Source organism: Quercus robur, chromosome 7 (genome assembly GCF_932294415.1).
Source record: "Quercus robur chromosome 7, dhQueRobu3.1, whole genome shotgun sequence".
In the NCBI taxonomy this organism is placed as follows: domain Eukaryota; kingdom Viridiplantae; phylum Streptophyta; class Magnoliopsida; order Fagales; family Fagaceae; genus Quercus; species Quercus robur.
The window spans coordinates 44,579,271-44,651,359 of NC_065540.1; the positions used below are offsets into that span (position 1 = coordinate 44,579,271).

Below are 72,089 nucleotides of genomic sequence, written 5' to 3' on the forward strand. Positions count from 1 at the left end.
CAAAATATCCATGTCTTAAGGAACAAAAAAATTTTGATTACAGGGTTCAATTATGTGACCCTAAATCATTTCCAGTTCAACAAAAGGACAGGTTTCTGAAACACCTGAAACAGATGTCACACTACTTTGAATTCGAGAATCTCATGTAAAAGCAATGCGAGGAATATTACAACTTTATTTACAGCATATAAAGTGGGAAACAATTTAATGTTTCCTTCTAAGGGAGCAAATTCCATGCTTGTCTAATTCCTTAATCGATACATTAAATCGTAGACACATATTGGCGCCAAGTAATTTTATGAGCATAGTGTTTACGTCAGCTCCTTTTCCAACATTTTAGGATGTATGTAAGAAAGTGTCAATCCCAGATGTTCTTCCCTTTCTCTATTTTAAGAAGATAAACGGGTAAAGTCCTAAAAATACAAATTTATAATAATAAAACCCCAAAAAATAATCACAAAGCTTAGTACATACTTATAATTTAATTTTTGTGATGTATTTCAAGACTTAAAAATTTCGCCTTCCTATCTCCACAAAATTTGTCCTCAAATAAACTAAGGTGCAACCTATGCCAAATATGATAGTAGTTTCCCCACCTATGTTGGAGAAAACTAAATTAACAATGAGGGTTGTTCACACACGCTAAGACATATTAAAAGGGTTCTTAGTGGGCAAGATGCTACATTACCTCCACAAGTGCAAAGCTTACACCATAAGCAACCAAGCAAAAGAGAGATTGATCCAATTAGTTCCTCCAAAGGCTGCCAAGAATAGAGGAAATTCAATAATATCAGAGAAGTACTTCAACTTTCAGGAAATTTAAGTCTATTAAGATGAATGTTCTCACAGATCCTTAAAAAGTAAATACTTCAATCAGTTTCGCTAAATTTTAGACAATAACACGAGAAGAAAAGTATATTCATCACCTTTAACATAGATGTGCACTTAAGCTGTCTGGATAGATTTTGAAGTACAGCAATGACCAATTCCCTGAAAAAAAATAAAAAATAAGAAGGCTGCAGATAATAAAAAACTAACCATGACTAACTGATAATGCAAACAGAAGAAACAGGATGGATTTTATACCTCTGACAAGCATCAATAGAAGCAACTGCACACATCATAAATACAGCCTGGATGAGCCATCGAGAATCATGAAATAAACATAATGAGTTTGAAACATACGCATGAAATTAAAATTCCAATAACAGGATTGAAACAAGTATCATGTGAAATTACCAAGTATCTTTCCACTTTGATAGCCCTGAATCTTTGCAAGAGAACTCAAAATCGCTAATGACACTTTAAGGAAGCTAGGCATTAAAAGAATGGACATCATCACCACCATTTCATGTTCATTTTTTATTGGTAAATTCAGACATATAATGAATAAATACACAGATTAATTTTTCATTTTGCATAATTGGAAGAAAAAAAAAATTTGGGGGGGGGGGGGGGGGGTGTCTTTGATACTTCTTGTCAATTGCCTCACATAAAACAATGCTCTAAATAAATAAATAAATGAAAGGGAATTACATATACTCCGTTGAACAAGTTTTTCTTTTGAGGAAACCACCAATGTAACACCAAAGTTCGAACTAGAAGAGAAGATTAATAGACATTCGTATTGGGAATCACTTTCTCGAAATCTAAATATCAATCTCTATTAAACAAAATAACATTCATATTCATAGAAGAATCTAGTAACAGTAATACATACGGTTGCAACCACATGACAATCAATATTGACCATAACAATAATAGGGCGTTATCAGTTCAAAATTCTATTTGATTTTGTCAATTCCCTTATGGATCAGCACTTCAATTCTCTAGTGATGCAGGTGGCAAAAGGTTGGTCTTGTTTTATTTTAGCAATCAAAGGGACTTTTTGGAGCTTTAAGGTTTTCCAGAACGGCATGTAGTTTCAAACCATTGGGTCATTTTACTTTGGGTTTAGTCACTTTATAGGGCTTCTTTTTTTCTTTATGGTTTTTAATAGTTAAAAGATGATAAATTTGCGGCTACAATGGTGTTGAGGTTTGTTTCATGCAATTCTTCCCTAAATATAGGTGTAATGCCTGCCAAAACTAGGTGCAATATCACTTATCAAAAACAAATGTGCATTGTCTGGATATATCTTTTTTAACTTCTCTTTAATATCCAGCAACCTGAAATCTTGCAACTAGACCATAATTCCACACCCTAAGAACCCTAATAAGAATAGGATAAAAATCATTGTACAATCCACAGACCAAAATCTGCATTACTGAGTTATTGCTAACAGCTAACTAGGTCCGCTTTTTTTTCCTTTTTCTCACCTGTTTTGACTTTTGAACTCCAAAAATATACCCAGCTTCTTACTCCCTAATTGAATCTTAATCAACCTATTTCTCCAACATTACCAACCACAAATCCCTAACTCCAACAACCCAAACTCCCTCAAATACATGCTGCAAAATTGAATACTCCATCCTTAATTCCTAATTTCCGCCCCATGAAGCCCTTCAAAATTCAATATTTCCAAGTGCATTTTAAGCCATAAACCATTTACGTGTTTCTTCAGCATAAATTCTAGATTTTTTATAACTGGTAAATTACACACATACCCAACGGATCTTTAGAACTGCTATTTCTGTAAAGTGACCATCAACATATTCAAAGAGAAATTGATAGGAAAATGGTGAAATTAATGGTTGAATATGACTATCCAATATTATTATTTGACAATTAAATCAATAGCTATCAACAGTGACCAGGTTTACAGATGGCCTTTCTAATCTGGAAAAATCCAGAACTTATTTAATAACAGTAATGGTTTCAACCAAACAGGAAAGAATAAGTGAAGTTCCTAGTCAGAGTTCAATCTCGCAAATAGAAATATAAAAGAGGTACAAAATCAATGCAGCAACTCAATAAATGAGTACATGCATTAAGGCATTGCAACAAAACCAATAAATGGGCACCAAACAGAAAATCACAGCTACGGATGATCAGACTCATTAGAGATGGTAACAATATCACTAATGTACTTTTGGTGATAATTATGATGTACATTTATACTCAAAGTATGAGACTAACATAGAGTTTTTAATTTTTATAAGGAATGAGATCGGGTGAAAATCTGATTTGATTAGTGTTTATGGATTATGGTAGTCTACAAACATCAAAATCACAGATTCACTTGCCAGTAACTGGTGCGTGAAGGAAAAAGTTTTGAAGTATTAGATATTCTATGACAGTTTGGTTTTAACAACAACGGATAATCAGATGCCAAAGTAAATCGCCAACTAGTTCTGTCATTTGCCCTCCCTAGGGATGGCACAGTACTTTCACACAATTCCTGTAGAAAAATTCCCCCAAGAGATTAGTGTTTGAGAAAGAACAAAAAGATACATCTGACAAAATATGCCACAATGTTAACAAAGATCAAATACAATAACTCTAACAAATTCAAAGTGGAGAGTTCAACCCTCCACCTTTAAAATGAGCACATCATGCTAACAAATTCTATCTTGCGCAAGAATAAAACATATTATGGTGGCCGCCATTTAATGGAAAATCAACAATTTACAAGTGATTACATGCACATTTGAACCTAACAAAAAAGTGTTTACCGCACATATCACATAAATTAAACAGTCAACTAAAATTGACAAAACATACAAACGTCGAGAGTAATGCAAACTTTTTTCCTCAGTTCCACTATTTAAAAGACCATAAAGAAGCAAGCATGCAGAATCAAAAGGAATTTGTTTCCACTGACATGTAATTAAAGTAAAATGCCCTAAGACTGATGACATTTTTTTAAATAACCTAAGATCCCACACATCTTGAGGTATGACATATGTGTTTATTAAATCCTGGAAGAACGGGTGACATCCGTGTAGACTATTCAGTGTACAGCACCCAGACAGAAGTTCAAACTCCAAACAGCATGTTATAAAGTAAAATATGGAGAGTAAATTTGTGAATATACATACATACATTCACACACACACCAGAAAAAAAAAAAAAAAAAAAAAAAAAAAAAACTAACTACTAACTAGGCACACTAAACAAAAAGTCTAAGCAGGGGCCAAAACAATTACTGATTTGCACCATTTTCCATTCATTTCTGTATAAGGGACAGCAAAGGGTTTAACTATTAGACCGTTTCTCCCATCTTCCCAGTCTCTTTATTGATCTGTTTGTCTCCCCCCCTTTTTGGGTTGTGTGGGGAGGGTTGTGTTTTTTTTTTTTGGGGGGGAGAGGGGGGGGGGGGGGGTGGGGGTGGTTTGTGTGGAGGGTATGCACAATGCTACACAAAAAATCTACCTAAGCACAGCACTCAAAGTAGAACTACACACATAAACAGCACAAGGGTACAAAAGATACCGATAACGGGTTATAAGGACATTCAGAAAGATAGATAATATAAAGTAACCTTGTTTGACAGGATGATCCCAAACAAGCTATCAGGTTCATTGATTTGAGTGGCTGCAAGGACTAGTATTTCAACATGAAGTGCTAACAGTGATCAAGAAGACCCAAACAAACAAAAAAGACAGGAATTACGAGAATCTTCAAGAATGCAGAGGACGAAAACAGAAATAATAACAGTTCAAATGTAGTTGAAGATTACATGGATCCTTATTGGCTGTCTATTTTTCTACAACAAATTGGTCCATTAACATGATCCTGAATAGCAGAGGGTGGGGGGGAACCTCTATATCCAAAATGGGTATGGCACACAGTATCTCAATGAATCTTACCATTTTATAATGGGAGAAATCTGGGCTCCCCAGTATGAGGCTATTGAAATGCTCTTCACAACAATACCCAATGTACATCATAGAAGTAAAATGCAAACCATAGATCTACAAAGTAAACAATCAATGTCACAGAAACAGTCAAATAAATGACAAAGAAGTAAATGGATTGGGACAGAAAAATTAAAAACACAAAAATAAGAAGGAAACTTCAATACTCACAATTGCTAATTTAGCTACAAGAAGATAATCAATGCAAAGCCAATAAACCACAGAACAAATAAAACATGATGGAAAAGAACGATGGACCAAACAAGAGTCACATTTAATGATCTTAGTCAAACAAAGACTTAATCCCAATTAAATCAAAATTTCATTTTGATAAATAACTAAATCCAATTTATTTGAAGGTACTAGCCAAATAATACAGCATAATATAAAAACAAATTTATAAGTTTGTGTGCATGTAGATAATACCAGGTCCCACAAAGATGTTGCCATTTCTACTGCATTTGATGTAGTAACTAAAACCTTTACTTTCATGGAACAAGATTTTGATTACTGTTGTGGATTGGGATTTTCAGCAATAACTTGAAGGCTTCGCAGACCACAGAACAAAGTAGTATATTTTTTGGGGAGGGGGTCGTGAGGTCATTAAAAAGAACTCCAAATAAACTATGCACTGGCTAAACTAGTGTATTTAACCTCAACGGGTTTATCATGACTGACACAAATGATAGAAGCTGAATTGTCATGAGATTAAAAAAACTTGTTAGGGATTTCTGATCACATCAGTATTTTTTTTTTTCAAGTGAAGTGTTTTTGTAGGTAACAGCATCAATTAAGTTGAAAAGATAACTACATAAATTCGACGGTAGTCAATCTCAACGAGAAGTCATATTGACTGCAATGTGAAATGATTGAACAAAATTAGCCCTATATAAAATGAAAACTAATTAATAGCCCAATTTTCAAACAAAAATTTCACAGCATTAGGTGAAAAAAATACAATATCCACAAATGATAAAAGAAAAAAAAAAAAAAAAAAATGAGGCATCGTTAGACCAAGAAAATACAAAATATAAAAGAAAATAAGCCAATCAGAAAGCAACCCTCCCAAGTAACATTAAGAACATCCAGCAAGTGATCATATACCCTCACTAATAATTGAAACTTAGAAAAAAAACTACAAAAATAAAAAAATAAAAAGAAGAGAGATCAGGGGTAGAAGATGAAGTAATTATAAAACATAGATAACAAAGAACAGAGCAGAAAAGACAACAAAAGTGGTTCGAGCTGACTTCAAAACTACTTGAACAGAGCTATTAAAATAAAATCTTTTGAAGCCTACATCTCATGAAGTATCCGTGCATCCTAGCCTAAACCTCTGGGCCCCACAACATCTGAGAACACTTTTTAAAAGGGGAATTTAAACATATGAGGCCTTCAACAACAGCACCACTTCCCGTCCACCTCAACCACATCTTAACATACATAAATAGACACTAATGGGCAAATTCTAAGTACCTCACTCTAACAACAAAAACATAAAGCTTCTCAATGTAAACTCACTTAGAAGTACTTTAAAAAGCAGCTCTATGCCGAAGAATATTTATAAGAACCACATGCACAATTACAGCCAACCAATGCCATTTATGCCTATGAAGAACAGCTGCTATTTTATAATGCATTTCTACCAAAAACTGCACAATGCAAGGAAAAACTAAGAAATAACAAAGAGAACTGGACTTCGCAAGAGATATTTCAGAAAACCCGGAAACAAAAACATATTGGATGAAAAAGCAACATCACCATGAAAACTCTATCTGGGCAAAAAAATGTTAATCATATCGACCACACAAACAGTTATAGGATTGTCCTCCCTGCATGAGTCCAGTAAGAACAAATATGATAAGGCTCCACAAAGGAACACAGATAAATCAAAGAATGTAGAAAGGCAATGCACATTTACAAAAAACCATCAGCAACTGTTTGAACCACATGCACAATGGTATCCTTGGAAAATATAGGGATCGGAGGATCTGATGCACAAGAGGCTAGAGACAGAATGTGGCTGACAATAGATAGCTGCAAATAACAGAGAAGCCAGACAACATATTATAACTAAAGACTCTCTAAAAAATTCATTAAGTCCTGACTAACAAGAAATATAAACTAGTTTCACTCATTTCCAACTATAATATATATCAGAACAAATCCGCATTTGCATAACGATCCTCTCATGGAGAGATGCACATTAAAATTAGTGATGCTGTACCATTGGGCTGGATGGATCCATTGTTGATGCCCTAAACTAGCTCATTGACCCTACTAAGTTTAAGAAGCTCTTTTAATCCAATAAGAGTCTGTGGAAGTCAGCTGATACATAGTAAATTTTTTTTTTGACAATTTATAAGTTTTCAAAATATTTAATTAAGGTTTTAATGTATGGCCATGATTTAATCAAAGTGGGGCCAGAGTTCGTTTTAATTAATGTATGGCAAGGATTCACCAACACAAAGAATGATTAAAACAACACAACAGGACAAAGGGAAAAGAATTGGAATGAAAATTTCAAACCATAATTAAGAAAGACTGTAATTTGTAATCCTCTTAGAAACAAAGCCTATGACAAGCAAACACTACACCAGTATATGAAAATATTAAAACAGGCAGAAACTGTCCATATAAAGTTAGGAGTGTAAGAGAGTAACAAAAACAGAAGTATAAGAGAGAGTGAGAGCTTATCGCCAAATCAAACTCTGCCACTTTCCCTACAAAGCACCCAAAAGAAATTCCATTAGCTGTCAACACGTCATGATTGAGATTTTTAAAATGCACCCTGAATTGCAAAAGTTGCAAAAAAATGAACAGAAGAACAATTCCCTAAAAGTAAATCCAATATTTCCCTAGCATTTAGAATGATGTTTAAAGCATACAATGCGTTTCTTATGAATCTTATATGGCTGCCAAATGACAAAAGCGGTGATCTTATATTCTGAAAAGTTGTGAAAAGTACAAGTAGATGGCAGAAAGAAAGAAGAAGAAGAAGAAAAAAAAGCAAACAAACAAAAGGACAAACAAGGCAGGTGGAACTGGAATTAGACAAAACCAAAAAAATGGAGCAAGAAATACACAATCAAAACACCAAATTTTGTTGCTCCAGCAAATTATTTTTGTCAATCAAGTAGTTAAGGGAGTATTAAGATCGAACGTACATAAAATCTAAAACAAAGCAGCGAAAAAGTTATGATAAATATTGCTATTCAATATATAATTTTTAAGGCACAATAAGGAGAAAAGTACCAACAAAAGATTGTTGAGAAAACAAAAGAGAATCATGATCTCAACTCAACGTCACTCCAGCAAATTAGGTTTCTAACTAATAAAAATCATAATCCAAAAGTTAAACCTTTCAACTTTAGAAGAAGAATAATGAAATCAAGAAAGAAAGAGAGACTATGGCCTTAGTTATTATAAAACTTTGTTGGCCAGGTAATGTAGTCATAAAACCCCAAAGCATCCCCATGCCTGGTCCAACAAAACAATACAAACCATACAAGTAAAAAGTTTTAAATGCTATATAATGAACACGTAAAGAAGCACATGTTTAAAGCACCCAAATGTTTACCCTAGTAGATAGCACAAAAACAACGATCCACAATATTGACAAAATCTCCAAAAGGAATAAGAGGGGAAACAAATGGATGAACTTAGGTTCCCTGTTTCTTTTTGTATTTTCCAATAAGCTTAAGTTTCAAAAAAGTTGTCATAAGTGCAAATTGATAGCAATAGAAAAAGGAACCAGGACAAACCTGCCAAGCAAGGCAAGCAAGTGAAGCCTGAAAAGCCTGAAATAAATGCAAGCACCAATTTTCATTTACAAAGAAAATATTTAAATACTTGAACACATAATAACCAGCAAGCCAACAATAAGGGAATGGAAAGTTTACATTATTGTACTCTAAAAAAAATGAACCAAATTGATCTAGTAAAGCCAACTTTGCCAAAACATTCATACCTTCAAACCACCAAGCACCAAAAATCCGTAAAATAAATTCAACAAGGGATAGTATCAAGTTTAAGAGAACAGTAAATTTAATATTTATAAGCAAATCGTTAGAAGCCAAGTTTACTACAACAAACTCCTTAAAAAGTAGTCAACTAAAGATACACTGAGACTACTAGAATTAAATAAAATCCACAATTTCTGTTACCACACTCAAATTAGATATGAGCATGCCAACACAATGACTAAAACAAGACAAGTGGACAAAGGGAAAAGAATTGGATTGGAAGTTTCAAACCCTCATTAAGAAGTGTAATTTATAATCCTCCAGGATTCAAAGGGTAAAAAAAGCAAACACTACAACTATTTCAAAGAATTAAAACAACCAGAAACTGTACTTATAAGTTGGGGATTGTAAGAGTAACAAATACAGAAGTATGAGAGAGAGAGAGAGCATATCACTAAATCAAACACCACCACCTGCCTTGCCAAGCACCCAAAAGAAAATGTTTCCATCTGCTGTAAAACAAATCATGATTGAGATTTAAAAAAAAACATCAACAAGAATTGCAAACTTGCAAAACAATGAATAGAAGAACTCCTCTAAAAGTAAACCCAATGCTTACCCTAGCATTCAAAACGATGATGTCTAAAACATTCAACTCCTTTCCTACATGGCTGCCAAATGACAACATTGACGATCTCATATTCTGAAAAGTTGAGATAAGTACAAGTAGATGGCAGCAGAAAAAAAGCAACCAGGACAAACAAGCCGCATACGACAGGATCTAGTTAAAACCAAACAAATAAAGCCAGATATAGACAGTCCACACACCAATTTTATTAACAAAGTGACAATTTTAAACCCATAAATTTATAAAAAAATAAAAACAATAATAATAATAATAATAATAATAATAAATTAAAAAAAATTTTAAAAAATAATAATAAAAAACCTAATCAGAAACTGAGAGAGAAATCAAAAATAAAATGAAAAAGGAAAGAGAAAAAACCCCCCAAGATCAGAGCACAACAGCAAACACCATTAGTACACTAAAACAGAATCAGACGCATAGAAACACAAAGAGAAAGACAATTTCAAACAAAATAACCCTATCAGATCACTTAACACAGGCCAGTGATGCAAGTACATCTACTAGTCAACTTCTCAAACACTACTAAGAGTTCAAGCCCTTTTAAGTTTCAGGGATGAGAAAACACAATCAACTAAATCATGCTTTTCTTCATCACCCAAAACCAGACCAAGAAAAATTGAGCAGGCTAAGATATTTTTAGTCATGGATATCCAATACATGGAGACTACAAAGCACAATGGATGAAAGCAATCTTACCACCCAAAAGTCAAGTTTACCAAAAATAATGCAAATTTCTTAGACACAAGATCTTTTAGACAAATTGAATTTCAGAATTCTAACCCATAAGGATTATTTCTGCACGGTAAACTAAAATATTTGAAGTTTCAATCTTTAAGATCACATTCACGGGTACCACAATAGATTTCAGCATCACATTGACATCTACACTTCAATAAATTAAAAATAATGTAAACCAAATGAGAACAACTACAGAACTAAAGAGTGTCATATTCATAATACTATAAGCAAACAGGCCATCCAGTTAGCATGTCCCAAAACTGTTCTCAGGAGACTTCCTAAAATTTAAAATGTCAGGAATGTAGGAATGTCACCCTGCACAAAAATGAAGTGAATATGTACAAGTACACATGTTACTACACATCCCATAACTAAAACTCATTACATAGAAAAATACCCCATGTAACCATTAAAGTAAATTGCATTCTCGATTGCCTGAAGAAAGATCTGATGTGTGGCCAATCCAAGAATACATCCTGACTCATAATAAAGTTAATAAAACCCAAATTAATATGAAACATAAATGTTCTGCAACTCAAAACCAGCTTCATTAATTATCGATGCTGGTGAAGTATCAATGGAGGCAATGGACTATCAATGCTGGTGAAGGAGGTAATGGAGGCAATCAAGGAAACACTCATTGAGGAAGGAGAGGAGTAATATGAAGTAGACTCAATAAAAATGACATCAACTCTAACAAAGTGACAATGAAGTGAAGGGAAATAACACTTGTACCCATTATGAGTACGAGAGTACTCAAGTAAAATACACTTATGAGATCGAGAATCACGTTAGTCACCCCCTAGACCTAAAATGCGAATGTACACACCCAAAAATCATTGGAGGTAAATGGTAAAAGGGTGTGTCAACAGACAGCACAGTTAAAGGAATCTAACCATCAAAAACAATTGAAAGCATACAGTTATACGATAACAAGCAGTCAATACTGCATCACTCCAATATGTTTTTGTAACATTCATATGGAATAAAAGCCAACAGGGTAAGTTCCAACAAATGTCTCAATTACGTATCAGCACACCGTTGTGCTGTAGAGTATAAGGAGAAGAGGACCGATGATGTAAATCATGACCATCGAGAAAGTGGGACAAAGAAGTATGAAAATATTTATGAGCATTATCAGATAGAAAAACACGAAATGAAAAATTAAGCCTTTATTTTTATATAAATGGATATAAAAAATTGAGTACAACTAACATTCTATCCTTCATAAAATATAGCCCCAGAATAGTATCAACGAAAATTACAAAACATCTATAAAGTAAAATATGAACCACGGATCTATAAAGTAAACAACCCATGTCACAGAAACTGCCAAATAAATGATAAAAAAGTAAATAGATTTGGGCAGCAAAATTAAAAACATAAAAATATGAAGGAAACCTCCATACTCACAACTGCTGATTTAGCTACAAGAAGATAATCAATGCAAAGCCAATACACCTATGAACAAATAAAACATATTAGAAAAAGAACAATGGAGGAAAAAAACTGTGGCATTTAATGATCTTAGTCAAACAAAGACTTAATCCCAATTAAATATGAACATGAGGCTACAAAAAGTAACAGAAATAAATCAAAAAATAAAGAAGGGCAATGCACATTTCCAAAACAACATAAACAACTGTTGGAACCACATGCATAATGGTAACCATAGAAAATAAAAGGACTAGAGGATCTGATGCACAAGAGGCATAGCTGCAAAAATCAAAGAAGCCAGACAACATATCATAAATAAAGACAGTTTAAAAAAATTCACTTCATCCTGCCTAACAAGAAATATAAATTAGTTTAACTTTTTATCAACTATAATATATATCAGAACACATCAGAATTTGAATAACGAACCTCTCATAGTGAGATGTGCATGGAATTTAGTGATGCAGTACCATTGGGTGGGATGGAGAAGAATTGCCCGTTGTGGATGCCCTTAACAAGCTCATGGACCCTACTCAGTTTAAAGAGTTCTTTAATCCAATAAGAATCCTTGGAAGTCAGCTGATACATAATAGATTTTTTTTGACAATTTCTGTCTATTCAGAATTTTTTGACAATTTCTTTAGCATTACAAAAGAACTGTAATTCTAATACATAACCTTCAATAGACTAGTAAGGGTCAACCACATGTATAACTTTCCATCATTTTTTTTTTTTTTTTGAAAATTAAGACAAATTTATATACAAAAAACTACTTTAAAGAAAAGAGCAAAGAAGAAATTACAAACAGGGAGAAAACTAAAAATAAAAGTGAGTCCCCAAGCTCGAGACCAGTCAAATAGAGAACCACTAATAGAAGCAAGCAGTTGGTCTCCCGATCTATCCATGTCTTCATATGGCCACCATTCTATTCCATCCAAAATCATGCTCTATTATTCCTAAATTGACACATTATTTTTTTACCACCTCTATTAATGTTTTTTGGGTCTTCCTTTACATTTTTTCATTCCATTAACTTGAATCAATTGACTTCTTCTTACTAGTGTACTCATAGCATTTCTCTAAAAATGACCAAACTATGTCAAGCAACACTCCCTCATCTTTTCATCAATAGAAGTTACCTTGATCTCCGAAAGAATTTCCTCATTTCTATAGGAAATGGTGAAATTCAGATTGTTCCACAAGTTTAAATTAATAGAAAATGATAAATTTAATCATTTAACTTTTATTCTAATACCAACCCACAGGAGTGGGCTCAAACTCCCCTTCATATGCAGGGTCTAAAACCTAGAAATTTTCACTTTTAAATTGGAGGTAAAGAGGAGACAAGTTTTCAACTCAAGATCACTTGCTCTAATACCTTGATAAACTATCACTTGTCCCAAAGGCATAAACTGATGGGAATGGTGAATTTAATCATTTAACCATTATCCACTCACATTTAAGATTATGGCAGATTATTGAGAAAAGACAACTTACAGCTACATTTGATTTCCTAGTATCTCTCTATCACTCTGTTTCTTTCTCATTCATCTTCTATTTGCTCTTTAATGTACTCTTGTTATTTCTCTACTTTAATTGAGTGATCTAAAAATTTGATCAAATCAAATCTGCAAGAGCAAAAACCCCTAGAAGCCTAATAAACCCTAAATCTTACACCCAATACTTTTCACTATCAAACCCTAATTGGCCCTACCCCTTTCTAAATCAACCCTACTGAGAACGGAGATCGTTTGCAATGGAAGTTGACAAAGAATGGGGATTTTGATGTCTAATCATTCTACAATAAGTTGAGAAGCCCCTTGCGCATCATTTTTCCATGGAAAGGTGTTTGGAAGGTTAAGGCTCCGCGGCGTGTTTTCTTCTTTGTGTGGACTGCTGTATGGGATAGGATCCTTATAGGTGATAATTTGAGGGGTAGAGAGATGGATTTTGACGACCGGTGTATCATGTGCCGTAGTAATGGAGAGACGGTGGATCATTTGTTACAACATTATGGTAAGGCTTATCAGTTGTGGAGTTTGGTGTTTAGATCTTTTGGGTTTTCTTGGGTCTTGCCAATATCGGTTGCGGATACTCTATTTGGTTGGTAGAATTGGCCTGGAAAGCATTTGTCTAGCATTTGGAATTTTGCTCCTTTATGCTTGATGTGGTGTTTTTGGAGGGAACGAAATAGGAGGACATGGAGAGTTCGGATGACTAGCATTTGGCTTTGTCTTAAACTTCCTGAATCATTTAGAGAGAGAGAGAAATGAAAATCAGGAGCAAACCATATGTTTCTTTATGACTTTGTCTCATTCACTCTCAGATATCTCAGCAAGACGCAAAATTGAACTCTGAAGCACAACTGCTTCATTTTCCCGTCCAGATTTCTTACTGCAAAGCAATGAGATACAAATAGCAAAGATTGGCACAAAGTAATTTTTCACCAGAATTGCCAACAGTTGACAAGCAACCTGGCATCATACAACCATCAGAGTGTATTACAAATTTCCAATGAAATATATTTTTAAGAAGACAGATAAAAAACCAGACACCAGAACAATCAACAAGCAATATTAATTTCATGTTTAAAGGGGAAATATACAGAACAAATCAGTTATAGCTTATTAATTTAACAATGATATTCTTGAAACTAGAGTATTCAACGATAAAAACTTGATATCAAGCTGAAATTAGAGTTTCTCATCCCCTAGTTCTAAAAATGAGAGATATTAGAAAATGATGATACCTTAGTGAGCCAGCTTAGGTTGGAGCTATCCCCACGCAGAACCGGAGCTGGAAAAAGGCAATGGCAACATTAAAGTCTAAAATAACTAGGTTCAGCATCTGAAACAAATAGTTGATGTATCGACATTGAGCAAATGCAATGTGGTCGATGGAACCCTCATGGATGCCATATCTCAAACCAAGAAATACCATTAGAAGGATATAAACTTTGATAGAATTTTGATTAAAGTGATTAAATTCACCATTTCCTAATAGCTTAAGCTTTTGGGATAATTGATAAATTAACATGGCATCAGAGTAGGGGAACCCGAGTTTGATGCTTGTCCTCACTCTACCTCCCATTTAAAATGTTAAAATCTCACATGTTGGGCCTCGCTTATCAAGAGGGAGTTGGGCCCACACATTAGGGGGAGCATTACAATTATGATTAAGTAATTAAATTCATCACCTCCTATTATCTTAAGCTTTTAGATTAGTTTTTGGGAGAATTGGTAATTTAACAAACTTTAATCAGTCAACAATAGATTGGTAATTTGGAAATTTAAAAATAGGATGGAGTTGAGCTACCAGTATTGCATGCACATAAATGGCACTACACAAGCAAATAAATATCCAAAGCATCATCTTTGTTTTCAACATTAATATAACAGAATAACACATTGGAGGTCAAATAAAAAGGGACGATAGGTTAACAACAATTAGACTTATAAAGTCCACAAATGCAATTTCTTAACAGCATTACCTCCACAAGTGCAACTAAGCATACAACACAAGCAACCAAGCAAAAGAGAATTGATCCCGTTAGTTCCTCCAAAGACTAACAAAGAATATCAGAGAAGTACTTCAACTTTCAGGAAATTCAGGTCCATTAAGATCAATGTTCACACAGATCCTCTAAAAACTAAGCAGTTCAATCAGTTTCAAGAAATCTTAGACACTACCAAGAGAAGAAAATTATATTCATCACCTTCAGCATAGACTGTCTGAATAGATTATGAAGTACTGCATTGATGAATTCCAAGAAATAAATAAATAAGGGCTTGTTTGGTCATCAATCTCAAACTCACATTTTCACATTTTAAACAACATTACACACATTTCCACACACTTTTTCATCCACACATATTTCAAAAAACTAAAAACAACCTTTCTCAAACTACTCTACCAAACACCCCCTAAATAAATAGACAAAATAAAATAACAAGGCTGCAGATAATAAGAAACTAACCATGACTAACTAATAACGCAAACTGAAAAAACAGGATGGATTTTATACCTCTGAAAAGGATCAATAGCAGGAACCGCACACAACATAAATACAGCCTGGATGAGTCATTGAGAATCATGCAATAAACATAATGAGTGGATGAGTCATTGAGAATCATGAAATAAACATAATGAGTTTGAAACATGAGCATGAATTTGAAATTCCAATAACAGAATTGAAGTAAGTTTTAAACATCCCAGGTATTTTTTATGCCCCACACCATGAAAAAGAAACAGATCAATAAGAAAAAGTATTTATATATGAACATGCATTGGGAAGTAATCTAATCTTCTACCAGCAATTCGAATACCCTTCAATAGCCGTGATGAAACTTATTATCTAATTCTTCTTCTCCACTGGAATTAATTAAAATCCACAAATGCAAAAACCCACATTAATTTTCTCTTGCCAACCATATTTAGATCAAAATCCTCGTTAATCTAACTACTCCACTCCAATAAGAGGCATTACACCACACTCAAAATAGATATGAGCATGCCAACACAATGACTAAAACAAGACAAGTAGACAAAGGGAAAAAAATTGGATTGGACGTTTCAAACCCTCATTAAGCTACTGTAATTTATAATCCTCTTGGATTCAAAGCCTAGAAAAAGCAAACACGGCGACTTCTTGAAAGAATTAAAAACGACCAGAAATTGTACTTATAAGGTGGGGATTGTAAGAGTAACAAATACAGAAGGATAAGAGAGAGAGTGCATATCACCAAATCAAACTCCGCCACCTGCCTTGCCAAGCACTCAAAAGAAAATTCCATCTGCTGTAAACAAGTCATGATTGAGATTTTAAAAAAACACAAAGAATTGCAAAGTTGCAAAACAATGAATAGAAGAAATCCTCTAAAAGTAAACCCAATACATACCCTAGCATTTAGAACGATGATGTTTAAAACATACAACTCGGTTCCTACATGTTAGCCAAATGACAACATTGATGATCTCATATTCTGAAAAGTTGTGATAAGTACAAGTAGATGTCAGCAGAAAAAAAGCAACCAGGACAGGCAAGCCGCATAGGTCAGGATCTAGTTAAAACCAAACAAACAGAGCCAGATATACACAGTCCAAACACCAATTTGTTTTAACAAAGTGACCATTTTAAACCCATAATTATATATATATATATATATAAAATTAGAAATTAAAAACACATAATCAGAAACTGAAAGAGAGAAATCAAAAATGAATTGAAAAAAGAAAGAGAAAAAACCCCCCAAGATCAGAACACAACAGCGAACACCATTAACACAATAAAACAGAATCGGACACATAGAAACGCAAAGAGAAAAACAATTTCACACATAATAACCCCATCAGATCACTTAAGACTCAAATTTTCTCTCCACTTTCTCGGTAACCAAACAGAGAGTACACCCCATTGTTGAACTTAACTGAGAGTGAGAGAAACTGATCTTAACTAGGAGTAGGAGGGAGAGCGCTGTGGAATTTGTGGAGAGAGAGACCACTTCGGATTCGTAAATTGAGAGAGAGAGAGAGAGAATGAGAGAGCGTTTGGGGTATTTTTACAAAACTTATGTGTGTGGAGAGAGAATGAGAGAGCCGGATGTATGAATTTACATTATGTGTGGACCACAAATTTTGGGTTTTGTTACAACACTGCCCTACCAGTGGGTTGAAATGCAAAGACAGAGACCCTATGGGCTATGGTATGGTACGGGTAAATTATTATTTGATATATACAAATATGAACATAATGTTCCACAAAGGAACACAGATAAATCAACATATCCAAAAAAGAAAAAGGAACACATAAATCAAAGAATGTAAAAAGACAATCCACATTTCCAAAAAACCATCAACAACTGTTTGAACCACATGCACAATGGTATCCCTGGAAAATATAGGGACTGGAGGATCTGATGCACAAGAGGCTAGAGACAGTACGTGGCTGACAATAGATAGCTGCAAAGAACAAAGAAGCCAGACAACAGATTATAACTAAAGACTCCTTAAAAAATTCACTTAGTCCTGACTAACAAGAAATATAAATTAGTTTAACTATTCATCAACTATAATATATATCAGGACAAATCAGCATTTGCATAAAGAACCACTAAGGGAGAGATGCACTTTAAAATTTGTGATGCTGTACTATTGGGCTGGATGGAGAAGAATTATACATTGAGGATGCCCTAAACTAGCTCATTGACCATACTAAGTTTAAGTTCTTTTAATCCAATATTAGTCCATGGAAGTCAGGTGATACACAGCAAATATTTTTTTGACAATTTATGTCTTTTCAAAAATTTTAATTAAGGTCTGAATGTATGGCCAGGATTTAATCAATGGTGGGGCCAGTTCATTCTAATTAATGTATGGCCAGGATTCACGTACACAAAGAATGACTAAAACAACACAACAGGACTAAGTGAAAAGAATTGGAATGAAAATTTCAAACCATAATCTTATCGACAACACCATCAGTTATAGGATTGTCCTCCCTGCATGAGTCCAGTAAGAACAAATATGAACATAAGGCTTCACTAAGAAACACAAATAAATCAAAAAATGTAGAAAGGCAATGCACACTTCCAAAAAACTATCAACAACTGTTTGAACCACATGCACAATAGTATCTCCAGAAAACATAGTAACCAGAGGATCTGATGCACAAGAGGCTAGAGACAGAATGTGGCTGACAATAGATAGCTGCAAAAAACAAAGAAGCCAGACAACATATTATAACTAAAGACTCTTTAAAAAATTCGCTTAGTCCTGACTAACAAGAAATCTAAATTAGTTTAACTCTTTATCAACTATAATATATATCAGAACAAATCAGCATTTGCATAACAAACCTCTTTTGGAGAGATGCACATTGAAATTAGTGATGCCGTACCATTGGGCTGGATGGAGAAGAATTATCCATTGCGGATGCCCTAAACTAGCTCATTGACCCTAATAAGTTCAAGAAGCTCTTTTAATCCAATAAAAGAGTCCATGGAAATCAGCTGATGCATAGTAAATAATTATTTTGACAATTTACGTCTTTTCAAAACTTTTAATTAAGGTTTTAATGTATGGCCAGGATTTAATCAATGGTGGGACCAGAGCTCATTTCAATTAATGAATGGCCAGGATTCAGCAGCTGCCTTGCTTCAACAAGCATAACACTAAATCAACAAAATATCAATACATAACACTCACTATACACATAATAACCAATTTTTTCTTTAAAATATAAATTAAATAAGCATAAGCCTTCCTTTCTAGGATTTAACATAATTTCTCAATCCTTCTAGCATATCAATAAATCAGATTATAGTTGATTGGAGTTGCATATGCAAGAGGGGCGAGAACCTAGATCATTTCCTACTCCACTTAAGAAAAACAAATGAACAAACTTAAAAAATTATGATGCAAATCAAGAGAAATAAATTAAATAAAAAAGACCCTAATGCCAAGAGAAGAGAGAGCAAAACCATTGTTGTTTTGCCACTACAACCATATTCATGTCACACTCTTTAGCATGAAATAGAACAACCATGTTTAAAGATGGCAGATCAAATCCTATATATGACTAACAATGATAATAAATCACCATAATGACTAGAGCTCCAAAAATCATAAGAAGTCATAGAGAAAATGACTAAATTCTCAATTTAAGTAAATGCTAAAAGTTTTTATAAGTTCATATTAGATATGAGCTCACCAGCACAAAGAATGACTAAAACAACACAACAGGACAACGGGAAAAGTATTGGAATGAAAATTTCAAACCGCAATTAAGAAAGACTGTAATTTGTAATCCTCTCAGAAACAAAGCTTATGACAAGCAAACACTACACCAGTATTTGAAAGAATTAAAACAAGCAGAAACTGTCCTTATAAAGTTAGGATTGTAAGAGAGGAACAAAAACAGAAGTATAAGAGAGAGAGAGCTTATCGCCAAATCAAACTCTGCCACTTGCCCTACCAATTCCATTATGTGTAAACATGTCATGATTGCGATTTTTAAAATGCACCCTGAACTGCAAAAGTTACAAAACAATGAACAGAAGAACAATTCTCTAAAACACTGCAACCATTTGAAAGAATTAAACACTGACAACAAAAACATAAAGCTTCTCAATGTAAACTCACTTAGAAGTACTTGAAACAGCAGCTCTGTGGCCAAGAATATTTATAAGAACCTCAATTACAGCCAGCCGATGACATTTATGCCTATGAAGAACAGCTGCTGCTATTTTATAATGCATTTCTACTAAAAACTGCAAAATGCAAGGAAACACTAAGAAATAAGAAAGAGATCTGGATTTTGCAAGAGAAATTTCAGAAAACCAGGAATAAAAACATATTGGATGAAAATGCAACTGCAACATCACCATGAAAACTCTATCTGGGCGAAAAAATGTTAATATTTTTTTTTTGATAGGTAATCAGAAAACTATTATTGATGAAAAAAATAAGGAAGAGTACACGTCATTCATGATGATGAACAACAAGAAAAATATAAAACAAAAAGCAAAAAAGAGGGAAATCAGGAAACTATTATAAGAGGAAACATAAACTCAGAGAGAGAAGAATAAATATGATAAGGCTCCAAAAAGGAACACGGATAAATCAAAGAATGTAGAAAGGCAATCCACGTTTCCAAAAAACCATCAACAACTGTTTGAACCACATGCTCAATGGTTTCCCTGGAAAATTTATGTGTATGTATACACACACACACACACACACACACACATAAATCAAAATAAATTAAATGTTGTCACAATTTAATATTGCAAGGCATACTATAAAATAAACTTCTACATTCTGTAATTAGTATAAATGAAAGGCGATTTCGATGAGAGGAAATTAAGTCAGAATTTAGGGGAACTTATATTCTGTAATCCTCCATAATTGATTCACTGATCTATCTTCTATAAGTAACGTGAAATTTGTTGCAGGCAACATTTCTTATTTATCTGCAAAAGAGGAGCAGCAGCAGTTTGAGTAATCCATGCATGTTAAGATTAAATTAAAGAAGCCACAGAAGATGCAGTTCCATTTGAAAATGCAAGGGACGCACTTATAACATGATAAACATTATATATATATGTTATGCTAAACATGAGTTGAAAGAGAGAAATCAGAAACGAATTGAAAAAAGAAAGAGAAAAAATCGCATGCGTTTTGAACTATAAACCCTAAATTTTTTTGGAGAGACGAATCGAAAAACTCCCAAAAAATAAAAACCCCCCAAAATAGAACACAACAGCGGACACCATTAATTCACTAACAGAATCGGACACATAAAGAGAAAAACAATTTCACACATAAGAGCATTTGCAGCAGTGGAGCTAAAAAGCTATAATGCTATTTTAGCTCCACTACTATAGCAAAATAAGCCCACAGCAGTGGAGCTAAAGCCATAAAATTTGGCTGATTTGCTACAGTGCACATCTAAGAGCATTTGCAGCAGTGGAGCTAAAAAGCTATAATGCTATTTTAGCTCCACTACTATAGCAAAATAAGCCCACAGCAGTGGAGCTAAAGCCATAAAATTTGGCTGATTTGCTACAGTGCACATCTAAAGATAGATGTGCACTGTAGCGCTCATCTAAAAAAAAGATGATTTGCTACAGTGCACATCAAATTTTCCCTCCACTTTCTCGGTATCCAAACAGAGAGAGAGAGAGAGAGAGAGAGAGAAACTGATCTTACCTAGGAGTAGGAGGGAGAGCGCAGTGGGATTTGTGGAGAGAGATAGAGAGCTTAGAGAGTGAGAGTGAGAGTGAGAGAGCGTTTGGGGTTTTTTTACAAAACTTATGGGTGAAGAGACAGAATGAGAGAGCGGGATGTGTGAATTTAAATTATGTGTGGACCCACAAATTTTGGGTTTTGTTACAAAACTGCCCTACAGTACCAGTGGTTTTTTTTTTTTTTTTAATCTCCAGTACCAGTGGGTTTAAATGCAAAAGAGAGAGACCCTATGGGCTATGGGTAAAATATTCCAAACCTTTGGTATAGTACAAACCTTTTTATACGTATATGTTAGAGAAAAGTTCAAAAGTAAAATATTCCAATTGTCACTAAAGAAAAGTAAACACTAGTGCCAAATTCTAGTATTTTTCTTTTTCAAATTTTATTTTCGTGAAACTCTTTGACTATAAAATTTTCAAAAACTTCCTAATTCTAGGTTTGTAATAAGATTCAAAGTTTAAAATTAACCAAAAAAGTTCTACCGTTCAATAAATTTTAATAGTTTGAAATCATAGAGCCTGTTTGGTTTGCCAACTCAAAACATAGTGTTCAGTGTTTAAACACTGAACACTAGTGTCCAAATTTAAGAACAATCCGTTTGGTGATGGTGCTTAAAATAGGATTGTTTGAAAACTACTACTCAAAAACCAGTGTTTGAAACACTATTTTTGAAACATGGTCCGGGCATATTTTAAACAATAAACAGCGTTTCTGATGGCATTATTGTAATAAAATTGACACTGAATTTTCACTGGATTTTCACCAACAATGAAATTGCGTTTCTGATGGCACAAGCCGGACCCACTGATCACCTCCCTTGACAAACCCACCATACCTCCAGCAAGTTCCCATGGCAGACCCATCGTCGGCAACACTTCAGACAGAGTGACCACAAACCCATCTTCCTTTTCTTTGATTTAATTTATTCTTTAGTTTTTTTTTTTTTTTTTTCTCAACAACACACAGAACACCACAAACCAGCAATCACAACCCTCAAAAACACCAATTACAACCTACAAGATCTCAACAACACAAATTGGAACCAACAAATACACAACTCACATATAGTCACGGCAGAAATTTTGTTTTCAATTCTTCCTCTCCACCGCCAAAATGCTTCTTCCTGGATCGGTCTCACAGAAAATCGGTCACGCGAAGAGGCAAATCGGTCTCGCGGCAAATGAAGATTTAAAGAAAGAAAGAAAGAAACGGAAAAGAAATAAAGAAGAAGCAGAGGGAAGAACTACGCCTGAAGATCGGTGAACAGAGTTGTGTATATCTCGGGCTGAAGGTGCTGATCGGCGGAGAGCTCCGACGAACGTAAAGATGAGGACGTGCGTGGGTTTGGCGTCGGCTGATCGGCTGATCGGTGAACGGAGCCGTGGATCTTCTTTGGCGTTGATGGAGATGAGGACGTGCGTGGGTTTGGCGTCGGCTGATCGGCTGATCGGTGAACGGAGCCGTGGATCTTCTTTGGCGTGGGTTTGGCTTTTTTGTTTTCTGCTCTAAGGGAAGACTGAAGACTGAAGAGAAAGGGATAAAGACAGAAGAAAAGGAAAAGAAGGGATAAAAACGGATTAAAAATTTTTTATTTAATACGTTAGTCAACTTTTTTTTTATCAAACAAAACATACATACCAAACACATATTTTACATTTTTAAAACACTGAAAAACATTGTTTAAACAATGATACCAAACACATTTTTTTGTTTTATTCACACTAAAAACACGTTGTTCAACAACACTTTTTAAACCACAATTTTTACATCTTTTTAAACAACAATTTTTAAAAACTACAACCAAACGGGCCCATAGTAACTGTCATTTGCTACACGTATGCTCATTAATTTTCTTTAGTGAATTTTTTGATAATGGGTTTACAATATATATATATATATATATATATATATTTTTTTTTTTTTTTTTTTTGTTGAAATTTGAATTTGTAATCAAGTGAAGGCATGTAACAACTTGGATAAACTTTTTTTTTTTTATATATATATATATAAGATAGAATTTCTACTCTAACTTAGGGTTTGTTTGGATAGAACTTATTTTGCTGAAACTGAAAACTGAAAACTGAAAACACTGTAGCAAATAAGTGAAAAAACGTGGATGATTATTTTGGTGATACGGATACTATAGCTCAGCTGAAATTACTGTAGCAAATAAATGTCAAAGGTTTTCTCTAATTTTTTTTTTCCTTTCCTTCTTCTATTCACTCCTCACCGTACTAGCTAACGCCTATGCCATCGGAGAGTTCCACGCCCAACAGAGAAATCCACAAGGAAGACCTATATCGACCCGACGCTGGTGAAGAGCCGAGGAAGACAACCCAGTCCAACGTCGGCGAAGATCGGGTTCCTTCGGTGGTGGTGGATGGGTTGATCGGTTGCGGGTTGTTTTAATGGGTTTGATTTGCGTTTGCTTGGTGGATGGGTTGATTAGTTCCGTTTGTTGGGTTTGATCGTTTGATGGGTTTGATTTTTTTTTTTTTTTTTTCACATGGGTTTACGTTTTGGTTTCACTGTTTTGATCTTCTCAGTTGATGGGTTTGCTGGGTTTCAAGAAGATGAATCATGGGTTGATCGGCAGTGGGTAGATCCATTTGATCAGTTGCTCCGGTTGATGGGTTGATCCATTTAATGACTATTGATTTTTTTTCACATGGGTTTGATTCATATGGCTTTGGTTTCACCGTTTTGATCTTCTATTTTGATGGGTTTGCAGTCCTTCATCATGTTCTGGGTTTGATTGATGAAGAACGCGAAGAATGGGTTTGCTGGGCTTGTGCAATAAATCATGTTCTGGGTTTGATCATTTTCTGTGTTCATCATGTTCTGTGATGAGAATGAAGCAGCTTATTTTCAACGCGCAAGAGCCTGGTCCATGAACAGTACAGAATGCTTTGGATTAATGAAACGGTGTGTCGCGAATCCATTTTTTGCATTTCCCAGCTTTCAGCTTTGCGTTTCTTCTCAGCGTGCATTTCCCGTTTCCACGTTTTGTAGCGTGGGTCCTAGCAATTTATATCAAACGTAAACGCAAACGTGGTTAAAACGTGGATCCAAACATTGCCTTAATCTAACTATATATGTATGTAAAACTCCCTTCTAGAAACTTGAACTCCGACCTTTGCCCTCCACACTCCGCAAGCATTTATACTTGTGGAGTGAGCACCACACCAAAGGTACGCGATAGTACAACTTGGATAAACTAAACCATCTTCAATTATATCAAATGACTTAGCTTAGTTGCATATGTCCAATGTTTTGAAAATTAGTAGAGATTTACTATTAAAATAAGGGAATCAATTTCATATTGAAAGTCATTTCATTTTTTCTATTATGCTTCTCTTTCGGGTTTGGAATGGAAGAGTTGTTTTGCCATTACCATATGACATGTATTTAAAGGGAGAAAATATGGTTATCTCTAGCAGATTCTCCAAATTTTTGTACTATTTGGAGAATGAATAGTAACTTTTACCTTTTAGTTACCAACTTTTTCAAATACACTTTCTAACAGATTCTCTATCTCATTCGCTATCTCATTTAAATATTATTTATTCATTCATTCTTTATTCTTTTTTTATCATCATTTATTCTTTCTATATTCATTCCCAACAATTATATTTTTTATTGAAAAGTGTTATATTCACAACATTTTTCGCAATACTTTTACAAGAATCACATCAAAATCTTATTTGAAAAGTTGTTACTAGTTCTAATTTGAACCCACCGCTAAAATTATTTTTTTACTCACCAATATTAGCTAATTACTTAAAATTTATTGTGAAAATATTGTAAAAATATTGTAGTAATATTTCTAAATGGTCATTTCTTATTCTTTTCCTTTCTTTCATCCATACGTTTCCTTTTTTTTTCTTTTTTCTTTTCTCTTGTTTTTTCTCCACCACACATGTATACCCATATATCTCTATCCTCTCCTTTTTTTTATCTCTACTTTCCACTTGATTCTAGAACCTCCCTCTCTATTTCTCTTCTTCTTCATCTCACTTCACTCACATACACAGCCGACAAAGAGATTGGCCTTTGTCTATCTTCTTCATCTTCGTCCTAAAGCAGTTGGCCTAGCTTGGAGCCGTCGCTCATCTTCGTCCCCAACGTAGTCTAGATGGGCCAGATGGCTTCTGTCTTCTGTCTTCTTTCCTTCTTCTTTTTTGTTATGATTTGATTAATTTTAAAATTTTGTTTTTGAGTTTGTATTTTGATCAGAGAAAAAAAAGAAACAACAGAGAGAGAATTTTTTAATAGTAGCTGGTATAATTTTTTAATCAAAAAAATCCAATTGCTAATGTATAGTAGTCTATCAGATTTGATGAGCTACTGTTCATAAGCCAAAAAAAATTCAAGGTTTAGAGAATCCATTAGAGACCATTTTTTTTGCCTCATTCTCTATTATAGATAATATTTTGCTTTTAGCTACATCATTGGAGATGCTCAATAACTAAATATTTATTGGGATTCCAGTTATTGGTGATTTGGTAAGTATGGAAATTTGTGTTCTAATTTTGGTTAATGTGCTTTTGGTCGTAGTTTGACCAATACATAGTGCGCACTGTGTACATTCCCACAACCTATTTCATGGTATGTTTTCAAGAATGATAAGTATGGAGCCAATGGAATTTTGGATGATTTGGACCATCCATGTGTTGTAATTCTTTTATGTGTGCTTTCTAGAATCTATATATATATATATATATATATATGTGTGTGTGTGTGTGAGTTTGGCTTACCTCCCGTATTTTTTTAATTGGAATCTCCTTTTATTTTAATGAGAAACCACTACATCATTCACTAACTAAATAAAATGTGGAGATTAAAAACTATTACTGCATGTTATTGTATATTTAAAATAAAAGGATATGTTCAATTAAAAGGTAAGTCAAACCATATTATATATATATATATATATATTAACGAAAGAATGAGATGCTCTAACATAAAAAAATTTTAAAAAAAATGCACTAACTTTCTATTATGGCAGTTTTCAATATTTCCAAATCAATCAACCAATATTTAGAAATTTATTTAAAAATATATAAAAGAATATATACATATAATTAAATAGAGAAGAAAAAAAATTACCTTGACTATTATTTCGCCTAAAGTTTTTAACAGGGGATATGCTCATGGGCCACACATCTCAATGTCATGTTCAACCATTTTCTAGCACTAATATGGTCAAATTTTCCTTTAATACTTAAGGTGGTGTTTGGTACTACAGATTCCAGAATTGGTATAATTCAAGTAACATTTTATGATGTTTTTAACAGAGAAGTTTAGGGTTCAAAATTCAAATCCCCATTCTCCAACTCTCTAATGATAATAACAATAAATAAATAAAAACCCATTTGTTTAATATCTCTTACAATTGCTTTGGATAGATAAAATCACATCAAACTCTTGCATTAAGGCTACAAGTTTAGGGCTTTTGTGGTATTATGACCATTTGAAAGAATATTGTTTAATATTAGGCTGTGTTTGTTTTGACTTCAAATCATTTCCGAAAATGCTTTTCCGTAAAAGTGGGTATTTGGCAGCACATGAAAAATACGGTCAACGGTAAATGATTTCCGCTTTGACCGGAAAATACCCTTGTGTTTGGTGTAAAATGATTTCTGTTGCTATTTTCACTTCAAACCATTTCCGGACTCAGACGCGCAGAGAGAGAGAGAGAGAGAGAGAGAGAGAGAGAGAGAGAGAGAGAGAGAGAGAAAGAAGAGAAATCGCAAACCCAGAAACCGACTCCAACGAACCTAGAAACCGACTCCGATGAACCCAGAAAACCCAAGACCGAGCTCGTTCATCGAGCAATGCCCAAACCCATTCCTCAAACCCGGAAAACCCATTCGATCGCACCATCTCAGACCCTCATCGTGCCGATCGCACCACCGACGAGATCGTTGCACCCTAGTGAGATCGTCGCACCCCAGCACCGATCCACCTAAAACTGATCGTTCTTGTGCTATTTTTGTTGGGTATTGAGAATTTGGGTTTTGTTTCTTTTGGGTTTTGATGAATTTGGGTTTTGTCCTTGACCCAACTTCGTCGTCCTCGACCCAAATTCGTCGTCCCTGACCCAGCTTCGTCGTCCCCATTCATCGAACCCAATCGCCTCTCTCTCTCTCTCTCTCTCTCTCTCTCTCTCTCTTAATTTGATCGGATTTGATGAATTTTTTTTTTGTTGGGATTTGTTTCTTTTGTGTTTATTTACTGAGAAATGATATTAATATTTGTTTGGAAGCTGAGAAAATGTGAGAAACATGATAAAAATGGGTTTTTCGAAAGCATTTTCAAGAATACAACCAAACACCAAAATATATTTTCCAAAATATTTTTTGGAATGCAACCAAACACTTAAAAATATTTTCCTTTCTCGAAAATAGCATTTCCGGAAAATATTTATTTTCCAGAAAATATTTATTTTCCAGAAAATATTTTACGGGAACCAAACGCAGCCTTAGTTGCATTATTACTATTTATATTAGAGGTGTGTATAGATTGTATTGGGTTTTGGGTTTTTTTTTTTAACCCAACTTGATTTCTTTGCGTTGAGAAAATGTGAACTTAACCTAACCCGTTGGAATTAAGGGTCTGTTTGGTTGGAGGAGTGGAAAAGTGGAAGGATAGAAAATGGTAGGAGAGTGGATAAGTGAGGGAATAGAAAAGATTTTAATTTCCCTCATTTTTGTTTGGTTGAGAGTGGAAAAGTAGAGGGATAGAAAAAATGTGTTTATATAAATTTACTCATATATCCTTGTTAAAAAATGATGCCCTATTAAAAAAAAAAACAAAAAAAAAAAAAAAAAACAAAAAAAGCAATCATCCAAATTTATTAGGAAATAGAAATCATATCTAGAAAAAAAAATCACATCTAAAGAAAAAAAAGGGTAACAGATGGGACAAGCCCATGTGCACTTGCACATGGGCATTTTTGTCATTTACCTATCTAATTCCTCCCACTCAGTTTTATCTCCATTTTGGTGGGTCCGGAGAGAACCCAACAAAGCAACAAAATTTGCGGACTTCATCAAGAGATAGGTATGGTCATGGGTTGTCAACCACTAAAACTCAGTCCACTCTCATTGCCTAGTGGGTTTGAGTCTGGTAATTAGTCTCTCCAAACTGTCTACCATTCATTTCTCCTAGACTACAACTATGCTATTACTACTGGTATTGGTACTTCATTAGGCACCAATGTTCAAGTTAAAAATCCGCATTGGCCAAGTCTTTAATTTAGAAGGAACTCAGCCAAGCAAGAAGATATACAGACTTCATCAAGAGGTGGACATTGGCATGGACACGAATAATCTACCACTGGGTAATGGGTTGAGGCTCGGAAATCAACATTTTCAAGATGTCTATCAATCATCTCTCCTAAACACCACATAGATGGGAGCTTTGTACACAAACTACATCTCTGATCAAGAGACATAAATGGACATGCCTAGACTACCATTGGATGGCAGGTTCTAGTTTAGGAATCAAGCTATCCAAGATGCCTATCAATCATCTCTCCCGCAACTCAAAAAGATGGGAGCTTTGTACACAAACTACAACTTTGATCAAGAGATAGGCATGGACATGCCTAGTCTACCTCTAGGTATTGGGTTCGAGTTCCGAAATCAAGCTATCCAAGGTATCTATCAATCATCTCTTTCAAACCCCGCAAGAAAGCAGGTTTGGTGAGAGTTTTGAGATATTTTCCATGATCAACTTGGTCATTAACACTACCTTCCTTTTTCTTAGCTATGTAGGGAGGACCTTTGATTAGCTTCTTGTTAGGAATTTTTTTTTTTTTTTTTTCATTTGGCTGCTCATTAAAGTTGTCCACATTGTTTCTTTTTTGGGTTCAAAGTGGAAGAGTTGCATTGCAAGTAAAGTCTAAGGCTACAGGCTATGGATGAGTGTAAAAGAAATCTGAAGGGAAGAAATTGTACTGAAGGCTAGGCATGAAAGCTTAATTTTGTAATTTAATATAGAACCAGAAAGAGTCACAACTCACAAGCACCTCTAGAGTTAGAGTTAAAACTAAAGAGCATGTAGCTATGTATATTTCTTTTCTTTTTTTGTATAATATCATTACCATTTTACATGTATTTAAAGGGAGATTTAGATTTTCTAGAGTTTTTAGGTACTCTACCAAATGAATTTCTTTAAATCCTTATCGTTCCTTTAAAAAATAATGGTCCAGATTTTGCCATTTCAGCAATCCACTAACAATACCCATAAAATAATAATGCAAACAAAACAATTACCTATTCAATGTTAACATTCCATTATTAAAAAAAAAAAAAAAAAAAAAAAAAAAAAAAAAAAAAACGTTAACACTAAAAAAAAATCTCAAAACCTCTTCGCAAAAGCAAAACTCTATCTCTCATCCTCTCTAGAATCATCCAAAAAATTTTCCAAACTTTTGGGCTCTTTTCATCATCTTCTACTAGTCAGTCTCTTCAAATTGTCATGCACTTTTGTGTACATAATTGTTTCTTATCCAAATCTGAGCTTTTACATTTAGACTATTTGTTTATTCTGGGTGTGGAGATTGTTGAATTTGGTTTGTAGACGACTAAATTTCTAGTTTGAAATAAATCAAACAAGTAAAATAGTTTCACAAATGCGATTTTGTATTGATGAATGTGTGGTACAATTCTCTGTGATTACAAAAGAGTGATCATTTGATTCAATCTCCCTACAAGACTTATTGATTGGAATTGTAATAATGTGATTTTGAATCGAACACCAAAATATCCTTCAATTTGGCTGAAGGATTGATTGAAGACCCTTGAAACAGAATTACAATGAATCTTTGGCTATGAGCTTGTTAGAAATTCTTTGTTCTTTGTGTTCTTCGTGCGTTCTTCGTCTTCGAAGGTTTGTGATGGAAGTTTTTCGGTGCTTTGGAGGCTTGAATCCGTAGAGCTTTGCTGATTTATGGTTTGTTAAGGTTTCTAGCGGCCTTTGAACTTGATTCCAACAAACTTTAAGATCTAGACAGATATTTTGGATAGTTCTGCTTCAAATGTTCTTCGATTTTGAGGTTAAAGTTCTTGAAGGCTTTGGGCCTTGATTCCTATAGAGTTCCTGTACTTCTAAGTGCTTTTGAATCTTCTCTGATATTGCTTGTGCTTTGGATATCTTCGTGTGTAGAAATGCCTTGGGAAGGCTTTTATTTATAGGAGTTTGGGGGTGGATGAGTGACACGTGGCGAAATTTGATTGGTGACATGTGTCACAGTCTGATGGGAGGGGCTTTAAGACTCTTCTCCAAGACATGTGGCATCTTTTGATTGGTCAAAATGTTTTGATTTTCAAGGTGACACATGTTAGCACTTGATTGGACTCCCTGTGTCATCGCTTACACGTGCCGGGCTGCTTATGTTATCGTTTACACGCGCTAATGTGTGATTGGTTTTTGCATGCATTTTATGCCCCTATTTCAACGACACTTGGCAAATTTTTGTTGGTTTTTAAGTAGTGATAGCAAAACTTAGTAGCAGTATGTGGTACTTTGTAATTGGCCATATTTTGTGGACTTGGTAGTATGATGTGTCAGCTTGTGATATGTCGGGAATTTTCCCTCTCTACGTGGTTAACAACCTTATACTTTGTTTGTTTGTTTGTTTGTTTTTGTTTTTGTTTTTGTTTTTTAATTTTTTATGAGAGATGAACAAACATGATGGAATTTTTAAAGCTAGTGACTTGAAGGCCCGTTCAATAACAAATAAAATAATAAAAATATTTTTTTTCTCCTTTACCATAATTCTAGGTATTCCAAAATTTTCCAAGAAAATAAAAATTTTCTTTGGAAACAAAAATTTAAAATAAAAAAAACTCAGATGAAGAATTAGTCCCATTGTATGAAATATACATTGTTGTGCAAGATTCTTCAGGGGTGTATCATTCCAGCTAGTACTATGAATTGAAAATCAATTAGAATTGGAAACCAATTCCAGCTGGTACTATGAATTGAAAACCAATTAGAACTGAAGTTTGCACTTGCAGTCTTGATGTAAATATCGTGTTTTTGTTCTAATGAAATGCTTGTGTTGTGTTGAAAAAAAATTAAATCAAACCCAAAGCCAAATCTTTGAACAGATCGGGACCTATTTCTTACCCTCAACCACATATAGACCAAATCATACAACACCTTACACCACCATAATACAAATTCATTCCCACACATCACTTGAAATCTGCAAACCTATGCTGAAATCCAAACATTCAAGCCCTAACAGTCACCACTTGCTCCTATTTGTGAATTTAACAAGCTTTACTTCATGGATTTGTTCGATGCCATGTTTTTTAGGGAGGAACAAACCTGATAACCCAAAACTTTGTTTGTTTTCAAGAGAGCAACAGATTATATAAAATGCCATCTATATTCTATAATGCTGATTAACAGAGTCTTTTTGCAAACAGTTTCCTTAACGAAATTAATTTCTAGACCATTACATTTTTAAAAGGATGGTTAAGATTTAGAGAAATTTATTTAGTAGAATATCTTAAGAATTATAGAAGACCTAAAATGGGAGTCTTTTGGCTAAATATTGCTAAATCCAAAATTTATTTGCGTTATAGGCACTGTTTCAACTTATTTAACGAAATGAGGAAAGAGAGTGAATTTCGGCAACACCGTTGCCGAAATTCAACAAAAGTATGAGAGAGAAAGAGGAAAAAGTGGAAGAGAGAAAATTTTGAATTTTGGCAATGGTGTTACCGAAATACCTGCTGCCCAAATTCCTTGCCCGAGTGTGTCCTGTGCTCGAAGTGTGAGTGCTCCTAAAAAAAACTAATTGCAGCAATGCCATTGCCGAAATAGGGGAAAAAAAATTAGTAATTGTGGCAATGCCATTGCCGAAATAGGGGAAAAAAAATTAGTAATTGTGGCAATGCCATTGCCGAAAATGGGAGGGAAAAAAAAATTTTGGAATGGAATTGTATTTTTTTTGTCAATTGTGGCAATGTCATTGCCGAAAATGGGAGGAAAAAAAAATGTGGTTGCCGAAATCTAGGGAGGAATTTAAAAAAAATGTGTTACGTTTACAATATTTTTATAACAAATTACAGGTTATTAGTTATTATTAGTTCAAATTTAAATTTAACACTGAGATTACTTTTTTAATCTAACATTAACAACTTGCCACTTAAAATTTGTTGTAAAAATATTGTAAAAATTGTGTGCACTTATCATTTCTTAAAAATAAATAAATAAATAAAGAATTGTGGTAATGGCATTGTCGAAATAAATGAAAAAAATTTCACTTATCATTGGGATTCAAGTTATTGGTAATGGTAAGCGTAGAGATTTGTATTCCAATTTTTGAAACTGTGTGCTTTAGGGGACAAAATGGGCTTCTGTCCTTTTTGGGCAAATTAATTAGCCTTTTGCCCTTCTTCCCAAACTAAATAGGGAAATGCCCCTCTTTTGAAAATCGAGTTTCTCAAAATCAAGTTAAAAAAAAAAAAAAAAAATTCTGGAGCCCTATAGTGACGTTTTTAAGGACTTGTAGTGACATTTTTATTGCCTATAACTCGATTTCATGGATATCAAGTTACAAAACGCCACTATAGGTCTTTATTAACGTCACTATAGGTCCTTGAAAACGTCACTATAGGGCTTAAATCGATTTTGAAAATTCGATTTTCAAAAGAGGGGTATATCCCTATTTAGTTTGAGAAGAAAGGCAAAAAACTAATTAATTTGCCTGAAAAGGGCAAAAGCACATTTTGTCCGTGCTTTAGGACTTAGTTTGACCAATGCATGGTGCGCACTGTGTATATTCTCGTGGCATATTGGGCGGTTTGTTTTCAAGAATAATGAGTAGGAAGCCAATGAAGTTTGGACTTTCCACGTGTTGTAATTGTCTTATGCGTGCTTTACAGAATCTAGATATATTCATTTTTATGTTTTTAATATAATTTTTTTTTTTTTGAGAAAGATTAGTTAGTTAAGTTAGCAAGTAAATTCTAGTGTGCTAACAGGTCTAAAAGATCACCAACGGTATTCTAACAAAACGGCCTAAGTTTTTAATATAATTCTAAAAGGGAAAGGTGGGTTGGTTCATTTGGAAATATCAAAAGTTGCCATAAGATTATCATAAATGAAGCCCCCCACCCCCCTTTTTTTTTTTAATATAAAGTTATAGCATCTTGTTCTTCCATTATGAGATATATATATATATATATATATATCATAAATTAAATATAGAATAAAAATACTCTGCCAAAGATTTGATTGAAAAATAAGTATCAATTGTTTATTCACATCCATATTTGGAGAAATTAGCCAAATTCTAGTGGGAAAAAATTTCGCCCTAAGTTTTTTAACTGGGTATATGCATGGGTGATGGTTCATGGGCCAGGGCCACTGATCTCATTTTCATTTTCCACCATTTTGAAGTTTGAAACGGGATCAGGAGGCATGAAAGTGTATTGTGTAGGTTGTTATTGGTTATTATGGAAAGACAAAAAGTAATTTAAATTGTAGATTTAAATTAAAATTAATAATAACTAACCACATATGGTTTGTTGTAAAAATGTTGTAGAGGTAACACTTCTCAATTTCCAATTAATATGGAAAATAAAGTTTTTATTTTTTATTTTTTATTGATTACTTTTGGAGTAGTTCTAAACCATATAAACTGCCACAACTTTTGTTTTTTAAAATTTTCAGATTTTGATAAACTTATTAAAGATTGTAAAATATTTTCACTTAACTAAAGAACACAAACGAATTATAAAATGCTTGGCACTACAAAAAGCTAAAAATTGTAACACCATACAATTATGTCACAGATTTTGATGGTTGAAATTGAAAAAATATACCCATCAATAACGTTTATTCTCGTAGGTTTGTAACACTATAAATTAGCCCAGTTTGAGAATTGAGTTATATTCTAATATAAAAAGAGTAGATAAAACAATCCAAAAAAGAAAGTTTGAACTTTGAATAAAACTTCATCATATTCAAATCAAAGATGTTAACGAATGGATGCTTTTAGATAAGAAAGATAACGACAAACAGGGGAAAAAATAGAGTGACGTACTACACAACACAAGCCATGATAAAATCCTAGAAAAACCTTAATTCACAGCTAAATTAAAGCCTAAAACAAAGAAAGAAAATGGTTTAGCAGCAGTAGTTGTTGCCACAGTTTGCCACAATGAACCTTTTACGACGCAACTCTTTCTTGATTATGCATGGAGAAGGAACTAGTGCTGTGCAAGAAGTAGAAGCTGGAGGAGGCTGATAACAAAGCTTGTTATTGCCTTGCACATTGTTATGGACCACAATTTTGCACTTTTCAATGTTTTCTGCATCTGCCTTCTGAGTTTGGACTTGAAGAACCGGCTTGCTGCTAGTGTTGTCCCCATTGGCAGAACTAGGACGAGGGTAAAAGAAATCTGTAGGAAAGAAGTAATATTGAAGGCCAGCCATTGATGAATATCTAACGCAAAAGTTACAAAGGTTTTGAGTCTTGGTTTGGTTTATGAAGATGATAAAATATTGGGCCTAATGGCTTACCTTAATGGGCCTGACGGACTGGGCCTCTTGGGCCTGTGTGATGATGGTCCTAGCTTTGAAGGCCCATCACTGACTGACATTGTAAGGGCCCATGATCCGAAAGGTCTATAGTCCAGAAAAACCCCATGATCCGGAGAAGGGAATTCTTGCTCACCACGCTTAGGAGAATTGGGAGCAGAGTCCCACATTGGAAAGATATGGAAACCAAAAAGGAAAAGTCAACCCTTTAACACTATAAAAGGCATAATACCCACAGAAATCCACGGCTTGTCTGATGAACATCAAGCAGAGAGAGGAGGAGACGTTACGGGCCTACATATCACGCTTCAATAAAGAAGCGCTCTCGATTGACGAAGCCGACGACAAAATATTGGTGGCCGCGTTCACAAACGGGCTGAAGGGGGGTAAGTTTTTGTTCTCCCTATACAAAAACGACCCAAAGACAATGTCGGAGGTGCTTTACAGGGCCACCAAGTATATGAACGCTGAAGACGCTCTACTAGCAAGAGAAGACAGACCGAAGAAAAGAGACAGACAAGAGGATCCCCGACAGGACCAGGGGCGAAAAAAAGGACGGATGAGAGATCGAAGGGACGAGAGACGTCCAAAACCCATGGGTGGAAGGTTCACAAGTTTCACCCCGTTGACCGCTCCGATAGACCAAGTCCTAATGCAGATTAAGGACGAAGGATCTCTGACGTTTCCGGGAAAGCTGAAAAGTGATCCCAGCAAAAGGTCAAGAGACAAATATTGCCGCTTCCACCGTGACCATGGTCACGACACAGCCGATTGTTACGACTTGAAGCAACAAATCGAAAACCTTATCCGACAAGGAAAGCTGAAGAAGTTCGTCAGTAAGGAAAGAATGGATCAACCCCAACAAGAACAACACCCCCGTCGAGAAAACGAGCGGCCAAGGCCCCCAATAGGGGACATAAGGATGATAATTGGAGGAACAGCTGCGGCCGGATCGTCCAAAAAGGCTCGCAAAACGTACCTTCGGATGGTACAGAATGTCCAGCTGGCAGGCACGGTACCAAAAATGGCAAGAAGGGAAGGCCCCATTATCGGGTTCTCGGAAGAGGACGCAAGACGCCTACACCATCCACACGACGATGCACTCGTCGTCACCTTGCGGGCAGGCGACTACAACATCCACCGGGTGTTGGTCGACAACGGTAGTTCGGCCGACATCATGTATTATCCGGCATTCCAACAAATGAGGATTGATAGAGAGCTGCTAATACCGACAAACGCCCCGCTCGTTGGTTTCGGGGGAAGTAGGATATTCCCTTTGGGCGCCGTCACGTTATCGGTGACGGTAGGAGACTACCCCCAACAAATCACCAAGGACGTAACATTCTTGGTGGTCGATTGCTCGTCAGCCTACAATGCTATTATTGGACGGCCCACTCTCAACTCGTGGAAGGCGGCAACATCAACTTACCACCTGATGATCAAGTTCCCAACAGAGTATGGGGTAGGAGAGCTACGCGGAAGTCAAATCGCCGCACGAGAATGCTACGTAGCTATGATGGAGGTGGAAGACCAGATCCAGGCCTTGAACATAGAAGAACACCGAACGACGGCAGAACCTACAGAGAAGCTAGAGGAGATAACTCTCGACGGTTCCAATCCAGACCGAACTACCAGGATCGGAACGCTTGCAAAACCCGCAATCCGTCAAGAGCTCGTGGCTTTCTTGAGAAGCAATAAGGATGTGTTCGCCTGGAGCCATGACGATATGCCAGGAATCGATCCCTCGGTCATGGTGCATAAGTTGAATGTGTTGCCCTCGTTTCCACCCGTCCGACAAAAGAAGAGAGTATTCGCCCCGGAACGAGACCAAGCAATAGCGGAAGAGGTCCGCAAACTCCAAGAGGCAAGCTTCGTCAGGGAAGTCTACTACCCCGATTGGCTGGCGAATGTGGTAATGGTGAAGAAAACGAGTGGCAAATGGCGGATGTGCGTGGACTTCACCGATCTTAACAAAGCATGCCCCAAAGATAGCTATCCCCTTCCAAGGGTCGACATCCTAGTGGACTCGACGGCTCAACACCAATTGCTAAGCTTCATGGATGCTTTCTCGGGTTATAACCAGATCCGCATGCACGAAGACGACCAGGAGAAGACTTCGTTTGTAACCAGTCAAGGTCTCTTCTGTTACAAAGTAATGCCATTCGGCCTGAAGAATGCAGGGGCAACATACCAGAGACTAATGAACAAGATGTTCGCACAGCAAATCGGGAGGAATGTCCAAGTTTATGTCGACGACATGCTGGTGAAGAGCCAGAAGGAGGAAGACCACTTGGAAGATCTCAAGGAAACATTCGGCACACTTCGATCCTACAACATGAAACTCAATCCAGGAAAGTGCGCGTTTGGTGTAACGGCAGGAAAATTCCTAGGGTTCATGGTATCTCAAAGGGGGATTGAAGCTAACCCGGACAAAATCCGAGCCATAATGGAGATGGCCCCCCCGAGAAACGTGAAGGAAGTACAGAGCCTTAACGGCAAGGTAGCGGCATTGAATAGATTCGTGTCGAGAGCGACGGACAAATGTTTACCTTTCTTCCGAACATTGAAAAAGTCATTCGAGTGGACGGACGAGTGTCAACGAGCATTCGAGGAGTTAAAAACCTATCTATCTTCACCACCTCTACTGAGCCCCTCGCAACCAGGTGAAGAGCTCTTCCTCTATTTGGCCGTCTCCACTGTGGCCGTCAGCGCGGCCTTAATCAGAGAGGAGGACAGGGCACAGAAGCCCGTGTACTACGCCAGCCGGGCGCTCCGCGGTGCCGAGGAAAGATACCAACCTATGGAGAAACTCGCTTTTGCGTTGGTCACGGCGGCTCGCAAGCTCAAGCCCTACTTTCAAGCCCATACCGTGAACGTAATGACCGACAAGCCCTTGCGAAGGGCACTAAGTAATCCTGAGGCCGCAGGTCGACTGACGCTGTGGGCAATAGAATTGAGCGAGTTTGACATCAAGTACCGTCCACGTGTGGCCATTAAAGGACAAGCTGTAGCTGACTTCATAGCAGAGTTTACGCATGACGCGGACAAGGGGGCAGAAGAACCCCCCAGTGGAAAATCTACACCGACGGATCATCCAATAAGCGAGTTGGAGGAGCCGGCATAGTATTGCTGTCACCTGAAGGAGACAAGATTGAATGTATGGTCCGCCTCGACTTCCCCATTACCAACAATGAAGCAGAATACGAAGCGGTAGCAGCAGGACTCGACCTAGCCAAAGCCGCCGGAGCTGAAAGTGTGGTCGTGCATTGCGACTCTCAAGTCGTGACCAATCAAGTAAACGGAGATTATGAATGCAAAGGGGAAAGGTTGAAGAGATATCTCGATCAAGTGAGGGCTAGAGTCGACGGGCTAAAAGCAACGTTCGTCCAGATCCCCAGGGGAGACAACGAGCTCGCTGATCGGCTAGCCAAAGCCGCTTCAGCAGAACACATGATAACACTGGGTAATGCACTTCCCTTTGTTCAAATCTTTCCGCTAATAGACCCCGACAACATGCAGGAGATACGCTCCGAAAGAAACTGGACTACGCCGATAGCTTCATACTTAAAGGACGGGATATTGCCTGAGGAGAAGGAGGCAGCGAGAAAGCTAAAAGTCCGAGCGGCAAGGTTCGTCTTGATAAAAGACATTCTTTACAAGAGAGGTTTCTCCCGTCCTTACCAAAGATGTCTCGGGATTGAAGAGGCAGACTACGTGATGAGGGAAGTACACGAAGGAATATGCGGGAACCATTCTGGATCGCGGTCGTTGGTGCACAAACTGTTACGAGCTGGTTATTACTGGCCGACCATGCAAAAGGATGCTGAGTCCTATGTTAAAAGATGCGACAAATGCCAGAGGTTCAGCAATTTTATCGGACAGCCAGCTGAAGAGCTGACCCCCATAACGGCTCCATGGCCGTTCGCTCAGTGGGGACTGGACATCATGGGACCTTTCCCAACGGCGATAAGGCAGCTAAAGTTCTTGGTAGTGGGCATTGACTACTTCACGAAATGGGTAGAAGCGGAAGCCTTGGCCACCATTACAGAAAAGAACATTAGAAGTTTTGTCTGGCGGAACATAGTATGTAGGTTTGGTATTCCTAGAGTCCTTGTCTCAGATAACGGGAGGCAGTTCGATAACGGCCCCTTCCGTGATTTCTGCTCACAGCTAGGAATAAAAAACCACTACTCATCCCCCGCCCATCCTCAGGCTAACGGTCAGGTTGAGGTCACAAACCGATCCCTGCTAAAGATTATCAAGACTCGGCTCGAGGGGGCAAAGGGCATATGGCCAGAAGAACTGCCAAGCATACTGTGGGCATATAGGACAACGGCGAGGACTCCGACAGGAGAGACACCGTTTCGACTGACCTACGGGAGCGAGGCAGTCATCCCAGCGGAAGTTGGGCTCACAAGCTACAGGGTTCACAACCACGACGAGGGAAGGAATGACGAATCCATGAGGCTACAACTGGACCTTATAGATGAGGTCAGGTCGGCAGTAGAACAGAGGATCGCTAGATACCAGGATCGCATGTCCAGACATTTCAACTCCCGGGTCCGACAAAGAAGCTTCCAAGTTGGAGAACTCGTACTCAGGAGGGTCATGGGTACAACTAGAGACCCTACACAGGGAAAACTCGGCCCCAACTGGGAAGGACCCTACAGAATTACGTCGTGGAAAAGGAAAGGGACATACCACCTGGAGACAATAGACGGAGAAAAGCTACCACATCCGTGGAATGCCGAGCACTTGAGGAAATACTACCAGTGATAGCGACATGACAACCAGTTTCTCTTTTAAGACTTTTTGGCATTATTAACTTTTATTGGCACTGCTTAACTATTTTTGCTACAATATTGTCGTGCCTTTTTTAAGCCCAAGGGGGCAGGCACTTTTCCTTTACGCATTTTTATAATCAGATGCAATTTTGATCTTCTACTCGAATGTCTGTCATTGCAATTGTCTACAAAGTTAACGGAAACAATAGAAGTCCACAAGATGGACGGATTATCCTACGGGGACGATCACACTAAGTCCATAAGGTGGACGGATCATCCTACCGGGATGATAACCTTAAGTCCACAAGAGGGACGGATACAATATGAAGTCCACAAAGTGGACGGATCATCTTACCGGGATGATAACCTTAAGTCCACAATATGGACGGATGCAATATGAAGTCCACAAAGTGGACGGATCATCCTACACGGATGAATACCTTAAGTCCACAGGATGGACGGACGCAAAATCTGAGCCCACATAGTGGACGGATCATCCTACAGGGATGATAACCTTAAGTCCACAAGATGGACGGATGCAATATGAAGTCCACAAAGTGGACGGATCATCCTACACGGATGAATACCTTAAGTCCACAGGATGGACGGACGCAAAATCTGAGCCCACATAGTGGACGGATCATCCTACAGGGATGATAACCTTAAGTCCACAAGATGGACGGATGCAATATGAAGTCCACAAAGTGGACGGATCATCCTACACGGATGAATACCTTAAGTCCACAGGATGGACGGACGCAAAATCTGAGCCCACATAGTGGACGGATCACTACGGTGATGAAACGTAAGTCCACAAAGTGGACGGATCACTACGGCGACTAAACATAAGTCCACAAAGTGGACGGATCACTAAGGTGATGAAATATAAGTCCACAAAGTGGACGGATCACTAAGGTGATGAAATGTAAGTCCACAAAGTGGACGGACCGCTAAGGTGATGAAAAATGTCCACGAAGTGGACGGATCACTAAGTTGAACATAATTCCACCCAGTGGACGGATCACCAAGGTGATTACACATAAGTCCACAGTGGACGGATCACTAAGGTGAACATAATTCCACACAGTGGACGGACTATCCCACAGGGATAATAAAAGAGCATGTACGCAAAGTGAACGGATCCTCAATTGTAAGTGCTCAATAAAAAAAAAATAAGTCCTCAATACGGACGGACAAACAAAATATTCTCACACAAGCCCTTCCTCAGGAAAGAGGACGGACCTTTAGACATAATACCAAACAATTGTAAAAAGCATATCTGAACATTAAGCAAAAAGCCCCCAAAGGCAAATGTTTAATACAATTAAAAAGGACGGATTGTCTTACAAAATGAATAAAAAAGAAGGACGGATTGTTCACAAAATAAAGTACATATGCATCAATCTTTCTTTTCTTCAGTAACAGGGACATCCTTCGACGGGGCGGACTCTCCGTCTCCTTGAGCAGCACCGTCTCCAAAAAGGTCCTCCGTATTTTCTGAGGCGACGGGGAGGGCAGAAGTCTGGGCTTGGTCTTCAAGTTTGACCATCGTCAAATCCAGCTCTGGATAAGCCTTCTTGACTTGACGGAGAGAGTCATCGAAGCCTTGAAGGAAGGAGTCCGACAGCTCGCCCAAACAGGTCTCCGAGCATCGATACTCCTCGACGGCTGCCTCTTTCGCCTGACGGATCTCAACTTTGAGTTGTTTGATCTCCGCCTCTTTATTCTCTATGGCCGTCAGCGCAGTGGCCGTCTTCTCCTCCAGCTCCTTCCTCACTTTCTCAGAAAGCTCCAGCTTCCTCTCCATCTTGGACCTCCATTGATGGAGTTGTCCGAGCTCTTCCTCCGTCTGCTCCGCCTTTGCGCGAATCCTGTCCAAGGCACTCTCACGGTTGAGACACCGGTCCAGTAGACCCTTCATCATGACCAAGGACTGCGAGTAGAAAAGAGACCGTCACATAATGTAAATAAGAAAAAGTGAAGTATAAAAACTTATTTGACATAACCAACCTGAGCGACGGCAAAGAGGCCCGTCTCCCCCATGGCCTCCGTTGAATGGTTTCCCAGATCTTCGTAGTCTTCTGCCGTGATGATGGACGACAGCTTCTCCAATGCATACTTGGAGTCGTCGCGGAGAAGGGAAGGTGGTCTCTCTTGCTTACCCTCTGGGGCCGTCATCAGTCCTTTACCCGTCCCCTTCTTAGCTGGGGTGACGGTCTTGATTCCCTCAGCCATTAAACCAACCATAGGTTCAAGTGAGACCTTTGGTTGCTTGAATGGACGGTCAGATTTTGATGTTGGTTTCCTCTTAGGTGCTGAAGCCGACACCTTAGGAACCACCTCGCCGGATTCCCTCTTCTTGACGGCTTGGGATTTGATTAAGGCTCTCCTTTTCGCGTCCTCCATCTCTGCAAATAGTGACGGGTGAAATTAAAACTACGTGAGGGCTGTTAAATGACAAAGTAAGGTTGACGGGCTTACGTTTATGAACTCGTTCGTCGTATCTGATTGCCTCTTGGGTGGGCTCAGGACCGTCACAGTACCAATGTATGGTCCTTGGGTTCACCAACTTAGCCCAAGTCCTTTCCTCCGGCGTAGTTTTCCTACAAATCTTTTCAAGGAAACTAAACTCCTCAAGGCTGACTTGTGGGCGCCGTCTACCTGCAGAGAAAGGTGATCAAGATACACATAAAAATGGACGGATATGAATAACAGTACAAAATTAAGACGGATGCATACGTGTCTGGTTTATAACTGCCCAAGTTGTGTCGACGGGCATGTACTCCGTCTCCCCTGGAAGGTTCATCCATCTGTCACCCTCCAGGAAGAAGTACCGACTCTTCCAGTCTCTGTTTGAGTCTGGGGTCTCAAAGATCACCTTCAACAAGGGGCTCCGACTAGCAAAACTATACATCCCCCTTGATCCAGAAATCTCGTCTGGACGGTAACAGTGAAGAAATTCACGGACCGTCAATTTCCTTTCCCCGTTTGACATTGCACCGTAAAGAATCTCCATGGCTATGAAGACCCTCCAGGCGTTAGGGGATATTTGGGTGACGGACAACCCCAGGTACTGTAAGAGTTCCCTATGAAGGGTAGAAAGCGGGAATCGAAGTCCAGCCTTCAACGCCTGCTCGTACATTCCGACACCGTCTACCCCTTCATAGTAACATTTCTCCGACGCGTATGGCAGACGGATGGAGACATAGTCGGGGATTTGGAAGTTGGTCCTGAAGGTGCTGAAGTGTTTCTCCCTTATGACGGACGTGAACCTATGCACCGTCCACTCTGGCAACATGATGAACTGCCTTAGTCCATCAGCGCCTACGACGGACTCCAGTGCTTGATCCCCGTCGTCATCGGAACCCTCTATTTCGACTATCTCCACATCCTCATTTGTTGAGGATGAAGAAGAGGCAGACGGACTCCTATCTTCGCCGGGGCTCTCTTGGTCTTTATGACCGGACGGGTATACATCCTCGTATTCCGTCCCATCACGAACCACCGACTGGTTACTTGACGCACTAGACATTTCCTACAATTGACAATGAAACCTAAGACCGACGGGTTTGAAAGTGTTGACGGGTATGGAAAGCCTAACAGCAACGCATGGACGGAAATGTAACTTAACTATGGTAAATTAGAAGCACTTACCAAACTTAGCAGAGGATAGGTGACGGTTGGCGTAATCAACAGATATTTGTCCTCGACGGGCTGCTCTGACAAGGCTGACGGCTTCGCTCTGACAAATGTTTTCTGAGTGAAAATTGAAAAATGAGAGAGTGAGGCGCCTTATATATATAGGAGGTGCACGGAAGACGAAGCGACACTTCGATCCCATACAACGACCATTCAGAGAGCGACACGTGGCATGCGTAATTAATGCTACAGCCTGTCAGTACGTAACAACGGACTTGTACTCGTCATGTCTCCGTCAACTTGATGAATCTTACTATGACGGGTTTACTCATCTGGAACCGTCGTTCTATCTTGCCTGATTCCGTTATAGATTGACCGTCATACCCATACGTGAGGACCGTCACCCCATTGATCCTTTGACCCAAAAGGTGACGGACCATTGGGGTGAAGGGGGCAACTGAAGATGATAAAATATTGGGCCTAATGGCTTACCTTAATGGGCCTGACGGACTGGGCCTCTTGGGCCTGTGTGATGATGGTCCTAGCTTTGAAGGCCCATCACTGACTGACATTGTAAGGGCCCATGATCCGAAAGGTCTATAGTCCAGAAAAACCCCATGATCCGGAGAAGGGAATTCTTGCTCACCACGCTTAGGAGAATTGGGAGCAGAGTCCCACATTGGAAAGATATGGAAACCAAAAAGGAAAAGTCAACCCTTTAACACTATAAAAGGCATAATACCCACAGAAATCGAGGTATGCTTTTATGAACCCTCTCTAACGCACTAAGTAAAACAGAGGAATTCTAACTTGACCGTCGGAGAGTCTTTAGCCGGCACCACACCGGTGCTCTCTGAAGGATTCTTTAGTTTGTTTCGTCGTGCAGGTTCAATTCGAGTCGCGAGTACGGTGTGACCCATTGGTGACGGTTTTCGACGTCATCAGTTTACTTTAGGAGTTTTTGATATGTGGCTGTATTTTGATGGTTTTTATGTATATATATGAAGAGAGAAAGAGTTCATAAAAAAAAAAAAAACTAAAGAGAGAAAGACTGACTTTGCCCCTTGGGTCATAACTTGGGGATTTTTCAGAAAATAACTACAAAACCGAAACTATTTCATTAGTTAGGAAACGTTTGAAACTAATTTGGAATATAACAACTCGAGTTCAGTATCCACGATTTCCTGGGTTTATTAGTTTATTATTGCGAGAAATCGAGTTAAAAGAACTCGACTTCTAAGCCTGGAAAACGAGTCCAAAGGACTCGGTTTTAAAGCATGGAAACCGAGTCCCTTGGACTCGATTTCTACTCTTTGAAACCGAGTTCAACGAACTCGTTTTTCAGGCTTAGGAACCGAGTCCTTTGGACTCGATTTCCTTTTATAAACTGCAGCATGTTCCATCCAACAGTCAAATATGGATTGGGCTTTTCTGAACTGCTTTTCTTGTAAGCAAAATGGTGTTGTGAGAGTTTAATCAACAAAATCAACAAACGATCATCGTTTGTTGATTTAATCACAAAATCAACAACAAACGATGATCGTTGTCAAAATACAACAATATTTAAAGAAAAATGACGGCGAGAGGCAGCGACGGCGACGGTGACGGGAGCGAGAAGCAGCGACGGCGACGGTGACGGGAGTGAGAAGCAGCGACGGCGACGGTGACGGGAGCGAGAAGCAGCGACGGCGACGGGAGCAATCGGCGACGGTGCCGGCGACGGAGCGACAGGAATGAGAGTGTTAGAGAGCTCGACTGAGATTGAAGTTTTTGGATTTTTTTAGAAAATAAGTTTGAAAGTTTTTTGTGTTTGGTTTTTTTGTGAGAGGGACTGAGAGTCAGAGAGGGAAATGAGAGAGTGCTGTGTAAAGTTTGAACTTTGTGTGTTTTGTGTGCCTGCTTTTGAGTGGATGGCTTACGCATAAATCGAGTTTACTGAACTCGTTTTGTAAGAGTAAAAAACGAGTTCAATGGACTCGTTTTCCAGTGTTGCAAAACGAGTTCAATGAACTCGTTTTACAACACTGGAAAACGAGTCCATTGAACTCGTTTTTTACTCTTACAAAACGACTCTATTGAACTCGATTTCTGGCATATTGGGCCCCACCTCAGGTACTGGCAAAAAAGCAAAATCGAGTAAAAATTACTCGATTTCATAACACAAAAATCGTCCCCTTTAGACTTGAATTGCTAGAATCCAAAATAGTTTAAAACGTTTCCTAACTAATGATATTGTTTGGGTTTTGTTGTTATTTTCTAAAAAAATCCCATAACTTGGGTCACAAAGAGTGATTGGTGGGCGTACGTTGCTTTATTCCTTTTCATTTTCTGAATAGAATTTGTTTTCTACTTTTCCTTCACGAATAGAACCTTCTTTCTTGGGTGTTAAATCAAATCAAACGGGGAAGGTCTTCTAAAAAGAAAAGTCATATGCGAGGTGAGTTTTCAATCTAGGTGTGGACGTGTGGAGCCCACATGCGCAAAAGGTGTGACTGACAGTATGAGAAAGAGGCCAGGACTTGTAGTTAGAGAGCGACTTTGTTTCTGATTGTGTATGGTAGCTTAGCAATTGTGGTGTTTTTTTATTTTATTTTTTATTTTTTATGTGACTTTGATGCATGTTGTTGGGTAAGGACAATTATTTTATTTGAAATTTTTTAAATGGTCGGTTGTTTGTTTTGAGTAAAATTGATTGATTAGATTTAATTTTTTTTAGCTTTACTATTGGTAATTTTTGTTGTTGGGCTAATTTTTTTGGGCTTGTATATTTTATTTTAAAATTTAAATTTATAGATTTTTTTTATGGTCTTTAAAAAGAAAAAAAAATGCTAGAGTTACAATTTTTTTTTTTAATTATGATATGATGAGTGGTTATTAATAAATAAAAAATGGTTTATATGTGAATCAATAGAATTTATTACCTCAATAATTTGTAAAAATATTATAGAAAAAATTTGTGGCTATAACATCACTTTTAAAAGAATTAATGATATTCTTAAAATGACAGTGTAATTTTATAGAACAAAATTACTCAAATTACATAATAGATATTATAATATTAAAAAAAAAGTAAAAAAAAGGAGCCCCGCGCGCCCCCCAGGGGATGCCCCCAAGTCAAAGGCTACCTCCTTCCTTGGGCTACATGTCCTTCATTTTATGGTATTAGACTATTAGTGTACGTAGGTCATGAGAGAGAGAGCAATGCAGTCAACTAGTCATTCAATTTCAATAGGATTGAGAAAATAATAGTGATTTAATAATGTGCAGTTTTTGAAACGGAAAGGATCCTCGTATAGCATCTTTAAGTTAAAATTCACTAAAAAATTGACTAACTATCAAGCATTCTCTAAGGTTTTATTTATTTATTTATTTATTTAAATATCACTTTTCAGCCAGATTTTCAGTAGTATTCAATATATTTATATATATATATATATATATTTTTTTTTTTTTTTCTTTGGTAAGCAAAAAATGGTCAGAGAGAGGCAATCAATGTGACTTTCCTACCTGGGCGTAATCATAGTAGCATCCTATTCGCTCTCATTATTCTTTTAGACCATTTGAGATGGAGATGAGATGTAAATATTATCAACACATAGCTAGTTGTTGAGGCTCGAACCCAAGTCCTGAGACTTGCTGGCTCGGCATCTTACCAACTAGGCCACCCGAATGTTGGTAGTAGTATTCAATATTCATCCATAAAAACACCCACATTGCCACATCCCAATAGTTATTTAGAAATCTTCAAATTTTTATACAACAATGCAACTTCAAATGATTGACTTAGTGGTTTTTAAATCTTTGTAATATCCATATTTCACCTTCTAGTAACTTTTTCCTTGCTACAATCTTGTAATAGCTTGGTGTGCATAGGATTGGGACTTGGGAGACTATACTACATAGTCAAGCACTCAAAGATGGAAGATCTCTAGTGATATTCTAGTTATATAATATATTATAAGTATATTTAAAAAACTTTATATACTAGTTTCTTGTTTGTATGTTTTAATAAATATTACTGTTTCCTTAAAAAAAAGACCTCTAGTATGCGTTTGACTTTGACTTTTTTTTTTGGTTTCTTTTTCCTTATGTCTCAGTTTTTTTTTTTTTTTTTTGGTGCAAATAAATTTTTCCCAAGCGTGCTTCTAGATGCTCTTGTTTCTAAAAAAAGAAGAAAAAAAAAAGGTTTAGTTAACAAGTGTTCGTATGATATTTGTTAATGAATCATTAAGAAAGTTTTAATACAAATTTCATAAGAAATACAAAAACTTGTCAAAAGAATAAGTTGCTTTTGTTATTTTTCATAGAAAATTTTCCTGAATAACTTAACAAACAAAAAACAATGTTATTGACTAATTTTTTTTGAGAAAATGTAATTGACTAAATTTAATAACTTGTTTCATAATACATGACAATGGAAAATTATGATTTTATTTTATTTTATAAAGAATAATGATTATTACAGCATCACTTTTACATCATTATTACTAAAATAATTTGAATTGTACTACCAAACAGAACTTGTAAAATTGTAAAATTAATTAATTTTTAAAAATGCTCTTCCAAAGACTTTAGGAATGTTTGGTATCGTTGTTTAAATAACAGTTTTCAATATCACGTATTTCCATAACACTTAAGAGAGTGTTTGGCACTGTTATTTAAACAACAGTTTTCAATATTTAAACACCACAATATGTATTTCCACAATATTTTTTAACCCACACATATTTCAACAACTCTTAAACAACGATATTAGAAACTCCAAATAACCATACTAGAAATCTCTTATACCTACTGTATGTTTGAATAGAGTTGAAACTCAATTTTCAACTGTGAGTCTTGTGCATTGTTTACAGTATCTGCAAATATTTTATTGAGCAAAAAAAATTTTAAAATTGGATCCTAAGATCCTATTCACATATTTAAAAATTATTTTATTATGTTGTTCATTCAGCGGTAACTGAAGGACAGCGTTTTGTGTTATCCTTATTTTAGCGAGCTTTATTCTATCAGAATCAGAACTCAGACCATAGCTCTCCCAACGTCTCTCTTTTGATTTTGAACAGAAATCAACACTCACTCACACTACGGCTCTCTCTCTCTCTCGCTCTCTCTCAGACCCAGAACAAAAGATTCACAAGCCACACGGAACAGCGTCGAGTTCTGTTCAATACCTGCTCTCCACATAGTTCTTTTTGGTATGGTATCCTCTTCTCTCTCTTGCTGTAATGCTTTCACTTTCTTTCTTTTGTCTTTCAGCTTGCCACAAATTTGTTACATTTTACTGTGCCTTTTGATTTCATAAGTTGGTATTATCCATTTTTGTTGAATTGGGTATAGGGAAAGTGCTTTAGAATTTGGAAGAACTGTTTGCCTACTCTTTTTCATATGCAACTGCCAACAACCCCAAAAAAAAAAATGTTGAATAAATTACTGTTGAGTGTTTTTACCTTATTTTAGACCAAAATATACTTAGCCCATGAGCAATTTTAGTCCCTGAAGTTTAAAGTCATCGCTTTTAGTACTTAACAAACTTAAAGAAATCGCTTTTAGTCCCTGTAAAACTTGAAATGATCAAGTGGTTGCTTTTAGTCCATTTGGAGTGATGAAGTGTTAGTTTTTCATTTGCAAGGTCGTCTAATGGACTAAAAGTGACCACTTTAAACTTTAGGGACTAAAATCATTTCTGGGCTAAACTTTAGGGGGCAATAGTGCATTTAAGCCCTTATTTTATTTAGACCTTATTTAAGCATTGACTCATGTAAATTACTAGATCATGTTTGGTTGTAACCTTATATTGTTTAAACCACTAACGTTGACTCATGTTTATGCATTTTATGAAAGCTGCAACTACTTGGGAAATTAAGGCAGACCTGAACTAAATAGTAACTAGTAAAAACTAAAATTATCATGGAATAGCGATGTGATGTGCAATTTTTGCAATTATTACCAACTCGTTGTCAGAGTCTGTGTCATTAAAGAGAAAAGAAGAGCCAGCAATGGAGAGAAAACAAAGAATAAATGAAAAATGAACTTGGGTTGAGGTGAATGCAAAGTTGAGAGTAAATGTTCTCATTTATAGTGAAAAAAATATGACCACCAAAAAAAATGTAAGTTAGAAAATGGCTGTTTCAGTCTTTCAGACACATGACTGTTTTCAAAATATGACCATTAGAAAGAAAGAACATTTCTATGTAGTGATGGAGGGATAGAGTGTGGGATGTGGGCTGAATCTTAAAAGTAGGTAGTTAACATAGAAAAGGTTGTTTTTTCTTTCGAAATTTGGTTGAACTATACAAATCCAGATGTGAATGCCTTTAATAGAAAATTAAAAGCTTAAACAATTAAATCTCCTGTGAACTCCTAAATGCTGCGTTTATGTTTATCTAAGTCCCTCACACCCTTCCCCAAAGTCCCAGATTCCTTCTGTTGCAGTGTCTGTGTATTCAATTTGATACATTACCACTTTTGTTGCTTGAAGAAATGGCTGTGCTGTTATCTACAACTCTTCCTTCAACAACCACCAAGCTGAGCCTGAAATGTTTTGGCACTAGCATTATACAAGAGAAACCAATCATAGAAAGTTGTCTTTTCACAGGTAAACTTCAATCTCCCTCTCTATTGGCCTTCACTTTCTTGCATTTCTCTTTAACTAAACTCAATTGCCAAATATCTGGGTTTTTTTTTCCTCTCAGGCTTTAGTATAGGGAATGACAAAGAAAAACAGAGGAAGAAAGTTTCATTTATTAATTTAGCAGTAAAGAACAAGCAAACAATTGTTGAAACAACCCAGAATGTCAATGGGAGAATAACACCAAGAAAAGGTGGTAGAAACCCTGTTTTGAGTGAGGGAAGAGATAAGGATGAGAACTATGGACCTATATGTCCTGGATGTGGGGTCTTTATGCAAGATAAGGACCCAGACCTTCCTGGGTATTATCAGAAAAGGAAGGTCGTACCAACAGATTTGTCAGATGGTGAGGAGGGTATAGTGGGCGAGTTTGATGGAATTTATGAAGAAGAAGAAGAAGAAGAAGAAGAAGATGAAGATGAAGAAGAAGAAGAGGGGTTTGTGGATGACATTGAGGGTGAATTTCAGGAATTTGATTTGATAGAAGGTGATTTGGGAGTGGAGGATGAGTTTGATTGGGATTCTGATGAATGGGAAGCTAAGTTAATGGAGGAAAAGGAGGTAAAGTTGGATTTGGATGGATTTGCTCCTGCTAGTGTCGGTTATGGTAACATTACAGAGGACACAATTGAGAAGGCTAAGAAGAAGAAGCTGTCGAAAGCAGAAAAGAAGAGAATTGCTAGGGAGGCTGAGAAAGAAAAAGAAGAGGTTACGGTGTGTGCTCGGTGTCATTCATTGAGGAATTATGGGCAGGTGAAAAACCAAAAAGCTGAAAACTTGATACCCGATTTTGATTTTGATAGGCTGATCGCTACCCGGTTAATGAAACCCTCTGGGAATGCCACTGCTACTGTTGTGGTGATGGTTGTTGATTGTGTTGATTTTGATGGGTCGTTCCCGAAACGGGCAGCAAAATCATTGTTTAAGGCATTGGAAGGAACTAAAGATGACTCCAAGCTTAGCAAAAAGTTACCAAGGCTTGTTCTTGTGGCTACAAAGGTTGATCTTCTCCCTTCACAAATTCCACCTGCTAGGTTAGATAGATGGGTTCGGCATCGTGCTAGGGCTGGAGGGGCACCCAAGCTAGCTGGGGTTTATATGGTCAGTTCCCATAAGGATTTGGGTGTGAGGAATCTGTTGTCCTTCATCAAGGAATTGGCTGGTCCTCGAGGGAATGTGTGGGTAATTGGGTCTCAGAATGCTGGCAAGTCTACTCTAATCAATGCATTTGCAAAAAAGGAAGGGGCAAAAGTTACCAAGCTTACAGAAGCTCCAGTGCCTGGAACAACTCTTGGCATTTTGAGAGTCGGAGGGATTTTGTCAGCCAAGGCTAAGTTATTTGACACTCCAGGGCTTCTACATCCATATCTAATGTCCATGAGATTGAATAGGGATGAACAGAAAATGGTTGAAATACGGAAGGAGCTACAACCTCGGACTTACAGGATGAAGGCAAGTTATTGTTACTATCACACTTAATATTTGTGACCTATATATCATATATAGTATATAATTGTAGTTATGTATCATGTGTTGTGTATATATAAGCGTCACACATATTTTAACTAAGAGCTTATGGAAGACTAGGGGATGATACTTCTCAGTAATGAAATGACTCATTGCTTGTCTACAACTGGTTAAAATTTGACATTTGATTATACATTGTGGCATGTGAACTGTTCAATATACCAATTGAGTCAAGATTATTCTATTTCATCAACATGATTTTTGAAAAAAAATAAATGTTACCTTTTAAGATTGTCTTTCTTCTGATCCATTTTGTAAACTTGTCATTCTTGATGGATATACTGATCCCTATTCTCATTATTAGTGGACAAACGGACTTGTTCCCTGGTCTTAGTTTGACCTTTAAAGGCAAACTAAGGGCTTTTCAGAATTTTTCTTGTCAGATTGCAATATACAGTTGTCCAAGTCATATGAACATAAATCCTAGTTCAAATTGGAGGGATACCTGGGGAAAACATTTGTCAACGAATCAAGGAAAAACTGCACATTTCCTAGCAACTATAAGATTCTAAAAAACTAATAATGTGTCTATTGCTTCAAAAAGCTGTATAGAGAAGTGCCAGTTGTATGTAAGATGAATAGGTGCCTTTTTATCTTTTTTGAACACTGTCAACCTCATCATTGATCACAGTGTAGATGTTTCCAATATTTTCTAAAAGTCATAGCTATATCAGAATCTATGATGCTATTGGATCTAATATTTTTGGCATGTTTAATGTTTGCAGGCTGGGCATGCCTTACATGTTGGTGGTCTGGTGAGACTAGACCTTAGTCAAGCTTCTGTGCAAACAATTTATGTTACAATTTGGGCATCCCCAAATGTATCTCTACACCTGGGAAAGGTAGAAAATGCTGAAGATATTTGGAGAAACCATGTTGGTGTTAGGTTGCAGGTAAATTTCATCCTCTGGCCCTTAATTTAACTGGTTCTATGCAGCGGATTTAGTATTTAGCATCGGTTATTGGGGCCCACTGGCACTATTGCGCCTGTGCTTGATGATATCATACATATTCAACATATAAAAACCAAGTTAGTTAAAATTTTATGCAATTTGTTGAGTAATTTACTTTTGGCTTTTGTCTCTGTAGGTACCACAAATTTGTTTGGGGGGGGGGGGGGGGGGGGGAACTCTTAGATGAAATTCTTTCGTAGCTCCCAAAATCGTTCTGTGCTTTTAGAAAAGAAATAATATGATTAGATTCTAAAAGAACACATTGCAAAGGGAAAATATGAGCCCAAGCTTGTATGAAGTTAATGATTTTAACTAAAGAGAATCTCATTTGAAGGAAAAGATTAAGAAACAGAGAAAAATCATTTGGAGGAATTAAAAAGTAAGGAGTCAAATCATATTAATGCAATTTTCTGAGGCAGAGTGCTGCATATAACATATATGAGATTATATGTCTGGAAATGGAGATCCATACCATTTAGGAAGAATTGGTGGCAAGGATAGAAGGCCCATGGAAGATATTAAGGATTTGTGATTATGTAACTAATGATAGCAGGTAGGACACAATATAGATTTATAAGATCCATAGTTTATGAAATTCCTCATTAAATGTATAAATGTCAAAATTGATTTCCCTGCATATCAGAGTGGCCCTGAGTTTCCCAAACTGGAGACAGTAACAGACTTTCTGAATCTGTGGTAATAAGATAACAAGTACCCATTTTAACATTTCCAATACACTCATTCTTCCAACCAACAAAAAATAGAAGATGACTAGACAGAAATAAGATTTAGATTTAATGTAGGGTATACACATTTCCAACTTGCAGAGGAGCTCATCAATTTTAAATTGGTAAGCAATGGATAGAAATTAGTCTATGCTATAGGCCTCCCAAAAGTGACTAAGTTCTTTGAATTTGAGAGAGGTACGGCAAGTGTTTGCTACACCCTTGAAGAAAGGGCTAGCAGTCAAGCCAGGACCTAACAAGCATATCAAGTTGACACACGAGTTGAATATCTCCAAACTATATGTTACCTGTTTGAATCAGGAAAGATATATCTTCCACGATGTGGCATAAAACCTGATTTGCAATACATCATTTGAAGTCGTCATGCCCTTGTTTTCTAAATTTCTTTCACAAAACCTAGCATACTTGGAAGATTATGGGATGCGAGTGTATTAAAGTAATGTATATTCAATTACTAGTGCTGAAAGTAGGCTATGTGTAATTGATTTATTCATTTTCTATAAATTTATGTCTTTCCAAAACTTTAACCTAGGTTGTGAGACTCTGAAGTGAAATACATCCCCTTTGAGGGAATCTACCTTTCAACTGATACTTTCTGATGAAAGTAATACTTCTTTTCTTTTTCTCAATATCCCCCTCTCACACCCCCACCACCTTTCCCTAAATATTTTCCTTAGGAAAAGTGGGAAGAGTGCATTTGCATTTTAGGTAAAGATTTTAGTTTTACTCTTTTTTTTTTTTTTTTTGCCAGGGATTCTCATTTTGGAATTTTGAAAGCCTTGGAACATAAAAGGGGATTTTTTGTTGTTGTTGTTGCTCATTTGATAAAATTTTTAGCTTGTATAACTCTTTTTGGCTTCTCCTTGTCTCAGCCTCCCGTTGGTGCAGATTGTACTTCTCAATTAGGCAAATGGGAAGAGAAGGAAGTCAAAGTGTCCGGAATGAGTTGGGATGTGAATAGCATTGATATTGCAGTGGCTGGTTTAGGTTGGTTTGCTTTAGGTCTCAAAGGCGAAGCAACCTTGGCATTGTGGACATATGATGGCATTGAAATAACTTTAAGAGAACCTTTGGTTCTTGACCGAGCACCATTCCTTGAGAGACCTGGGTTTTGGCAACCAAAGACCATATCTGATGCCAGTGGCACCCAAACTAAACTTAAAAAAAGGAAAAAGCTTCAACAGGTGAGTAGAGATTTCCTTTCAGATGTGTCTGTTTGAAAAGAAAAAGAAGCCCAACTGATAGATTAATTGCATTTAGCAATGTGATTGAGCTTGAGAGGCTGTAAGAAGCCAGCTTAAGTATAGAATAGAAAATAGGTTTCATAGGCTTTTAATCTACAGGTTATAGAACATCCAGATTTTTTCAGAGTATTTCAATTATGGATGTGTGTAATAAGATTAGCAATTCAAATGCCAAGAGCCCTGTAGCTTGGTAACATTGCTTGGTCTTCTTTACCAAGAGAATCAAGGTTCAAATCCCTTGTCCTCTATTTGTTGTAAAATTGAATTATCGAGAGAGAGTAGTTCAAGGGAAGGGAGTGCATAACTGATGCTGGATGCAGTGTGTATCTTTGTAAATGTATTAGGTACAAGATTTTGCTAGCTGCTTTTTAATGAGACATGATCAACTTATGTCGATTTTGGAGGATTGTGAAATTTGTTGTTGAATAGTCTACAGCATAATAACAATAATAGTAGTAATTTGCTGTTTACCAAGTATCATTTGTAGCACCAAAATACTAAAAATCTCACACTACAAATCTGCTTAAATTTTTTGTTAAGTCTTTTGCCTGATCAAATCAGCTAAAAAAAAAACTATAAAAATGTATGCATTACAACAAATAACTAGATAAATAAGTATGAGTAGTCACTTGAGCCCCATTTGGGGAAATTGTAATCCACAGCAATACTCACACCATAAAGAAAGAAATAATATATTTCCTAAATTTTAAAGCACTGAAAGCGTTTATTAAAACTAAAAACAAATAAAAATAACTGAAAGTTAGCATTTTCGTTGTGTTTTATAAGCAGGGTCTTTTGTTTATGCAACAGATTTTTTTTTTAATAAATTTTTTTTTAAGTGGGCCACTCAAATTGGGATTTCTAAGAAGAGCGGGCCGAATAGAAACAAAACAAAACAACATTTTTTTTTAAAAAAAACCACTGAAAGTAGCATTTTCGGTGTGTTTTATTATCAGTTTCTTTTAATTATGTGGGTTATTATTTATTTAATTATTTTTAATTTAAGCAGCCCAATAAACCCACTAAAAAAAGGGGGAAAATAAAAAGAAGAGATTCCGCTGCCAGGATTTGAACCTGGATTCTATAATCATGAAGAATTGCCAATGTGCTACAGCGGATTTCATGTCTTACTCATCATCGTTGTTTGTTTTATTGAATACTCTCCAACAAGCTAATAAGAACAATTGGAAGATTTTACCTTTAAAAACTATGCTTTAAATAGATCACAAATAAAATTCTTTATATATTCATATTATAATTTTTTTAATAATAAGCATGTATTTATAAGTGTAGATGTACAACTTTTTTGGATTTCCCAAAAATAAATCATAAAAAATCATGGACAAGTCCAAACTCCAATATAATTGAAAAGATCAGCACATTTATTTGTTTCATGATAAATGTGTTGAATTGAAACCTGCTAGGGTTGGATATTCACACATACACATATATTTCTAGTAGTCTAGTGTGATCACTGCCCATAACTTTTTTATACCTAACTCAAGTATGATGTGTGACTACTCGTGCAATAGTGGAGTTTGCCACTATTTAAACCAAAAATTTCTAGACTGGCAATTGTGATGAATCACAATAACTTCTTATTAATAAGCCAACTTCAACTTGAAAATCAAAGTTCTAAAAATTTATTTTTATTCAATCATCTTATCAAATTATTCATGTGATTTTAGGAGATCATAGTATGTTCTTTATAAAATTGAACTAAATATAACTTGTGGGAACCAGGTATGAGGCTGTTGGGCCTTAACTCACTTGGGCTCACAATTTACTTATAGTGGGCTTGAGGATTTCCTACTCTGGGTCGTTCTCGGCAGGGAGACTCAAAGCAACACTCAGTTTCTTCTCCTCACTTGACTGTTTTCTCTCTATTTTTCTGAACCTCTTCTTCCTCCCAAACTTCTGCTATTTATAGCCAACGTTAGTGGTGAGATTACGATTTCAGCATTTGTTAGTGCTATTGAAGGTCCAATATTATCTGATTTAAGTGGATTTTTAGGTGAGAGTGGGGTGCAACAATTATCGCCTTGGAACTTGGTTCCAGCTTAGTCGATAGTGCTCGGTAATGCAGTTTACCGAGCATATCATGATTTACCCGGACACGGTTAATACGCTGGCTCGGGAAAGCTTGTGCCGAGCACATATTAGAATTCAAGGCCCAAAATTAGTTTTTACGCTAAGGCAGATCCAAGAAGGGCTTAGGGTAATGGGGCTGTTCCCGTTGGGCCTGGGCCCAAAGGCCTATATGGGTCTTGGGATCTCGGTGCCGTACAATAGCCCCCCCTTGATTCATACCCGGTTGCCGGGAAGAATCAAGGAGCTGGCCGAGCCTTTTAACCTCGGAGATTTTTATGGCCTGGGAATCGTGGTTATGGTTCCTCATTAATGCTCATCTCAAAAGACGCACCGTTTCGCGGCGCTAGGTACAATTGTCATTATTGCCTGACGCTTCGTGAACCGGAGCGGCGCGCGTACTGGTTACGTTTGGCATCCGTAGGGTCGTTCGTAAATTGTGCCCGGTTACTGCTTGATTAAACGCTTCCTTGCCCCCTTTTCTGACTCTATAAATAGTTCCCCATAGAACATTCTCTCATTTTTCCTCCACCTCTAATATTTTGCGCTTACTCTCTGCCGACCAACTTTCTGTGCGCTTACTCTCCTTCCCAGTGTTCCCTTCCTCCTTAGAACCAAAAGTAAGTTTTTCTTCCTCTTTCTATTCTTTCAACTTATTTCTTTAAGTTCCCTTTCATAGCATTAGGTGTTATAGATGGGTTACTCTTATCTTCTAGAGTCCCCGGATGCCTTGGCCACCTTTAGGAGCACATTTAGTATTCCCGATGACGTGGATGTGGCTTACTGCCACGAGAGTGATATTGCTCTCCATCGAGAATTTGGTACAGCCTTTTTTCCTCTGATGGCAATCTTAGAAGGCGGGGTTAGGTTCCCCGTGGATCCCCTTTTGACCGACACACTTAGGTACTACGGGCTGTGACCCGACCAGCTTCCCCCGAACTTTTACCGGGTAGTTAGCTGTGTCAGTAGGTTGAACCATACCTTTGATTTACAGTTAAATTACCATGACATTAACCATATGTATAGCCTCTGTGGGAACAAAGCTACCAACTATTACTTAAAGACACGAGATAATCGGGTATGACTGATATCATGCCTGCCTGATTCGAACAGGAATTCCGCCGGGGAGTTCGTTCGGGTGCGCGGCAATTGGTTTGCCGGAGACGTCCCTTGCCCCCTTTCACGGCGTGAAGTGGGTTTGTACCAATCCCTTGATTTGATTGTTTTCCTTCGCTTTTCCTTTTCTTTTTAATGAAGTAAATCTTTATAATCAAATACTGATATGACACCTGTTCTTTTGCAAACAGCAAAGTGTTTGTTTCGGACATCAGAACCGTCCACGCCAAGGATTTGAACTTCATCCTTCGTTCCGAGATATACGTGCATTGGGACGGACAACTTCGGGCTTCGCACCTGATCCTCGGGATAGAGCCAGTTTATTCCACCTGGCAGAATTTTAAGCAGGCACTTCTAGTTGACAATCCCCTGCTGTCGTACATAGACGTCCGGTACGTGAACTTCCTATCGCCGAAGCTTACAACCGGGGAGGCGAGGGATTTTGGACGGCGCTTCACCTGCTCGGACGAGCTAACCTCATTGCGAGACGAGTCTGCGGAACGGGTGTCTCGGCGCCTTAGGGAGTTAGCCCACGAAGCTATCCAACAAGAGGGCCCTGTTCAAGAGCAGCCGCAGCTCGAGAATCCCCCGGCCGAGACTCAGCAACCAGTGGTTGAAGCAGCTGCCTTGTCAGTTGAAGCTATCCAACCCGGCAGAAGGATGGTGTCCAGGAAGGTCATGACCATTGACCGTTTCGTGCCCGGTGCATGGCAACCCAACTAGCCCCCACCTTCTTAGGGCCGAGGCTAGGGGCCTCAGCCTCCACCCTCTTCTCAGGCTGGACGGGCCCGTAAGAAACATAAGGTAAACGATCAACCTTCCACGGGCCCGGGGGATGCCGCCGTCCAGACTCCTCCCCAGCCAACAGGGGGAATCGTTATCCGTGAGCCGCCAACCCAGGTTGGTACGGGGGTTGCATCCTCCTCCCAAGTGGCTCCAGCGTGGAAGCCCGAGTTCTTATTGGACGGCAAGCCGCTGCCTTCAACCGCCTGTGTTCGGATGTGGGAGAAAGGCGAGGGTGGTCGCATTGCCCAAACTTTGGCCGAAGGTCTTCTTCTTCTTGAGGACGTGCACGCCTTCGAGGAGGAATCTGAGGAGTCTGTGGGGCGCCGGTTAGAGTGGCACGCCATTGCGGTAATTACTTAGCTTATTTGTTTCTTCCCATACATTCACTTCTGCTCCTTTATTAACTTTTGTGCTTGCTAGGCTGCCCAATTGGCTCACAAAGTAGCTAGCCGGACACGGGATCTCGTCGAGGAAGTCGAGCGCGAAAAGGGAGCGCAAGAGTCAGCGGCCAAAACGGCAAAGGAAAAGCTTAAGGTAGCTGAGTCCGCCGAGAAGAAGGCTGCTGCCGCGGAGAAGAACAGTGCATTGGCCGAAAAGAGGTGTGCGGAGCTCTTGACTAAGCAGAATGAGATGGAGGTCAAGCTAGCTGAAGCCATCAGCCTCAATATTGCCAACGCCGAGGAGTTAGCCAACCTTAGGGCAGCCCTGGCGGCCGCCGAGCAAAAGTGGTATAACGAAGGTTTCGCTGATGCCGAGAAGTCTGCAGAGCTGGTAGTGGCTCAGGCTCGGAACCTGGGTTTTGAGGCCGGGTGGTTCGCCGCTCTCCAAGCACTGGGTGTTCTCGAGGATTCACACCTGAGAGACCCCGGCCAAATTCCCTTTCCGAGCCCTGTTGCTGCCATCCAGGATACCCCGGCTGCTATTGATGAGGAGGAAAGGCAAGTATGAGGGAGCTGGTTGAACAAATTGACGCTCATGCTGAGCTAGAGGACATGGAAGCCACCAGCATCCCGACTGTGCAGGAGCTTCTCGGCGAAGACTCGCGTTTCCCCCTAACCGACCAGCCAAAAGCGACGGACTCGGCCTGACCCTCCAGCTGATTTTCTTTTTGCAGTCCCTTTATGCTTTTCCTTATTTTTATCGTATTTTCAATTTATTTGGTTTATTTGCCTATGCCACCGGGATGTGGTGAATGAACAATTACCTTTATTTGTTTGATTGGTAAACTGCTTTCCTTTTCGGACTTTTGTTTTAATCTTTTGAATGAATTTCTATCTATCTGTATGTTTTGCTTGGATCATGCCAGTGTTTTGGCCATTTAATGGAATGATACTCCCAAAACCTACTGCGCGGTGCTTTCGAGAATCCGAGAGCGCTAATGGATTTAGCGTTTGTATGTTCGATGATTGTGATTCTATCGAGGGTGATGTTCTTGTTTTTATTTTTTAATTCCTTGATGGTGATAAGGCTTTCACCCGCTCGGCAAATTTAGATTAACTGAGGGCCAGGTCTCTGTCTTAGAGAGATTAGTTATAAGGTTTCCACCTGATCGGCGATTTTAGTCGAGCCGAGGGCAAGGTTTCTGTCCTTTTGTGCTTTTAGTGATAATGTTTCAACCTGCCCGGCGATTTTAATCGAGCCGAGGACTAGGTTTCTGTCCTTAGAGATTTTAGTTATAAGGTTTCCACCTGCTCGGCGATTTTAATCGAGCCGAGGACCAGGTTTCTGTCCTTACAGATATTAGTTATAAGGTTTCCACCTGATTGGCGATTTTGATCGAGCCGAGAACCAGGTTTCTGTCCTTAGAGATTTTAGTTATAAGGTTTCCACCTGCTCGGCGATTTTAATCGAGCCGAGGACCAGGTTTCTGTCCTTACAGATATTAGTTATAAGGTTTCCACCTGATCAGCGATTTTGATCGAGCCGAGGACCAGGTTTCTGTCCTTAGAGATTTTAGTTGCAATTCTCTTGGTGTGCAGTTACGGAACCAAAAACAGCATATACAAATAACTTCATCATAATCTTGATTTTAGCGAAATACAAGTTCTGGCTTACATGGATGGTCATGCGTAGAATTTCTTTAAGTTGTTGGTGTTCCACGGCCGGGGAAGCGACCTCTCGTCGAGGTCTTCCAAGTAGTAGGCCCCTGCACCCGCGATGGCTGTAACTCTGTATGGTCACTCCCAGGTTTGAGCAAGCTTCCTTGCAGGTATGTCTCGCATGTTTCCCACGACTTTTCTTAGCACCAGTTCTCCGGCACTGAATTCCCTCCCCTTTACATTTCGGTTGTATCTTTGGGCTAGTTTCTGCTGATACTCGGCGAGCCGTATGGTCGCGGCCTCCCTACATTCTTCTAGCCAGTCCAAACGCTCCATCATCAGGTCGGCGTTCTGGACGGGGTCAAACCCTGCGACCCGTGCGCTGCATAAGCTCACCTCGGTTGGTATCACTGCCTCCGCTCCGTACGTCAAAGAGAACGAGGTCTCCCCCGTGGATCTTCTGGGGGTCGTGCGGTAAGCCCACAATACATTGGGTAGCTCTTCTGCCCATCTTCCTTTCGCCCCATCCAACCTTCTCTTGAGCCCGTTCAAAATAGTCTTGTTCACTGCCTCAGCTTGGCCGTTGCTTTGTGGGTAAGCCAGGGTTGAATACTTGTTCCTGATGCCGAGTTCGCTGCAGAAGGTTCGAAAAGTTTTGCTATCGAACTGTAGCCCATTGTCTGTTACTAGCGAATTTGGCACCCCAAACCTTGTGACTATGTTTTTCCATACGAACTTTTTCACGTGAGTATCTTGGATATTGGCCAAGGCCTCAGCTTCCGCCCATTTTGTGAAGTAATCTACAGCCACCAATACAAAACGGCGGTTCCCCGTTGCTAGGGGGAATGGTCTGAGGATGTCAAGCCCCCATTGTGCGAACGGCCACAGGTTGCTCACGGGATTTAGACGACCCGCAGGCTGATGGATCAAAGGGGCGTGCTTTTGACACTGTTCGCAGCTCCGAACATATTCAGCGGCATCCTTCTACATTTGTGACCACCAAAACCCCTGGGTCATTGCTCTGTGTGCTAAAGATCGTCCCCCAACATGGCCGCCACACATTCCCTCATGTAGCTCGGTCAGAAGCTCTTTGACTTTCTCGGGATGTAAGCATAAAAGGTAAGGGCCTGCAAAGGACCTTCGGTACAATTTGTGGTCTGAGGACAACCAGTACCAGGGAGCCACCCAACGAATCTTATTGGCCTCGTCTTCATCCTCTGGAACTTTATCCTTGGTAAGGAAATCTATGATCGGGTTCATCCAACACGGATTAGCCACTGCCACCTGCGCTACCTCTACTCTGGCTTGGTCGGGGATACTCTTCACACTGATACTTGGCTCCCTTATAAGTTCTATTGTGACTAGTTGTGGCGTGTCCTCGGTAGCCGATGAGGCTAACGTGGCAAGTGAGTCGGCGTGTTTGTTTTGTGACCGAGCTACCTAGGACACCTTTACCGTTCCGAATTGACCAATAATCTGCTTGGCCGCACTCAAATAAGCTTTCATTCGAGAGTCCTGAGCCTCGAAGTCTCCCGTGATCTGATAAACAACCAGCCGAGAGTCCGAGTAAACCTCAACGTCTTTTGCGCCCATATGCAATACGGCCCTCAAACCGGCCAGGAGGGCCTCATACTCGGCTTCATTGTTTGAGGCTTTGAATCCCAATTTGAAGGAGTGTTCCAATCGTATGCCCTCAGGGGTGATTATGACAATACCAGCCCCGGCCCCCAGAGCATTCGAAGCGCCATCCACAAATACCCTCCACGGGCGAATCTTTGCACTACAGATTACCTTGCCGTCGTTCTTGGGTGTGAATTCTGCGATGAAATCTGCGAGAACCTGTCCCTTCACCGAGCTTCTAGGTCGGTATCTTATGTCAAACGATCCCAACCGAGTCCCCCATTTGGCAATTCGGCTTGTGAAGTCTGATCTCTTTAACAGTGACTGTAATGGATACTCGGTGAGGACAAACACCGTATGTGCCTGGAAGTAATGTGGCAACTTCCTAGTGGCATGCACCAGGGCTAAAACTAACTTCTCCAAGGGTAGGTACCTTGTCTCGGCATCTACCAAGGTTTTGCTTATGTAATACACTGGCATTTGTACTCCCTGGTCCCTTAGTAACACAGCACTTACGGCATGCTCGGTGATTGAGAGGTACATAAACAAATCTTCCCCGGGCTCCGGGGCCGTCAACCTTAGCGCCTTTGCCAAGTATTCCTTAAGCTCTCGAAAAGCCTCATCATATCCCTCGTCCCAACGAAACTCCTTCCACTTCTTCAGAAGTTGATAAAACAGCCGGCAACGATCGGCAAACTTGGAGATGAATCGGTTTAGGGCAGCCAACATTCCAGTGAGCACTTGCACCTCCTTAGGATTGCTTGGTGGTTTGAGGCGGTTCACGGCCTCTATTTGGTCGGGGTTAGCCTCTATTCCCCGAGTAGAGATCAGATAACCCAGGAACTTGCCAGCCCCCACCCCAAAAGTGCACTTCTCGGCATTCAGGCGCAATTTATGCCGTCGTAGTATCTCAAATACTCCCCCGAGGTCTTCCGTATGCTGTGACTCTTTTCTGCTTTTTACCACCATGTCGTCAATATATACTTCAACCGTGCATCCAATTTTTTCTTGGAACATTCTCGTCATCATCCGCTGGTACGTGGCTCCGGCGTTTTTCAATCCAAACGGCATGACCTCGTAGTGATAGTTTGCATTCGGGGATATAAATGCTGTCTTTTCTCGATCCTCGGGCTCCAAGGCAATCTGGTGGTAGCCCTGGAAGGCATCTAGGAAGCTCATCCTCGGGTGCCCATACGTGGCGTCTACTAGTTGATCAATCTTGGGCATTGGGAATGGGTCCTTGGGGCACGCCCTGTTCAAGTCTGTGAAATCCACACAAACTCTCCATTTACCGTTCTTCTTCTTCACTACAATAGTGTTTGCCAGTCATCTCGGGAAGAATATTTCTTTTATGACCCCGGCCTCCTTCAGCCGCTGGACCTCCAGGTTTACTGCGTCGACATGCTCCTTTTATGCTTTTCTCGGTTTTTGCTTCTTCGGGGGAAATGATAGGTCCACGTTGAGTTTATGGACAATGAACTCGAGATCTACGCCGGGCACTTCATATGGGTTCCATGCGAAAACATCTATGTTCTGCAAAAGGAACAACAACATCTCTACCCTTTCCTGGTCATTCATGCTTGTACCTATTTGAAAATACTTGTTAGTATCTGGAAGAATTCTAACCTTCAATACCTCCTCAGCCACGTCCGCCCCCATTTCTCCTTGGGGCTTCTGTAATTGCTATGAAGTTTCTTTCTCGGTATGTTCAGCTTGTCCAAGCTGTTCATTTTTCCATCTGACCGCGGCGACAAGACACTGCCTCGCCACTTGTTGGTTCCCCCTCACCTCGGTAACTCCATACTCAGTGGGAAATTTTACCTTCACGTGGAGGGTGGACGGAACAACCTTTATGGCGTGAATCCACGGCCTTCCCAGGATTGCGGTGTACGGTGAAAATGATCGAACTACTATGAAGGTAACTATAACTCCCTTGCCTTGCATGTCCACCGGGAGAGAGATTTGTCCCTCAGGAATTACGACTCTCCCGTCAAATGAGACCAGCGGCGTGTCATATTTTGCCAAATCCTAGGTCTTCAATCTAAGCCCTTCGAAGAGGTCCAGGTACATGACGTCAGCCCCGCTTCCTTGGTCGATCATTACCCTCTTCACCAGGAACCCGCCTATCCGGGCCGTCACCACCAAAGCATCGTCATGAGGTTGGACCGTTCCTTCCAAATCGTCCTCTCCGAATGAGACGGTCAGCCGTTCAACTTTTTTCTTCTTCTCGGCTGAATCTCCTCCCGTGCAAGCCACTGTCAATACCCTTTTTGCTGTTGTCGTTCCTCTTGGTGTAGCATGGATGACTTCGATTACCCCCAGTGGAGGTGGGAGGGGGTTCCTTTTCTGTTGGACGCCCTGTCCGGCTTCTCGGTCAGTGGAGTCGACTACAAACTCTTTCAGGTACCCTGCCTTTACTAGCTGCCCGAGATGATCTTTTAATACCCGACACTGCTCGGTGGTGTGTCCTTTGTCTCTGTGATATGTGCAGTATAGGTTTTGGTTCCTCCGAGACGGGTCGCCCCCCATTTTGTTTGGCCACCTGAAGAATGACTCGTTCTTGATCCGCTCCAGGATTTTGTGCACGGGTTCTTTAAACGCGACATTAACCCTTTCAACTTGCACCTCTGGTTCCTGCATTCTGAAGTCTTTTTTGGGTTTTGTCGGCACAATGCTTTGCCGAGATCTCCCAATTAATGGAGCTTTCCCCCTGCTCTGCAGCCGGTCGTCCTCCAGGCGTTTGTACTCCTCTATGCGTCTCATCAGTTGCCTCATATCCTCGGGGGGTCTTTTCGTCAACGACTCCTATAATTCAGAGTCTTCGGGGAGCCCTATCCTGAAGGTGCTTGCAGCAATTTTCTCATTCCCTCCACCGATCTCGTTGTAGAGTTCCCAGTATCAGCTGGCAAAACTCCGAAGGGTTTCTCCGACCCTCATCTTCATGGAAAGTAGCGCGTCAACCGGCTGGCTCACTCGGCTGCATGTCACGAATCTACTGTCGAACTCTTGAATCAGCTCGGCGAAGCTATGTATGGAGCCTTTCCGTAACCCATTGAACCATCTCAGGGCTGTTGAGCCGAGACTAGAGGGGAATACCTTACACATCAATGCATCATTGTGTGCATGCAAAGACATCATGTGGATGTAATGACTGACATGCTCCACGGGGTCCGTCTCCCCCTCGTAGGAATTGAATGGCGGTCGCGTGAATCTGCTCGGCATGGGGGCCCGTTCAATTTCATCGGAGAACGGCGACCGGGCAGCCATCCGTAAGGCTCGGCTCATGGCGTCCATGGCGGCATTGTGGTGCTGTCGTTCCTCCGGCGATTCTGACCCTCGGTCACCGTATCCATGCGACCGTGAATGGTCCTGTTAATGACGTGGCTCCCGGGAGTGCCGGTGTGACTCTTGAGAGTGTGATCGGTCTCGGAATCGTTGCGTACCAGATCGGCTGGAGCCCTCCTCGCCCTGATTTCTCCTTTGCTGGGGGTTGCGATTCCTTTCTTGGCGCCGACCCCTTGCTTCCAGCTCCAAATCCATTACCAATCTGCGCAACCGCTCCAGCTCTCGGTCTCTATCATCATACTGCCGATGCGCTGAGACGCCTGAAACCGTTCGGTGTGTCTGGCTGACCCTTCTCCCAATCCGGACCTTTCCTCTCCTCTGGGGTGCTCCCTATCTTCCCACCGTTTCTGCCTTCTCTCCCTCCACGTCGATCCCCGAGAAGATCCTATGGAACTGCTCGGTGCGCGCCCTCTTGAACGCTCCTCGGACATTTCCCTTGTTTGAGTCTCAGTCGAACCACAGCTTCGTAGGAGAGCCCCACGGTGTGCGCCAATTGTGGGAACCAGGTATGAGGCTGTTGGGCCTTAACTCACTTGGGCTCACAATTTACTTATAGTGGGCTTGAGGATTTCCTACTTTGGGTCGTTCTCGGCAGGGAGACTCAAAGCAACACTCAGTTTCTTCTTGTCACTTGACTGTTTTCTCTCTATTTTTCTGAACCCCTTCTTCCTCCCAAACTTCTGCTATTTATAGCCAAGGTTAGTGGTGAGATTACGATTTCAGCCTCTGTTAGTGATATTGAAGGTCCAATATTATCTGATTTAAGTGGATTTTTAGGTGAGAGTGGGGTGCAACAATTATCGCCTTGGAACTTGGTTCTAGCTTAGTCGATAGTGCTCGGTAATGCAGTTTACCGAGCATATCATAATTTACCCGGACACGATTAATACGCTGGCTCGGGAAAGCATGTGCCGAGCACATATCAGAATTCAAGGCTCACAATTAGTTTTTACGCTAAGGCAGAGCCAAGAAGGGCTTAGGGTAATGGGGCTGTTCCCGTTGGGCCTGGACCCAAGGGCCTATATGGGTCTTGGGATCTCGGTGCCGTACATAACTAAACATTTTTTTTTTTAAATCACTGAAAGTTAGCATTTTCGGTGTGTTATTACCAGGTTCTCTTAATTATGCAGATTATTATTTATTTAATTATTTCAATTTAAGCAGACCCAAAAAAAAGCCCACTAAAAAAGAAAAAAAAAAAGCCCACTAAAACAAAGAAAAGAGTTTCCGCTGCTAGGATTTGAACTTGGATTTTGTAATCATCACCGAGAATTGCCATGTGCTACAGCGAATTACTTGTCATATTTATCATCGTTTTTTATTTTATTGAATGCTCTCTAGCTAGCGAAAAGAACAATTGGAAAATTTTACCTTTAAACGCTATGCTTTAAATGGATCACAAATAAAACCCTTATATATAATTTTTTTAATAATAAGCATATATTTATAAAATAATATAATCCAAAATATGCATATTATACAAGTGTAGATGTACAACTTTTTCTGATTTCCCAAAAATACACACAAAGTAAAGAAATCATGGACAAGTCCAAACTCCAATATAATTGTAAAGATCAGCACATTTATTTGTCTCATAGTAAATGTGTTGAATTGAAACTTATTAGGGTTGGATATTCACTCACTCACACACACATTTATTTTTTGTAGTCTAGCAAATGTGTCTTCCTTTGCAACCTTAAATTTTGATAACTTGATATCTGACCTTTTCTTTTTTTAACTCAAGAGAGAAATGGACTTGTAGGTGTAATCACTACCCATGACCCTTATATACCCGACTCAAGAATAACATGGGACCACTAATGCAATACTAGAGCTTGCCATTACTTAAATCCAAAACTCTTAGACTCGTAAATGTGATGAGTCACAATAACTTCCTATTAATAAGCTAACTTTGACTTGAAAATCGAAGTTCTAGAAATTTATTTACATGCAATCATCTTATCAAATTATTCATGTGATTTAAGGAGATCATTGATGACGACCACCATGTTTTATAAAATTGAACCAAATATAATTAAAAATTTGTTTAAAGCATGTGATTAAATTTCATCACTATCTACTTTAATTAATTAATTAATTAATTAATTAATATATATATATATATATATATATATTACATCACTATTGAAACCACATATGCGTTTGTAAGAATATCCTCTTTAGAGGTTGAAAGGTTTTAATTTAACATATTTACCATAAAACAAATTAATGTGCTGATGCTCTAATTATTTTGGGAACAACTATTACTCAACCCTTACATATATTAGACTTGTCCATCATCTTTGCAATTTGTGTATTTTTGGGAAGTCCAAAAAAAAAATTTTACTTCTAGACTTGTATAATATGCACATTTTGGATTATATTCTTTTTTTTATTAGGAAAAAAATTAGGGTTTAATTTGTAATCCATTTAAATTGAAAATTTTCTGATGGTTTTTCAGCTTGTTGGAAAAGCATTAAATAAAAGAAAAATAGATGAGAAATATATATGAAATTTGTTGTAGCACATTGGCAATTCTTGATAATTATAGAATCTGGGTTCAAATCCCGACAGCGAAAACTCTTTTGCTGTTTTTTGTATTTTTTCTTAAGGCTGTACTGGCTTGTAGTAGTTGTAGTTTTATGATTACTATGATGTTGTACATGATAAATTGTTGATAAGTTTTTACACCCCCTGAATACTTAGCAAGTCTGTCTAGCTGCAATTCAATTTTAAAATGGTTTTTGACTAGTTTGAGGAAATTAATAGAAAAGCTTAAGCCTAACAAGTCCAAATTAAAATCATAATTATATCAATATATATATATATATATATATATTAATAGACAAAAACTCAGAGAAAGTTTTATTAGAATTTCAAATTAGAATATAATTTTGTGCCATGTGTCTAAATTTATGTGGAGACCAAATCATAAAATCCTTTCTTAATTTTTGTGCCAAATGAGTTATATATATATATGTAGTTATACGATTTTCCTGGCCCAACTCGTGTTGATTAAGCCCTGGCCCAAAGCGCAACCCACAATAATTATTTGTAGAGGATGGGTCAAAGAACTTGGCCTCAGTGAACTTGTTCGGTCTTATGCATGGGCATTATGGTTTGCAAAAAGAAAAATAGAAAAACACCAGAATGGATCTTTCTCAAGTCTGATTTTATTTCTTTTTTTCTTCTGATACAGTTCTCGCGTCCCTTTCTTTGAGGGACTCCACTACATTATATATTTCTCTTCTTTTCATCCCAGCCTTACACCTGTTGATCATCCAAGCATCCACTCGAGCACCTGTCCCATCAGACGCCCTCATCAGACCCTTTGTGAGTTGCAGAGGCCAAGGCGGTACTGTTCAGGAGTCTTTTCCTCATTAATGCGGCCAAGAGGGTGGTTGGGGCGCAATTAATGTGGTGGTAGCCTTCCGTGAGATATTTTGAATTTAATTCGTTTTATATGTTGGGAAGACGAGCTGAAGTGGCTGGGGCAGGTTTCTCGTCTGGGCTTCGCGATGTCCGAGGAGGAGTTACTCCTCGAACAGGTTTCCCCGACGCTATTGGGGTTGAATAACGCTTCATATGAGGCTTTTCGTTGGACAGGACGCTCCTCGGACGGGCCTGAGCTTGGAATAGCCCATTATTTTTGGGCCGGGCCCCACAATATATATAATCAAAGTTGAGAGAAAATATAATTTAAAATTTAAAATTTAAATTGGATAGCTAATTTTGCATCATGTGTCTTATCTAAAATTTTAAAAAAATTTGCATGCATTAGCACCTAACACAGAAGTTAAGAAAATCACAATAATTAGTTCATTCACCTAAGCAAAAACATTTAACCTGCACGCTACAAAATCCCTACCATCCATTCATTGTTCCTATAAACATAAAACATACAACCTTTCAGAAACATTTAGTCGCATTTTCAAAAAAAAAAAAAAAACATTTGTACACCTCCACCACTTAAAAGTAAAAACTCACAAAATTTTACTCTCACATTGATCTTCACATTCAGCTTTCATTTATCTCTCAAATGCATAATATTTGCTTTGAGTTTTTAAAGGCATTGAAGGTAATTTCTCTCTATCTCTCTTGCTTTCATATTTTTTTCCCCCTCAATTTGGGATGCAATTTGTGCAATCGATTTTTTTTAGTGGTATGATGAAGATTGAAAAAGCAGTCTACATTGACAAAACAAAGCACATACTCCTAAGAAAAGGTGAGTACAAGTTCCTTTTGTTGCAATAAATTCCATATATTGCAATAATTTACTTTGAAAATCTCGTTACAATAAGTTATTTTTTTATTAAAAAAAAGCAATAGGTTTATGCAACACTAGATTTTTGTTGCAATAAATTCCATATATTGCGACGATTTATTTTGAAAATCTCGTTGTAATAGGTTATTTTTTTATTTAAAAAAAGCAATAGGTTTATGCAACACTAGATATATTGCAACGATTTACTTTGAAAATCTCGTTGCAAAAGGTTATTTTTTTATTAATTTTTTTAATTTAAAAAATAAATAAATTATTTTTTTAAATAATAATTTTTAATTAACCTATTTTGCAATTCAAAAACCATATCTAGGTACTATACTAACAAATTAAAGATATGCATAAAAGATGAAAAATTCGAAATACTCCATTTCAATACATATGTCAAAAAACACAAATATATACACAACTTGTTGAGTTTACATTCAAACACATAGTTTCAAAAAGTATGCAAAAATCAATACAACATGAAAGAAAAGTTTCTTCTCGAAGGTGTTATCCAAACATGCTTCACGACTATTTCATTGACTTACCACCTATTTTGGAAAAAAAAAAGTATAAAGTTGAAAAATATCATATATATACAACACAATGACAACAATATACAGCATCATTGATTCTAAAAAAAAACACATACAAAACAATACTACTTAAAGACTGTACAATTAAATAAAGAAAAATCAAATTAAAATTTAAAGAGAACCAAAAAATTACCTGAAAGTTAGAGAGAAAGTTTTTAAACTGAGAAAGAGTCTCTCCAAGGAGACTGTGAATTAAGAGAGACTAAAATTTGAGAGAGAAAATTTAGAGTTAATAAATATGAGAGTGAGATGGAAATTTGAGAGATAAGTTTTGTAGTTAGTAGATAAATTTGAATTTTGAGATACGATTAAGAAAGAGGGAGAGTGAAATGAAAAAAGTAAAAAAAAAAAGGCAAGGAGAGAGAGAGAGAGAGAGAGAGAAATTGAGATGAGAAAACATGGGTGAGAGAAAGGGAAACTAAGATGAAAAAAGAAAAAGAAAAAGAAAAAAAGAGGTAGGAGAGAGAGAGAGAGAGAGAGAGAGAGAGAATTTGAGATTAAAGAAAAAAAGGAGATAGAGGTGGGTGAGATAAAGAGGGAAACCAAGATGAAAAAAGAAAAAGAAAAAAAGAGGTAGGAGAGAGAGAGAGAGAGAGAGAGAGAATTTGAGATTAAAAAAAAAAGGAGATAGAGGTGGGTGAGATAAAGAGGGAAACTAAGATGAAAAAAAAAGAAAAAGAAAAAAAAAGAGATAGGCGTGTGTGAGTTAATTTTGAGATGAGAAAAAATAGGAAGATAGATGTGGCGAGAGAAAGTGAGAAATTGAGAAGAGAAAAAAAATGAAGACATGTGCGGTGAGAGAGAAATATTGAGATGAGAGAAAAAAAAAAAAGGGATAGACATGGGTGAGAGAGAGGAAATTAATGAAAAAAAAATAGCGCCAATATCTCAAATTTTCCTGCTACTCAATTACTCACCTCTATTACATCAACAAAATTTGATGTGAAATAAATATTTAACCTATTACAATAATATAGTTCGATGTGAAATAAAAAATTACCTATTGTAACAACATATCTCAATGTAAAATAAGAGTTACCTATTATAACAACACATTTTAATGTAACATAATAATTATTGCTATAATCTCATATTGATGTAATAAATTTTAGTTACTTTTACATCAAAAAAACAACCTAGAGATGTAATAGTATATATGTTACATCTATTTTTTTTTTTGCAATAATACTTGTTGTATTATGTTCTTTTTCTTGTAGTGTATTCAAGAACTTGATTTGCACCTTGAGCCAAGATTGATATCATGCTTGCCCTGTAATATCTTCTAAGGTAGCAAGCTGGTGAATTTAAAATTGGAAGGACGAATTGTAATTGATACTCAGAATTATTTTGTATTCTCTAGTCTTAAGATTCTAGAATTAAATGTCTTGTATGAAATGGAAGATTCTTTGACTACCTTTCTCTCTTCCTGCCCAGTTCTTCAGAATTTAAGTATCAAAATTAGGTTTCAAGACTTAGAAGGGCTCAAGATTATTATTTCACTAGCTACACTGAAACAGTTTCAGTGCAAGATTCTTTCCGATGCACCATCATGTAAAATCAAGATGGATACCCCAAATCTTCTTTTTTGTGAATTTAGAGGACGTTTAGACCATTCTTTGGAGTTGGAGAACCTTCCAAGTTTGGTAGATTTAGAGTTGTAAATAGAGGCGAATCCTGGTTCCAGTGTAGATGAATATAGACATAGAATATCTGGGCTCTTGGAACCTGCCGTTAGAGTCAAATTCTTAGCATTAAGCATAGACACCACATTTGTAAGTTTTTTACCTTCTATCTTTAATTAAAT

General features: G+C 38.1%; 1 protein-coding gene across 1 annotated transcript; it reads left to right on the top strand.

Annotated features, from left to right (window-relative positions):
- Positions 1 to 48,294: 48,294 nt before the first annotated feature.
- LOC126693593 (GTP-binding protein BRASSINAZOLE INSENSITIVE PALE GREEN 2, chloroplastic) lies at positions 48,295 to 54,842 on the top strand. The gene is made up of 5 exons (XM_050389623.1): positions 48,295 to 48,525; positions 49,809 to 49,925; positions 50,023 to 51,410; positions 52,211 to 52,378; positions 54,057 to 54,842. The coding sequence occupies exons 2-5, from the start codon at positions 49,811 to 49,813 to the stop codon at positions 54,402 to 54,404; spliced, it is 2,019 nt and encodes a 672-aa protein (XP_050245580.1). The 5' UTR covers positions 48,295 to 48,525; positions 49,809 to 49,810; the 3' UTR covers positions 54,405 to 54,842.
- Positions 54,843 to 72,089: the final 17,247 nt, after the last annotated feature.

What these genes read in the sequence shown, in the direction of transcription:
- LOC126693593 (XM_050389623.1), top strand. Translation starts at nt 49,811, where the DNA reads ATGGCTGTGCTGTTATCTACAACTCTTCCTTCAACAACCACCAAGCTG. An exon ending in CTCGGACTTACAGGATGAAG is followed by an intron (nt 51,411 to 52,210) that starts GCAAGTTATTGT and finishes TAATGTTTGCAG; the next exon opens with GCTGGGCATGCCTTACATGT. An exon ending in ATGTTGGTGTTAGGTTGCAG is followed by an intron (nt 52,379 to 54,056) that starts GTAAATTTCATC and finishes TCCTTGTCTCAG; the next exon opens with CCTCCCGTTGGTGCAGATTG.